At 42.1% G+C, this 72089-nt stretch overlaps 1 protein-coding gene across 2 annotated transcripts; it reads right to left on the reverse strand.

The window, feature by feature from the left end:
* Positions 1-5464: 5464 nt before the first annotated feature.
* On the reverse strand, positions 5465-44562 carry LOC148019717 (uncharacterized). 2 transcript variants are annotated; one of them, XM_087700822.1, is made up of 7 exons: positions 44409-44562; positions 44236-44319; positions 43933-44026; positions 43728-43816; positions 6384-6495; positions 6158-6295; positions 5465-5700 (listed from the first exon to the last, which is right to left on the reverse strand). In XM_087700822.1, exons 1-7 carry the CDS (start codon positions 44448-44450, stop codon positions 5657-5659), a joined length of 603 nt encoding a protein of 200 aa, XP_087556948.1. In that variant the 5' UTR covers positions 44451-44562; the 3' UTR covers positions 5465-5656. The 2 variants fall into 2 exon arrangements, with proteins under 2 accessions (XP_087556948.1, XP_087556947.1); XM_087700821.1 differs by lacking the exon at positions 5465-5700 and adding an exon at positions 5781-5842.
* Positions 44563-72089: the final 27527 nt, after the last annotated feature.

Below are 72089 nucleotides of genomic sequence, written 5' to 3' on the forward strand. Positions count from 1 at the left end.
TCATAGTGGACTACTTCTTCGCTTGATGATAAAGTGGAAGAACTTGCCTTCTCCTCCTCCACTATATGTAGCTGCTCCTCGAACAACACATCACGGCTCGCAATGATCTTCTTTGCCTCTTGGTCATATAATTTGTAAGCCTTCTGCTCATCAATATAACCCAAGAAGATACATTTTCTGCTTTTTGGTTGTAACTTGTTTCTCTTCTCATCTAGAATATTTGCATAACATTCACATCCAAAAATTTTGAAGTGTGAGACAGATGGTTTCTTACCAGTGTAAGCCCAAAAATGGTTAGGCAATCCCTTGCCCGTTAGCATGCATCTTGCCATCTCCACAACGGTGTGATTCCTACGTTCCACAACACCATTCTGCTGAGGTGTGTGAGACGTCGTCAATTGACGCTTGGTCCCTTTGCTCTTGCAAAAGTCTTCAAACTCCTTTGAGTTGAACTCACCACCACCATCTTGCAAATGTCTTCAAACTCCAACTCTGCTTCAGCCGTATTGGCTATCTCTTTCCCTTTACTTTTAAGGGTACCATTCTTTTCATTTGCCTTCTTGACATGACAATCTGCGATTGCATGTCCTTTCTTCTTGCAGTAGAAGCACTCTCCTTGAAAATTCTTCTTACTGCCCTTCTTCTTTTTGTCACCATCATTTTTGGTGGAGGAACCACCTTTGCCTTTTGCATTGGTAGAGAATGCAACATCTCCATTGTTGCTTCCTTCTCGAGCTTTCAGCCTCAACTCCTCCTCCAACAATAATGCACAAAACTCCTCAAAACTCAAAGCTTGAGGTCTCACCTGAGTATTAAGGGCAGTTACTAGTCCATCAAACTTTTATGGACAAATCCGAAGAAACCTCCAAGCTAGCTCCTCGCTAGTCTTTTGTATCCCAGCACCAGCCATCTGGTCATGCAGATTCTTAATATGAGTGATGTATGCTTCAGCTATCTCTCCTTTAGCAAACTACTCCGCTGCAAGTTGATTCTCCAAGTTTTGAATCCTTGTTTAGTTTCACGTTTCATACTAACTCCTCAGTACATTCCAAGCCTCTGATGCTTTGGTTGTATATTGAATCAAATTCAGAACATTGTCAAAACAGCTTGTAACTAAGGCACACAATGGATCTACATTCCTTCGTTTCCAAGCTCATAGAAGAACTACATTCAGAGGAATCATCACACTAGGATTTGATGGGTCGGGGGTAGGCTATGGTTCTACATCAATCCCCAGCACAGTCTCCAAAAGCTCATAAGAATCAAGGATAGTTGTAATTTTGAACTTTCACAAGGTATAGTTTGTACCATCTAACTTTCCTTCACTGAAGGTTGGTGGACGAATCCTCAGTGTTTGAATAGTTGGTACAGCAACACCACCTCCTGCATCGCTTCTTCCTGATGCACCAGAACTGCTTCCGGAAGACGACATTTTTCCTCTTTGCTATTGAAGCCTTTGCCTCTTATGCACTCTTCGATCCCTAGAGCCCCCTGGACTTTGATACCATGTAAAAATTACACAGCGCAGCGAATAGAATCTGAGAAAGAGATAGAGATAGAGAGTACACAATAGATAAGAGAAGAATTAGAAAATTTCTTTAGCTCCAAACAACTGATACAGAGATGGCTCTGTCCACCCGTGCGCTTCCACAGTGAAGCTTAGATTGTGATCTAGACAAAAGATAGACAGAAGATAGGTGAAGAGCTTAAGGCTCGCTGGAACAACTCTGACTGGGTGAAAGATAGATGATCAATGGCTGTGAAGGGGTTTAGCTTTTATAGCCCATGAAGGCGGTAGGTTGGCATGACCGACCTACCATATGAGCCTCCACTAGTCGGTCAGGGAATATTCCCTTTACCGTCAGGCCGGAGGCGTTGCCCCCGAAACCCCCCCCCAAGGGGCCGCTGGCCCCCTTGGGACCCCCAGCCAGGGGCCGCTTTCGCAACCCCCGAACCCCAAAATAGGGGCCCCTTTTAACTCCCTTACCCTGCAACTCAATGCAATGTGCCTCGAGTTGCTACCAGCTTAATTACTCAATCCAACCCAAAGATTAGACCCACAATGGTCACCTTTTTGCCATCCAGTCACATAGACCTCATCTAATATACAAGTCAGGACTCAACCAATGTCCGGGCTCACATTTGGCTTCTCCTCATAATGGGGGCCTTACAACTTTGAGCACCATGGATCATTGGTGGCACCTTATGAGGGTGAGGCATTGAGCATATCTAGCAAACCCTCCTTCACATTCGATTCGTAGAAGCCTTTGGTGGCAAAGCCTACTAAGCTAATAATCCCCAAGTTATGCCTTGGTCATTACCTTCAAAGTATCATTGTGAAGGTAGTTGCTCTTAATGGGTTATTTCCCTACTGAGCTAATGCACGATCTTCATCCCCAATGCAAAGCAACTCTTCTATTGAGACGGAACTACTTCTACGTTATGTTTGCATATGTGATTACCCCTTAATGCAATCACCATATGCAATAAGAATGAGGTTATCCATCTTAGTTGCAATGCAACTTGACTCACATGTCAAGTTAAAGCAAGCACACATGTTTCCTAATGGAGCTCACATGGGGCATGTATGAAATGCTTCCATGATTGTCTTCTTCTACCACATCCCTTGATGGAGCCTCCACATTTTAGGCTAACATACTTGTAATGGAACTAATTGATTCTCTTTATTAAGCAATGAGGGCATCATTAGACCATATACTATGATCAAAGTTAAAGAGTTTATTAAGTTGGTGATCTATAAGAAACTTATTGTTAGATGTTCTTTTTCTTAAATATAAATGAGAAATCCTAACCAACGGCTTCTAGAAAGATCGATAAGTGGATTGGATAGTAAAGGGACTCTCATGGTCAATCGCTTGAAAGTCCCAAAGTTTATGGTGTAATCTATCTATGGCATCTAGCTTAACTAGGTTGTAATAGTAGAATGAATGAAGTAAATGCAAGTGATAAAACTTTTGTTTGTTTAGCATCAACAGACTTAGCATTGGCCAAGGATTTAATGACTTTCTCTTCTACAAGATCAATGAGGCCTATGTCAATCAAAAAATGTGTGCTAGCTTTCATTGGAATAACAAAGAAGGTTAATTCAAGATCGCAAGCATGCCATCACAATGAAAGCTTGGTAAGCAACCAAAGGAGGAGGCTCAACAATCAATCATAGTGATAAAACATATCCAAGCTTCACCAAAAATGGAGCCTATGTGTTCCAAAATCAATATCATGATATTCTTATTGTTGTATGATGTTAAACCACACCACAAGTTGGTAGGATTGAATGACAAAATATACCTCTAAATGAAAATTTCCCTTTGTCGAATCATAAGAAAAAATTTACATCACTGTGATTTCTAAAAACAAGTCCCCATAGGAAGTGAAACCCTTATTTCCTAAAACATACTTTACATGTGTTATTATCTTATTGTGCAACAAAGATCTCATAGGAATAGTTTGTTGAAGATAGATCAGTAGATCATGAGTGGATGTTATGGTGGCACATGTAATCTATTTTGATGCCATTGACATTGGTAGCTACGAATACTATTGTTTTACTAAATGATAGCTTAAGCTAATAATGCAAAATGGTACTTGTTTGTGATTTTCCCCACTCATCTATGTGCCTAGGGTAGCTAGGATATTGCTAGTTACATTGAATTACTGAGCTTTGGCTACCATACAATGCTAGTCTGAATTGTTAGTTAAGGAAAGACACTAAATTTTTTTGTTAAAATTTTTATATGTAGTGGTCAAAAATGTATGTTTGATATATTGCCTATGAATGTGAGATAAAATGGTTGCTATGGTGAAACATTTGATATGTTGGTGCTATTGTCTTGATAATGGCTTGGTGATTTTGGATCTAATAGAGTTATTTGGTTATGAATGTTTGGCAACTTTGAAGCTATGGACATTGTTGCATCTAAATAGTAGGTATGAACGATTGATAAATTTTGTCTTCAAGCTAATCTTATAGAACGGTACTTGTTTGTGATTTTGTTTGACCATTTACATGCGTGCCTCGGATAGTGGGATATGATTTGATATATTTCCATAGTCAAGTCATGATCAAATTTTGAGCTCGGACTAATACAAAATTGGACAAAATCAACCGATAGGAAAAGGCATCAATTTTGGTTTTAAGTTAGTCAGGTAGTAGTATAGGATGGCAATAACTTATAGCCCATGGTTGTTCTTGTTTTGCTCAGTCATTCATAACACTATGTGAGAATAATCTAGATGAATGAAACTAATAGTGAAACTATGTGATTGGTTGGTTGAGGTAATAACCCTAATGTGGAAATTTCCCTTTTAATTTAAGGGGTTTTGTATATATGTTCTCCTTGAATTTAAGCCCCTCTTATCTAGAAGATTATGTATTATTAATGCATCCCCAATGCATATGTAGATCACATCAGTAGACTTTTTTATGGTTAGCTTCAACTTACCTGTTAGGATGCTATGTAAAGAAAGTGAACGTCTTAGTTGCTAATGTTGTTATATCTCAAATAAACCATGGTTTACAATTAGCTCAACTAGCTTCAATAAATATTGTTGTATGTGTCCTAAAGAACTAATAATAATGAGTTTGGGAATGGAGTAATGCTAAGTAATATCAACCTTCTTGTGTAGATGAATTGGGTCAAATCAGGTAATGTTCTTATTCAATATTAAGAAGTTACTAAGGATGATTATGCATTAACTAGCAAACACAATGTTATAATACAAGATGGAGATATGGGGCATTCAATCCGGCAATATTGCAAAATCTAGTTTGGTCCAAAACAGAGCTTGTGATACTAGGTAATATGAGTATCTCATCATCACTACCAATGCAAATTTTACCACAGATTTGTTAGTTGGACAATTGCTATGCTTTGCCCCAAAAAGGGGCACCCTTACTTCACGAAATAGATCAATATGCACCGTCTAGATGTAATCCTCTTATTTTACTTAATAACAATATATAAGCTAGAATGTGTGTGTATAATTTAATGTTACAATGTATAATCAAATAGCTCTAAGAAAGAAATCCACATCCACTTCAATCACTTTTCTTGGAGCAAAATGAGCCATAGTAACATTCAATAATTCATCCACTAAAGCTTGCTATCAACTATAGTAATGCAACCCACACAATTTAACCAAGATGCGTGCAATAACAGACATTGACTAGGTTGGGTGACCTATAGTAGACCCTTAATCCTGAGAAAAAGCATTCAAACTTCAATAGTGAGGGAAGACATGTCATATTAAAAATCTACTCGTGAACATAGATGGGAGTATAGCTAAGTCGAATATTAAACTTTATAATCTTGATGTCTAACAGAGACATTGCATACGCTCATTCTCAACATGAGATAAACATGATGGTCCCATTCATATCCTGTTCCCCTTGGTGCTACTTCAACACGCAACCTCAAAAACAAAGATGAAACTACTCTTCTTGATTGACTCAGAAAGGAATAGTAAGGTAATATTCAAGAACAAAACCATGGTTACAAACCCATCCAGACAGGTTTTGTCCCAGCGGTCCAATCTTGTCCATGCAGAAGTTATGCTTACCAATGAGCAGTACCCAAGATCAAAAACGCTGGGTTCCAACCATTATTCCCAAATTTATCACTCTGTCTTTTACACTTCAGTGCCTCGTAGCCACCATTCCCTTGTTGCTAACACTCTTGGCTGCAGTGACTGCACACACTTAAGTTTTTCCATTCTTCCAAAATGCAGTCCATTCTAAATTTAGTATACAATTATTTGTTCCAAATCAACTGGTGTCAAAACCTATCTGTACACTTCGATGTACTACAGCATGAGTTCCATCCTGCCATACAGAATTTCATGTCTTCTTGCAATTACATGGCTAGTTTTATTGCCTTGTTCTGGACTTTGTTCTCATTTTGGCGGACAAAACCCATGACTCTTACAAAAAATGTATTTTATGTAACAATCAAACCAAAACTCTAAAATGTAGTTATGAGAAAGCACTGAACTCAACACTTACTGAGCATCATTTTAGAACATATCTAGTAAATAGCAACAATTCTGCTATCAGATCTTGCAAGCTTGAGGCATCAATTTTATATATAGGTTAATCGTGAATGTAATTACAAAGCATTAGTTTTCTTTAGAAAATCGCCTATTACAAATGGCTTGGCAGCACCTTTAAGGAACTCTGGCCCCTCTGTATGTATCCTCTTCTGTAATGTGTTGTAATTCTCAAGCACTTCCCTTAACCTTCCTTTCATCTCCCCTAGATCCACCTTGATGGCATGCACTAAAAATACACAAGCATCACGACAGGGTGAGTCTCCATCTCTATTTTTATTTTGCTATTGAAAGGTTTCAATGCAGTTTGTCTTTACCATCCTCCAGATCCATTACACTTGATTTCATCAAGCGAAGACTAAAGTTGAATCGTTGAAGCAGTTTCATAGTCAATGCTTCCACAACATCAATTTTGTTTCCTAGTTCTTCCTGCAATTTGAAGCATAAATACCTTTCAGAAACTGTCTTTAATTGCTCAGCATAAATCTTTCTTTCTCCTACTTAATTGTAAATACATTTCACTGATTATAAAAAGGTTACAAGCACCAAGGATTGAGTCACAGAGCTCAAAGGAATTTGAAAACATTACACAACAAGACAAGCTTCTAAATCCTGGATAGGGTAGAAAAATGTCTGTTACAATTGCTTAATCCTGCGACTTAAGACATTAATAAAGGACATAACACTTTGATGCATAAACCAAAAGGTCTTTTTCTGCTGAGCAACAGCTGCCTCAAGACTTAACTGTGGAAGGGACCAGGGTAATTAGTTCCCAAAAGAATGCAGTATGAGAGCCATAACTCTTGCACTTACTGCATTTTTTTGCTTGCATATTAAAGTGCATCTCTTCAATTGTAACTTAACAATGATAGCATGCCAAATATTTATCGATTTAGACACACTTAATCATCCTCGTAGTTGCAGTCCCTATCCTCCACTACAAAAAGCAAGTAAGAAGGTGGCTTCCTTCAAAGCTCAAAAATGAGATTCATATGCAGGAAATTGTCTAATACATCTTGATGTATGTATATGCATGTAGAGACACTAGTCAAAAGGAAACCTCTAGACAAGAGAGACATAGGAACCATGAAAACATGGGACAAGCAATGGAGACAGGTAAGGAGGAATGGGGATCACAGTGTTCAAATGTAATTGACAGTCGCTGATGACTATTCTCACAATTCAAGACAGTGTACAAGTAACATTTTCAACATTGAAAACACAATGTGTCCCACGTGAAAGCACCAACAGGCCCATAGTCCTCCCTTTTCCCATCCCTATTAGGAGTGCACGTCCCTCTTGGGGAGGAGACACATCATGTCCACCAATTTGGAACACGCCACCCAGAAAATCCTATTTCATGCACCACCCTACAGCCTCCTTCATAGCCTAATTAATGTGTTTGTCCATTGGGTCTCTAGATGATAGCGAGAACAACATGCACAACAACTTGGTCTCTAACTTTTGGAAGGCCATTTGCGAAAAACCTATGAGCTTGAAGTCACAATCACTGACAATCTCCTCAAACAAATCCTACAAATTGTATCCACAAAAAACTAAGCCAACTCATAGCTTTTTACTATGGACTTGGTGGGTATGAATCTCGCCATTTTATCAACCCATATGGCATCATGACCCTATTAATATTGTTAGCAATCATGTGTGTCATGTACGGTCATCTCCTATCTATGACCCTCAATCTAAGAATGGGAGTCAACAAAAGAGGAGCATCTGTCCGCACATCAGCCAGCTGGGCATCATCATCAGAGCTGCTAAAACTATGTTTTCTTGTTTGATTGTGCAGGATGGCCTGTTTCTTATGCCAGACAGCTGCATTTAAAGCTGCCGGCCCTTCATACAGCTGCGCTTACAGCAGACCACTGTTGTCAGCCGGGTGACCACTATCCACTGCTGGGCAACATCAAATCTGGCTCATACAGCTGCGTCTGCAGGGTCTTCAAGTGCTATGTTTCCTGCTGGGACAGCTGGTTGAGGATGCGTTTTCCTCTGCAGCAGCCTCTACTCCATGTTTTGCAGCCAGCCCCTCTCTACCTGCTGCATGTAAAGCAGCCAAGCAGACCTCTATTTCAGGCTGATGTCATCAGCAGCAGTCTTGTTTTGACACTCTGGCCTCAGAAATTCGCCATTCGCCACTGTTGCACACCAAATATTGCTGACATATATAGACGGACAGGCGGAGGTGATCATCTTCCCAGTCATCTTCGTCCGTAGCAACATGTTTTCTTTTTTTTTTGCAAATTTTCTTTGTGTACAAATGGCAAACCAGTACAACTCGGGGAATCGTGTGGTTCAGGACTGCAAGGACTGTCGTAGTGACAACCAAGAGTGTGAGAAGACCGATGTCCACAAAGCCATGACCATGAGGATCATCATTCAAACCACTGAGATCATGCCGATGATCATGATGTAGATCAACAAACAGACTATGACCAAGTTCCTTCCTGACCACCACCATATTATTCTATCCCTAGTTCCTCTTCTGTGGCTAGCAATCCACAATTGGCTATTATGGTACCCCTTATGCAGGTCTCTGTCCTCCCTCTCTTCCCACCTCAAAAAGTGGATGGGATGAACTACCCTCTCTCATTGTGCAACCATTGTTGCATCCATGCGTCGTCCAGTACTTATCATACCATACGATTCAAGAATTCGTAAGGAAACATACGAATTCGTATGGTACTGATCAGTACCATATGATATGGTATGCTTCCACAAAAATCCGTATCGTCAAATTGATTGTTTCTGGCCACCACATCTGGCGTATTCCTGCGTGTTCTTGCGTATTCCCACCTGCACATTTTTGGGTCTGTGTCATCCTATGTGGCACTTTGGGGGTGGAAAGCCTTGGATACTTCAACCCACCCCCTTTTCTAGCTATGCACTCCTCCCCCAGCCCCCTTGGATTCTATCCAGCTGGCAGTCCTATTTGACTATTTGACCCATCTTTGACTGTTTGACCCTTCTCTCATCTACAAAAGGTGCTCCTCTCCTCCATTCTTCCACACCACTTCAGCAAGCATTTGCCATTCTCATCTCCCTCTCTTGGATCTTGAATCTCAATGGTGATTTGTGATTCATGAAGCTATAGTCTCTCACTCTCTCCTCTTTCCCACACCCTGTCAAGGCTCAAGGCTCAAGCCTCTCCCGTCCCCTCTCTCTCACTCTTGCTCTTTCAACTTTATCCCAGCCCTTCCTCTCTTTCAACTTTCAAGAGTCGAGACTCAAGCATCTCACTCTCCCTCTCTCTCTCTCTCTATCTATCTATCTCCCTCGGGCCTCTCCATTTGACATCAACATCATGACTCCTAAGAAGCACGAGGCCTTCAATTTGCATGCCATCCATGTGGAGAGGGACACAAAGAAATCCAAATCCCACCATTGGATGTGCAAGTATGGCATGGAGCGCTATACAAGATGTGCGACCCGGCTTCTCCAACATCTTTTCAAAACGAGGGGGGCAAGTTGCTCCATGCAAGGAAATCCCTCAAAACATCGTGGATGAGATTCTTGCCAAGATAAGAGAGGGATCCACTAGAGGAGGAAGAAGTGGTGTATCGGTACCTACTACCAACTCCTTGTCTACTAATGAGGAAGCATCAAATGTGGGCGTACCTTCAACCGATGAGGGAGAGGCCTCCACCATTGGTAATGGGTTTCCACATCCGCATCCGGCTCCAACAAAAGACAAAGAGTGGAGGCTCGTGCAGCACCAGAGAGGCAATCCTCTCTCTCTCTCAAGCTCCTGATTATGTGCGTGGATTGGTTGCCTTCCTTAGAGAAAGAAAGCACGCCCCCAAAAGCCAAAATATGGAAGAGAACAGATCCCATCATTAGGCGGAGTTTCTAGAAAATGAAGGGGACGATATCACAAGGAGCCACCTCAACAAGAAAAGTGCTAACTTTGCAAGCACTAAGCCCAAGCCCGAAGAGTCAAGTGACTCAGAGGATGAAAATGATGGAATGAAGCAACAGCTCATGTCAATGCTCCAAGCAGAATATAAGGCAAGAAAGGGTTACAACAAGGTGGATGACACAAAGTCTAGCTCCTCTGTGATTGACAGAGACAGAGTCAGATACTGAAAGTGAGTCAAGTGATGGCATTGACTCTGAAGTTAATATAGAAACCTACTTGGCCAACAAAGAAAGGCGCTACATAAAAAGAAGAAAAATCAAGGTTGAAAGGGGAAGACCAACCCCATACCACTCAAGATATTCCAAGAAGTACTCAAGTGAGAAGAGTGAAACAAGTACTCAAAGTGAGTCCAATGATGACAGTGAACCCAAAGTTGACATGGAGCTTTACTAGGTAGAGCATGAATTGAGACCAAGGGAAGACATGATAGATGATGGACAATGGGATGCACAAAGCTACCAACATACAAGTGAGTGGGGCGAAAGCCTAGAACGGGATGATGAAGCGAATGCGCCATGGTCAGATTACTACAACATGGAAAGCCCACCACTCCAACATGAAAATGAATGCTGGCAATCAAACTACTATGAAGAGGACAAGGCAAGTGATGCTAATTCCTACTTCTATGATCAAAAATATGATGGTGAGAATATAATGGACGGGGTGGACAAGGCGACAGAGCTAAGTTCCCCTATGATGGTGAAGTCTATGATGAGAGTGACCCTGTGTCAAGGCCCATTAGATGGTTTTCAAGATGACATGCTAAATGGCATGGAGAAGACGAAAGAGGCCAACTTCCACTTTTATGAACAAGACTACGATGATATTGCCTTGCAATGCCATGTTTCATCAAGTTATTGGGATGGTGATGTATTGATTGAAGATGGCAATGAGGATGAAGCTGTTGTGCTAAGAAATGCACTTAGCCACTTAAACAGCCCCAAAACATGCTTATTTTAGGCTTATTTTAGCCAAAACCCTAAAACGGGGAGCGGATCGAGAAAGTTAAGTGGGAGAGGATCTAGAACCCTAATTTTCTATAAATTGGCAGCCAGCCCTCCACTCTTTCACAATCTCGTTTTTGCAGGTTTCAGGTGTTACCAACTTGCTGCCCACACCCCGGTCAGGGAGGACATCTCAGCCCTTGTTGTCCATCACTGTTCCCTACAGTCTGGCACCTGTTTCCAGCCCTCCACACGCTGATTGCTACTGTTTCTGTCTGGCGACTGACTGCTGTTCATCTGCACTGCTGTCGTACAGCTTGCCACGGCAGCAAACTGCTGCGTTTGCAGGCTCCAGCTGCTGCCCTGACAGTTTTCTCTCTCCTATCTGCAGTCACTGCAGTCTTTCTCTCTCCTGCAAGCTGTCCTGCCTGCGTTTTCAGTCTTTCTCTCTCCTGTAGGCTCCGTTTTTAGTCTTTCTCTCTCCTCTGCTGTCTGCATCAGATCCAGCTTTTCACTGCTGCATTTGCTGGTGTTCGACATCCGGAGACTGCCTTGCTGCGATTCGGGATCCGTTCGAAGTACGACACACTCTCCAGCTCATTACCCCTGCCCTGATCCTAGAGATACAGGAGTTCGAGGTTCAGTATTCATTCACTGCATAGTGTGTTTGCTGCATGAGCATCGTATTATTAGTCATCATATCATTTCATTTATACACTGTGTTCATTGTCTCCGAGTTACTCTAACCCTAACCCTAACTGTGTTCTTTTTATCAGTCTGTGCTTTGTCATACGGTTTCTGTTTATGTTTCTGTGTTAGGATATTTTTTCTTTACATGGTATCAAAGCCTGGTACTCTCTAAGAAACCTAGGCCTTTGATCTGAAAACTCTTCGCAAGAAGCAAGAACAGCAGTAGGTTCAAATGACTTCGAACACATCAACACCGATTCAGTCTCCAGATCAGCCTATGCCGAGAACCAAGCGAGAGTGGACCGATCAGCTTGCTCCACAAAGTTCTGACATAGTGGGAGAAACATCTGAGTACATGGAAGAAAAGATAGGCAAGCTGATCTCTGAGGAATATAAACTGATCATAGCCTATCGACAAAAAAAGATTGAGGAGCTCGATCGAAGGATTGCCCTTTAAGAAAAGCTTCTAAATGAAGGTATGCATGGATTTCACTATTCAGATGTTGCGCGTAAGTCTAATGATGTTGCAGGGCCGTCGAGACCTCCATCAGGGATGGGCCCCCTCTTGGAGAGCAAGATCCGGAGTATGTTCCATTTTTTCAGACTCTTCCGTCCTCTCCAAAGCAAGGTACTTTTGATTCGTCTTTTGTGCCTTCTTCTTTTACCTCTTCTGTTTTGCAATATACTGATAGAGATCATGTGGAAGAAAGAGTCCAGTTTGTTGACTACGGAAAAGATCCTCTAGAGAACCAATTCTTGTATGTTAACACACGTCGCGGGGATTATAAGAAAAAGCCAAGTAACTCTTCTTCTGTCCTTCCTTCTTTTCTGTCTACTTCACATAATCAGATTGAATTTGGTATTCCTTTCACTTCATTACATGGTGTATCATCATCTTCACAGTTTCATTTTCAGTCTTTAAATGATAAAAATGAACAAAAAGAATCTGCACCTCATACAGCTCACTTTCAAAACCCACCCATCCCACCACATTCTTCCCTGCTTCACCACTTCCATTTACACCATTTACATTTCCATTTCAGACACCTCGTGTCGCACCGCACATCACACCGGGGGGTTATGGAAACATAGGCACATCCTTTAGGACCTCATCCTTCCCTCAGCCGGGTGGTGTTTCACCTACCTCATACACACTTTCAGGATCATTGCAGCCTGGGCATCCCACTCAATCTCTCCCGAGTGTGGATCAGTTGCCTCCACAGTTTGCCTCCATGGCATTGCCTAGTGGACCTTCTGGTCATAATGTTGTGTCCTAGCCTTACTTTGGACAAGGCTACTGTGTCCCAGTGCCTCCACCTACACCGGCACCTTATAGACACATTCATGTTCCAGTGCCTCCGCATCAGTCGGCACTCATTGGACACTCACAACCTACTTCTGCCTACCCACCTCTTCCCCCTCCTTACTCTTATCAGACACTCTCACCTCCACCATCTTTCCCACCATTATCTTACTCCACCCACCCGACACCTCATGGTTCTAGCTCATCTTCTGCCAAGAATGCATTTAATGACAAGACTCGTTTTAACGGGTCAAACTTTACTACTTGGTCGGATTTGACGAGACATGTCCTTGATTCACAGAACCTATGGGATCTAGTGCAGGGGTTGGAACCCCAACCCGATCCCGCATTTATTCCATACAAGGTCATCCGCTCATAGAAAGCTAGGAATGCCTCCGCTATTGTCAAGCTGATGCAGGGCTTATTGCCAGAGTTTCATTCTCAGCTTCAGCATTTTGACTTAGCGTTAGAGCGATGGGCACACTTGACTGACCGCTTTGTGGCTTGAGATAGGACCCGTTGTATTAATCTTGACCATGAGCTTCAGCTTTTCAAAATCACTGACCGGGATGACTTGAAAGTTAAGTTGGCTGAGTATCACCGTCTCCTTGCTGAATTCTCCACTACGGGGACTCCCAAGTCCTCTAACGATCAGGTCACATTGTTCCTAAATAAACTCCCCAAGAAATACTTCAATTTTGTGGAAGGAATAGTTTCAAAATCTACCATGCCTACATTCTATGAATTTGAGTGTCAGCTGTTGTGTTACGCACGGTTGTTCGATCGGTTTCATATGAATTCCTCTTCAGAGAGGGCTCTTCTTGCTCATTCTCAGAAAGGGCAACAAGGGAAGGGCAAACCAAACCAAACCTCCACTCAAAATCAAAATCAAACTCAAAAGCTAAATCAATCTGGGGATTCTCAAGGAAACTCCCAGTTACAACTCAAACCTGGGTGGCAGAATGTACCTAAAAAGAATAGGTATTGTCAACATTGTCAAAAGGCTAGCCATTTTGACAACGAGTATCGATCAAAGGCACGAGGCACATCACCAAAACCTAAGTCTCAGACATCCGCCCCTCAATCAGGCAACCCCCAGTAGGGGAGGCAGGGTGATGGCAAGGGGCAGTTTAAAGGTCAGACTCACACTGCCACCGCACAGTCATCTCAATCGACAACGTTCTCAACTCCAGAGGGCTTGTCTGATTGATCTGCAGAGGCCCATATCGTCTCCATAGAGACATCAGATGCGAGTCTCGTCCACATCTGTGAGTTGCCTCCTGACGAGGTTATTGCAGAGGCCCACTCGTCACAGTCGAGCACTTAAGCTCCAGTTTGGATTGTGGACAGTGGAGCTACACATCACATGACTCCTATAGAGGACATTTTCCGTACCCGAGCCCCTGCAGCCGGTCCGTGTAGGAAACAACTCCTGGGTCAAGATTCAGGCTCAAGGTTGCATCAATTTTGCCACTAACGAGGGTTCAGATCTAGCTTCGCTGGACAATGTATATCATGTCCCTCAGCTTGGGGTGAACTTGTTATCTGTTCAGCAGCTTTGCCGATTGGGATGAGCAGTTTTCTTTACAACAACCATAGTCGAGGTCCTTGACTCTCTGACTAGTTTAACGATTGCTCGCAGTGAGACACAGCCTAATGGCCTATACCACGTGACACACTTTCTGACCAAGCCGACCGCCGAAGGCTCCATGTTCCATAGCTTCCAGGCCTTAGCCACATCTCGAGAGCCTACGCACAATGAGCGTCTTTGGCATTTTCACTTAGGGCATCTTGGTTATGACTCACTCTATGAGTTGTCACGCTGCGAGTTGGTTGAGGGCCTTCCACGCCTGAAGCTTTGGATCGAGGCTGTTAACACTTCGGTGTACATCCTCAACCGGTGCCCGACTGCGGCTCTTCCTTAGAAGACTCCGTATGAGGCATTTTTTGGCTCTCGGCCTATTATTTTCCATTTCAGAGTCTTTAGGTGTCGTGCATACACACACACACCTGATGACAAGATAGGAAAGCTTACTCCCCAAGCTGATCTCCTTATTTTTGTGGGATATTTCTCTGAAGCGAAAGCCTATTGTTTGTTTGATCCTCGAATAAACAAGGTGATCATTAGGCGGGATGTCGTCTTTGACGAGAGGGATATTGTGCAATCTTCTGCACCGGATTCCAATCCGCTTCCTTCTTCCACATCATCAGAGATCGTGCCTATTGAGCCTGGTCTACTTCCCGCTCCTGACATTTCCACAGTTTCTTCACCTCCCAGGCCCCCTTTGCGAGACCCGTTACCTCGCTGCTACCAGCAGACCATGCGGGATTCGGGGATCCTACCACCGGATTCCACTCCGGAGGGACCTAGAAGATCTGCCCGGCTTGCTCCTCAGGCATCATTTGCATCGTTGTTTATAGCTGATTACATAGCGCATTCTGAGCCGAATATCTGGCAGGAGACTCTTCAGCACCCTCAATGGCGAGAGGCCATGGAAAGGGAGCTAGAGAGTGTTGACCGAAATGAGACTTGGACATTGGTGGATCGTCCGAGCCACAATAAATTCATCGGGACAAAGTGGATTTTTCGGACAAAGCTAAAAGCCGATGGGACTTTAGACAAGTACAAGACTCGCCTTGTAGTGCAAGGGTTTTGACAAAAGCACGGCATTGATTATGAAGAGACCTTTACCCCCACTGCACAGTTGACTTCCTTTCGGTTGCTACTCGCGCTCGCCGCTCACCACGGCTGGCCGATACATCAGATGGATGTCAAGAGTGCCTTCCTGAACGGATACTTGGAGGAGGAAGTCTATGTGGAGCAGCCACCAGGCTTTCCCTTAGGGAACCCTAGGGATACGGTATTCCGCTTGCAGAAAGCTCTTTATGGGCTGAAGCAAGCGCCGCGGTCTTGGTTCCATAGAATGGATGAGTTCTTACAGACTCATGGATACCATTCTACCCCTTATGACCCGAACTTATATGTTCGATCCACTCCAAAGGGGGTTAGCTATATCCTGCTATATGTTGATGACTTACTCATCACAGGTTCAAATTCTGCTGCCATAGTAGAAATTAAGGCTAAGCTTAAAGCTACATTTAAAATGACAGACCTTGGTTTTTTGTCTTATTTTTTGGGGATGGAGGTAGTTCGTTCTGGAGGATGTATTTTTGTATCACAGTAGAAGTACGCACTTCAGCTTGTGGAACAGTACACTTCGGATCAGACACGGCCAATGGCCACACCTATTGATCCTACTGTCCACTTGTCGAAGGATACCCTAGGATAGCCCTTCGATGCACACACCTATCATTTTGTTGTAGGAAAACTTCTTTGGTTAATTCACACTAGGCCAGATTTAGCTTACTCAATTAGCATACTCAGTCAGTATTTCACAGCACCTAGGATATCACATTGGATTACATGTCTTCGTATGTTGCGTTATTTGCGGTGTACTTTTTCTTATGGCTTGACATATGGTTCTGGTTTATGTTTGCAAGGGTACACTGATTCTGGTTGGGCAGGAGATCCTGACACCCGGCATTCCCATGGCGGCTACCTCTTTACCTTGGGCACGGCTCCCATTTCTTGGTCCAGCCATAAGCAAGAGACGATGGCGGCTTCCACGGCCGAGATCGAGTACTGGGCTCTCTTTGATGGCACCACCGAGGTCATCTATCTGAGGAGTTTACTAACGGCGCTTCATTTTCCATGTGACTCTCCCACAGTTGTCTACTGCGACAACCAGAGTGCCATTGCCCTTGCAGGCAATCCGATCATCACACCACGAACACGGCATGTGGAAATCCACTTCCACTTTTCCAGAGAGCAAGTTGAGCTAGGCACTATTCACCTAGAGTTTATGCCTTCATTAGATAATTTTGCAGATATCTTAACCAAAGCGGTCAACCGGCCGGTTCTTCAGTACCTGCTACCCAAGATCGGCTTGGGTACACCCTCCCCTACTTCTTCAACTTGACGGGGAGAGGGTGCTTCCCTCTTGCTTTCCCTTCCAGTTTGAGAGGGGGCGGCTCCTACTCTTGATCGTGACAGTGATGATGCTTACAATTTTCTAGACATTACATTCACTTATTCTTTTGTATTGTATTATGGGCATTTGTAACTTCATCCACACTATCAAGATGACCTGATTGTAAAAGGGCACTTGGACAAGTGAGCACTTCCCCTGCGAGGGCATTATCCCAGTGGCACCATTGCATAGCATATTGCATGAGCATATCATCTTGCATCTCCCTTTGCATTACCGTATGCATTGGCATTCTGTTCATGTCAACATGCATCTGTGCGCATTTATCCCTTTTCGATCTTTTGAAGTGGTCGACTCTAGGATCCACCATATTCATAGCATAACACATCGCAGTTCTCCTAAAGGCAGTTTCCCTACCCTTGCTTGCTTGCTTGCTTTGCTTGTTTTGCTAAGCCCACCGTTTTTTTTGCCTCTCACATATTCAACACATGATTGGTACATACACTCACTTTTATCATCCTTAGGCACTTATCCTCGTCAGTGCGAGGGATTGGCTTGCTCATTTTGTGAATAACTTGGGTTTAAAACTCTCTTTATCTTTTCCTATCTGTCACTTAATCGGCCGCTGCCCCTATATTACTTATGTATTTTCAAAACACTTTTCAAAAAAAAAAAACCAAAAAAACCAAAAAAAAAAAAAAACAAAACAAAACAAACAAGTCCATTGTTGATTCCATCCGCCTTTGTAGGCCTTGGTAGGCCCTTGGGCAGCCAACGGCACCCTTGGTCCGATACCTTGACCTCTCTGGGGTGTTCAATTGGGCTCCCTTGGTAAGATATCCATCGCCTCTGTAGTCTTGGTAGGCCACTGGGCAACCGCCGTGCACCTTTTGTCCGATGCCCTGGCTGCTTTGGGGTGGACACCTTGGGGTAAATCAAAATTTAGGCTGGCCTACTTTTTTCGCCCTATTTTGGGCCTGAGAGGGGGTGTTGTGCTAAGAAATGCTCTTAGCCACTTAAACAGCCCCAAAACATACTTATTTTAGGCTTATTTTAGCCAAAACCCTAAAACGAGAAAGTTAAGTGGGAGAGGATCTAGAACCCTAATTTTCTATAAATTGGCAGCCAGCCCTCCACTCTTTCACAATCTCGTTTTTGCACGTTTCAGGTGTTACCAACTTGCTGCCCACACCCCGGTCACGGAGGACATCTCAGCCCTTGCTGTCCATCACTGTTCCCTACAGTCTGGAGCCTCTTTCCAGCCCTCCCCACACTAATTGTTGTTGTTTCTGCCTGGCGACTAACTATTGTTCATCTGCACTGCTATCGTACAACCTGCCACGCCAGCAAACTGCTGCGTTTGCAGGCTCCAGTTGCCGCCCTGACAGTTTTCTCTCTCCTGTCTGCAATCGTTGCAGTCTTTCTCTCTCCTACAGGCTGTCCTGCCTGCGTTTTTAGTCTTTCTCTCTCCTGTAGGTTGTCCTGCCTGCGTTTTCAGTCTTTCTCTCTCCTGTAGGCTCCGTTTTTAGTCTCTCTCTCCTCACTGTTGTCTGCATCAGATCCAGCTTCTCACTGCTGCGTTTGCTGGTGTTCGATATCCGGAGGCTGCCTTGCTGCGATTTGGGATCCGTTCGAAGTACGACACACTCTCCAGCTCATTACCCCTGCCCTAATCCTAGAGATACAGGAGTTCGAGGTTCAGTATTCATTCACTACATAGTGTGTTTGCTACATGAGCATCATATTATTAGTCGTCATATCATTTGATTTATTCACTGTGTTCATTGTCTCCGAGTTACTCTAACCCTAACCCTAACTGTGTTCTTTTTATCAGTCTGTGCTTTGTTGTACAGTTTCTTATTATGTTTCTATGTTAGGGTATTTTTCTTTACAGAAGCAAGTGAGGCCGACTCCCCTGCTCTAAGTGAGGAAATGATGGATTCGATGAGGCACTCACCTCCGGAGAATGAAAACTTGTGCACCTAGGGCAAGGATAAAGAAGTCAGGTTAGATGGTTATGAGGGTGCCAAGCAAAGCCCCTCCTCTTGTGATGGAATGAAGATAGACTCGTGTACCTAGAGCGAGCATAAAGAAGTCGAGACAGTTGATGATGGTGAGGCAATAAGGCCACTAATGTATTGGATGATAAGATAGGAGAAAGTGATGAAATCATGGATCCGATGAGGCATCCGCCTCCAAAAAATGAAGACTCATGCACCTCGAGCGAGGATAAAGAAGTTGGGACAAGTGATTTGAGAAACAAGAATCGTGAAAGAGAGCCCCTTCTCTATGGATAATACCTATGCAAAGATAAAATATGCACTTCAGAGATCGCAAGAAAAGCAAAAGAGGGTAGCTGATCATCACCACAAACGTGCTTTGTAGAATAGGTGGTACCTTCTTGCCACCCTAGAGACTTTGGATGGAGCCAAGGCGTGCTCCAAAGCATGTGATGGGGAAAGAAAAAGAGCAAAGGAAAGATCGAAGAAGAGAAGGAAGAAACGAGCCCATGCCAAGGGAAGGCAAGCTCAACTTGAGAACTCAACTTGTGATAAAAAAACAAAGTTGGTGAATGGAAGAAAACAGGTATCCATTTGCGATGAGGTTGAAACCCACTTCTACGACCCTGATGTGGTGTTAACTTCTTGTGCTCAAATGGCTAATACAAGAGGAGAGAACCTCTCATGTGCCGAGACAGAGTGTGCTAGGACACTCCAAGTATGGTCCAACCAAGGAAATTGGATCTTTGTGAATGGAACCCAAAATGCTAAGTTTTTGGATGACAGGTCCACAACATGCTAAGTTGTGGGATGAGACACGTCCCTTTTTCAGAATGAAGGTCTCATTCAAAGAGAGACAAAAACCTAAAGTCAATACCACTTATGTGGCAAAACCCATTGCGGCTTCTGGCCTGAAGGAATGCAACCTACTTGGTGAAATCATTGTGGCTAGATGGTTGCATGATGACAGGAAGTCGATTGCCCAGAGGCTTGACCCTCTGGAGTACTCCCAATGGATTCAACTCGTCATGGAGCAAGTGGTGAGAAAAGAGTGCGGTGTGATAACTTTGCTCTTTCCAATGCTTATGCGTTTGATCTAGACATGACAAGGTCTAAGCATGGAGTGATGTGTCGAACCGCCCCAACGCATTGTATCAACCCACTTAAAGACTTGTGCTCCTACTTGTTCAACGAGGCCGTTGCGGGCCATTTCAAAGTTGTGACAACAAGGGAGATTACCCTTGCAAGCAAGCTAGACAGTTTGACGCAGAAAGTCGAATGAGTTTACCTCCTTTGTGCTATCTCAAGTTTATTCTGGCCAACAAAGGCCCCATTATACAAGCAGGCGCAGCATGGATAGATGACTCTCATAGCTGTCTCATCGTCTTGTGCATCAAGAGCATGAATCTAGGTGACAAAGGCCCAATGGTTCTCACTGCAAGGGAGATGGTCCTCGCAATGCATGCACAACGACATGATGCCCTACAACATCAAGTTGTCACACTTCATCTCAATACCTCAACTCTCAGTTGTCATGCAGATGGACGCCTTCCTCGCACTTCTCACAAGATGAAACAAGGAGGGATACTTGACGTGGGAATGCAAGATCTCACGCAAAGGGCCAAACGACATGCTACCCAAGCTGTTGTGTGGTCAAATCACCAAAGTGCGGTAGTGAAGATCCATGCCTCCAAGGGCACATTCAGGTGGAAGACCATGAGACGTGCAACTGCATGGGATCGCGCCTTCCGTGCCAAAAGATATGCTACCTCGTCATGACGACATATCCTCAAGTCACCAAGATGGACCAAATGGAAGGGCCAGCTCTCCAAGGGGAGGGGCAAGCACCTAGCTTCGCATCTCTCATCGCAAGAAGTATAAGTTTCCCAAAAGACTTCGTGCTTCTCTCTCTTGGCAAGGTCTCTCCACATGGACCCTTGCTTTTCAAGCTTGGCAAAACCGGTCTGAACTCTTGTGTCAAGCTCACACCAAAATTAGCAGCTCGGCGCACTCAAACTATTAGGCCAGATGGGGATTCAAGATGCGCACACTGGATCTTCTAGGTTATCCTTTTCCTAACGCACGAAGGAAAGGATGAAGTGCCAAATAACTTACTTGTAGTCTTGTAAGAAGACTCCATTCCACAATTGTAATCGAGTCATGGGTGGAGATATTTGTAGTTACATTTTTGAAAGACCTTTGTTCCTCATTTGTAATTGAGTCAAAGGGCAAGCCACCTAGATTGGGCAAACACTTGCCGACTGGATAGTGAATCGTTGTTAAGACCCCCACCATTTTCATTTTTAAAGTTGTCATGATGGATACTTCGCTTGAGTTCTTGGAAGTTACCTCATACACCCCGGAGATGAGGTGTTTTACTCTTCATGGACGAAGAGTTCTCCAAGGGGAGGTGTGTATGAGGGATATGGTGATCTCTCTTGATCCAGTCCCTCACCCACAGTGCTAAGTCATGACTCCTCCTTCCCCCATGACCCCGATTCCAAGTCGTCCCTCTATGCAAGTGCCTTCGGCTTGTACCTCTTTTTCACAATGTGATAGTCCCCCAAGAAGGGCCATTCTACTCTCTTTGCATACTATTGCAATCGTGTGCCTACCTACTTGCTTCAGTGCCATGTTACCTTTTGTGCACGGCATTCCATAACGCATCCTGCATTGAGGCCCCTCCAAAGGGGATTCCGATGTGCGACTCTAAGGCCCCCATGGATTGTGTCATGAGGAGTAGCGGGCTTAACCCACAAGGACTAGTCCCCTTGGGGCCACCCCGAAATAGGGGTCAAGGGATGTTTTGTCACACTTGGGATACGGTGATCTCTCTTGACCCAGTCCCTCACCCATAGTGCTGAGTCGTGACGGATGCGCATTGATAGCTCCTCCCTCACCCACGACCCCGATTCCGAGTCATCCATCTATGCAAGTGCCTTCGGCTTGTACCTCTCTTTTATAATTTGATAGCCACCAAGAAGGGCCATTCTACTCTCTTTGCCTACTATTGCAATCGTGTGCCTACTTACTTGCTTCTGTGCCGTGTTACCTTCTATGCAAGGCATTCCATGACGCATCCTGCGTCGAGACCCCTCCAAAGGGGATTCTACTATGCGACTCTGAGGCCCCCATGGTTTGTGTCATGAGGAGTAGCGGGCCTAACCCACAACCGACTAGTGCTCTTAGGACCACCCTGAAACAAGGGTCAAGGGATGGCAACAACTTGAGGATGTTGAAACTACACGCATGGTGATTGAGTGCAATCTAGCATTCAATGTCCTAAAGCAAGAGCAATGGAAGAAGATGGTAAAAGCCATTGCCAATGTGGGTCCATATGAAGGATGGACCGGTATCACATAAAATGATATGAGGACAAAAAGGATTGATGAAGAGGAGAGGATTGATAAATCCCTTGATCCCATTTGGGCTACATGGATAAAATATGGTTGCTCCATTCTCACCCACGGATGGAGTGATTGTAAGAAACGGGGTATCATCAACATACTCGTCTCATGTCCTCTTCGGGTGCACATGAGAGAAATTGGAGTGTTTATTCTCTCATTCACACGAAGTTTTGCAATCGGCTTGGCACACAACAATTAGAGCGGCTAGTCTATTGCCACACTAACTTACGCATGATGAGAGCTATGATGAGCATCGGTAGTCCAAACCAAGTAAAGACTTGACCATAAAATTTAAAATTTGTTGTTTTAAACTTTAAAGTTTATACTTTACAATTTAAACTTTAGCCTTTGCAATCTTATGTGCATTGTGTAGGTGAATGTTGATGTATTCAAGTTGACAGGTGATGCTTTTCAGAGTGTACATCAACAGGTGGATGAGGAGAAGGAGATTATCTTTGTGGAGCTCTATAGAGAGCTTATAGCAGCAAATACGTGACACTCGCAATCAGCATGCTCGTGAGCGAGGAGTTCAAGTAGGTGGCAATAGGGGCATGGTCATTCGGCACCCTTCGACATCGAGGAGGGGTGGTTCGAGTGGCTTGCACACATATGTAAGGAGGGGCTCTAGTAGCTCCCATCCTAAGCCTCATGATCACATCCTCCCTCCCTTGCCTACACAGTTGGCACCTAGGGAGCCATCATTTGATGATAATGGTAACCTCATTACTGAGGATGAGTATGAGAGTGTCTCATCATCTGATGCCAAGGAGTCATCTTCAAACTCTCTTGATGAGTACTCAAATGGTTCTGATGATAATGATACTAATGCCTCATCATAGATTTAGAAGTCTCCCTCTTTTTTGTATCTACTATCGTTGTATTCAGATTCCACTTGACATTATGATCATTGATCCATCATCCATGTATGTACTAGATTCTATTGTATTGCATGTTGTGCGCAGCGTGTGCAATCACGAGGGCCACCCTCGTGTATTCATCTTATTTTATAATGAAATGGCTATTTTCACTTCAAACATGTGTTCTATCATTTAATATTTTATAGTTTTTTTTAAATCAAGTTAATTTTTTTTCGTATTAATATCATATCATACCTTATAAAACCATAAGGTACCATTTAATACCGTATTTAATCGTACCTTACTATATCATACCTTTCGTACCCAACAACTATGCATACAATGTCAAATGCATCCTCGATACCTTTGAGCTATGTCATTTCTCGATAGTCCATATTTCCAAATCTATCATGGATCCCTATGCACTCAGATGCCTTATGGAATAGGCTCAATGCTAGAGCCTACTTTTCTCTTTTTTTAAGTTGTGCAAATTCTATGCTAACATGTCCACACCACCGCAAAGGTCTAGAAGAGATCGGTATCTCTTTACCAAGTCCAAACACTCATGCCATTACATAACCCTTGAGTTGAAGCTTCAACAATGCTCTCTCCCAAATTCCCCTATGATGAAGGACCACATCAAGATGAAGGAGTAGATTTGGGATGAGCTTGCATCCCTCAGTAAGATTGTGTCTTTGAAGGACTTACTATGACACCTCTCACATCTCCTATCACCAAAGAATGATGTATTTTACACTGCTCTTCTCATCTCTTGTATGAGGCATACTATCACTTGCGAGGAGCTAGTCCCAAGGATACTTAAGTAAGATACACATCACAAGGAGACAAATTCTAGTGGCACCAGAGCATAGAGCCGTGCCTTTGTGGCATCATCTTCAAGTAAAGGACAAACAAGTAGAAGAAAGAAAAAAAAGAAGTCTAAGAAATCAAAGTCATTATCACACTCTGATACAGATACAAAGAGGAAATGCAAAGGATATCCCAAGTATCCGCAGTGGAAAGACCTCGCACCCCAAGGAGAAGTGCTCAAAGAAATACCTTCACTATCATCCAAGAACAAAGGATGGAGCTACATCAACGCCTCTCTCTATCACTAGTGTTCCCTCATACCTCCCATCCCTTCCAGAGGGAGATGATATTGGTGATGCGGCTGTGGATTCCCTAGCCCCTAGTGTTTTAGATGGGGATTCCCAAGATTATAAGAAGCTTCTTTATCGATGGAATACATTAACAAACTTCATCAACTTTGGCACTTTTTTTGCAAACCTTGTGTCCATTTTGTCTTCTTTGGCCCTTAGTCACGTTCAGGATCCAAGCCGGGGTATTAGCAGTCATATGTGACATGCAGAGTCATCTTTGCTTGTGAGCCTCCATCTAAGTCAAACAGCGATATTAGGAGCTCTAATATTCACTATGTCATGTGTTTTGACAAAGGAGAAAGCTCTACTTAGAGTATGCATTTCTTTTTCAATCAAGTTTTAGGTGTGTTCAAACTTCACACTAGCTGGTTATTTTCCAACACAATGCATTTCTTTGTCAATGTGTCTAGCATTGAGCTAAAATAAGCATTACATGCTGAATTAGCCTCTTAAATAGCCCCAAAAATGCTTAATTAATGAAAAACCTAAAATGGTGTGCAGTCCAAGAGAGTTTAAAACAATGTGCAATACGAGGTCCCAAAACTTTCTATAAATAGATAGGCTGCCCTCCATCCACCCCAATCTTGTTTTTGCACCTTTCTGACCCTCTAGCTTCACTGCTCACACCCTATTCACAGAGAACTCTCAATCGAGAATGCCCAACCTTGTGTACATCCATCCGGGACTTGTTTCCAGCCTTCATCGCACAATCTACATCGATTTCTGATGCGTTTATTGATCAGCCATATCGTCTACAACTGGCGACCTGCTGAATTGCTGCATTTGTGATCTACAACTATTGTACGAACTACCACGTCATCATACCTCCGTTTTTAATGCCATTAGCGATACCTGTGACATCTAGCTTGGAGAGGTGGTGCTAATCAAGCGGTCAAAGCTTCTTTACTTGTTTGACCAAATGCGTGGTGGAGCAATGTGTGTGCTTGCTACATTAGGCGACCTCGCTAAAGTGTCAGATCCGCTTCTCTTGTAGAAAGAGTTGAAGGGGGAGCGCATCATTTTTGAAGCGCTAGCCTACTACATCATCATACCTACGTTTTCGCTTCCATTAGCTTGCCACATCATCAACCAACTGTGTTTTCAATTTTCCCTCTCCTCTACCTATCCAACGCTGATCTAACATCACCCTTGCTATGTTTGCTGCTGTCAAACATCTTGGAGGTTCCCTTGCTGCATTTCAAGTACAGCATACTCTCCCATTCATTACCTCTGGCTCGATCCGCGAGACATGAGAGTTCAAGGTACAGTTTGTTGAGCTAAAAATGCATCAGCTTGACTTAAACAACCCCAAAACACGCTTACTTAATGAAGAGACCTTATTTTAAAAAGATTCATGATCCTAGATAGTTACTGTGTCCCACATGCAAACCCTAATTTGGGTGCCCCAAACTTTCTATAAATAGGCATGTAGCCCACCACTCCCTCAATCTCGTTTTTGCAGGTTTCAGGAGCCTATCACATCATCATACCTGCGTTTTTGCTTCCATTAGCTTGCCACATCATCAACCAACTGTGTTTTCAATTTTCCCTCTCCTCTACCTATCCAACACCGATCTAACATCACCCTTGCTATGTTTACTGCTGTCAAACATCTTGGAGGTTCCCTTGCTGCATTTCGAGTACAACATACTCTCCCATTCATTACCTCTGGCTCGATCCGCGAGTTCACCGACACTATTTGGGTTGTACATAGATGAAATTTCAGAATATGTGGACAGAACTGGTGGAGCCGGAGCCAGCCTAGCTGGAGTGCTGATACCATTACTGCTTTATGCCGACGATATTGTACTTATATCTTACTCACCTGAGGGACTAAATAGACACTTGGATGCATTATCAGCTTTTTGCAAAGATAGAGATCTTAAGGTGAACCTTGGGAAAACTAAAGTTATGGTATAAAACACTTCAGCTGCTTGGGTGACAAGAGCTGAGCACCAGTTTACTTTTGATGGAGAGCCAGTGGAGATGGTTAGGCAATATGTCTATTTGGGGGTCACATTGAAGGGACCACAGTTCTCTTGGAGAGAGACATCAAAGGCTCGTTTGGCAAAAGCATATGCAGCCTTAGGTGCATTGGAGAGGCAATGTGCTCACATACAATTTCATGAGCCGCGCACCAAATTGTGGCTTTTTGACACCCTGGTTACACCCAAACTCCTATATGCGGCAGCTATTTGGGGTCCAAGTCTCTTTCACACGAGGAGACAACCTTTGGGAGACCAGGATGGACCAGAGAAGGAATACTATGACAGGTGGGAGCATATGGAAAGACCACTAGTCATGATGATCTCACGTATGATACGAGCGAAGAGCTCGATCCCACATGAGATTATCAGAGCTGAGTTGGGAGCAGCACCCATGGTGGCTGAGGCCTTGGTCCAGGCAGTGACTTTCATACATAGACTATGGGAGCTCCCCCAAGATAGATACCCACGGCTAGCCCTGGCCTCTTCTAGACAACTAGCAGCAGATGGTGACAGACATTGTTGGTATGCTTAGATGAGTACATGGATGAGTCTACATGGGCTGCAGATTGACAGACTACCCCCCTTTGACTATAGCCTGGATTGCCCTACACTTGGCCTAAGCCAATCAAAGCTAAACCATGTGATTAGAGCAGACATACTGAAGTTAGATACGGAGAAGACCTAGATCCGACCCCCCTCCCCCCATGGCACGAGGATGGCACACTACCAGACCCACTTCCTTCAGGTATCTGAGGATGGTTTCATCACCCGACCCAATTACATGGACACACAGCTGCCTCATGGACTACGCACAGTTATTGGTCAGATCCGCACCTCATCCCACCACCTGAGGATTGAGACAGGCAGATGGGAGGGTATACAAACAGAGGAACGCATATGCCCACTATGCAACAGAGAGCCAGAGACAGAGGAACACTACATCTGCCGATGCACTGTATATTATGATATACGAGGTAGATACCATTGTCTGTTTCGAGAGGCTTTTGGACCCCTGAGACGGATCATGCAGTTTGAGGATCAGAGATGCTTGGGATTCTTCCTCTTGGAGCTCCAGAGGCGCAAAGCAACAATTCTACTGAGTAGGAGGCCCCCACAGCTCGGCTCACATAGACAAAGAGCAGTCACCGACTTTTTCACTGATATACGACAGAGTATGGCAAATCCACTACTACTGCCACACAGCCTACAGGAGTACATCATCATTGGACCTCATCTTCTGTAGGTGTCCCTTTGGATAGAGCAGTGGCACTTAGCCGGTCTAGGCGCCCACGTCCACCCAGACGAAGGCCTAGACATCCACACCACAGACAAATTAAAGCCATCATTGAGCGCCACAGGAGAGATGCCGAGACGCCTCAGCCATGCAGAGATACACCTCCTTAGAGGACAAACATCTCATTGATGGAGAGTTTTCCTTTTTCTACTTTCACTTTTAGATCATTGACATGTTTCCCTTTTATAGGACACTATTTCATTTTTTCAGTCTTATAGGCATGTTTTTCATCTTTTCTCGTTCCAGATGAGAAACACACCATCATTGTATGTATTGCTTTGGTCTCATAGGCCACATTGGCCTTTTAGAGACGTTAATATACTCTCTCTCTCTCTCTCTCTCTCTCTCTCTCTCTCTCTCTCACACTGCCATCTACATCAAATTCAGCCTTCCTTGGTTACATTTGCTGGTGTTTGATAATCAAAGGTTGCCTTTGCTACAGTTCAAGATCTATTCGACGTGCAACACACTCTATAGCTCACACAACCTCTACCTTGATCCTAGAGATACGAGAGTTCAAGGTTCAGTATTCACTGCATAGTGTGTTTGCTACATTAGCACTGTTGGAAATAAAGACTCACCGTGCCTTTTACCGTGTTCGAGTGTAAACGCACCCTTCACTTGTTGTACTTTATATATATTCAAAACCTAAAAGTAGTACACTAGTCTTTTGTACCAAACATCTAGTGTCATGCCCACTCTCCTCTCCACTACTCTCAACTCTCTCTGCATTCACTCTTAGCTCAAAAAACAAATCCTGACATTGCATTTGTGATGGGAGTGGTTTGCAGATACATGGCATATCCTGGCAAAAAGCATTGGGAAGCACTGAAGGGTATCATGAGATACCTTAAGGGACAAAGGATTTGTGTATCTACTTTGGTAAGCAGAAGTCATCTATTGTCGATTTCACGGATGCAAACTATGCTGGCCATCCTAACTGCAGGAAGTCTACTTTAAGATATGTGTTCATGTTCACAGGAGGAGCAATCTCTTGGATATCTAGCCTGCAAAAGTGTGTTACATTGTCTACTACAAAGGCAGAATATGCAGCTGCCACGGAGGCATGGAAAGGGGCTTTATGGTTTTCACGTCTGGTGAGAGAGCTTGGGATTACAGAGGTTCCTATCCTCCACTCTGACAACAATCAGAGTGCTATCATGCTAGCACGGAATCCTATCTTTCATGCAAAGACAAAGCACATACAGGTGAAGTATCGCTTTATCAGGGATATACTCGACAGCAAGGGCATTGAGCTTGTCAAGGTACATACAGATGATAACCCTGCAGACCTTACGAAGGGTCTTCCAACCGAGCGGTTTGCTCATTGCCGCCAGATGATGGGGATTGGATAGTATATGTGTCTTTCAGCCTTGTACATACATAGACTTAGCTGATTCTTTCCTCTACCTTCAAGCACATTGCCTTTAGGTGGAAGGTTATTGGGAATAAAGGCTCACCGTGCCTTTTACCGTGTTTGGGTGTTAACCCACCCTTCACTTATACTTTGTATATTCAAAACCTAAAAGTGGTACACCAATCTTCTGTACCAAACATCAAGTGTCGTGCTCACTCTTCTCTCCACTACTCTCAACTCTCTGCGCATTCACTCTCAGCTCAGAAAACTATCCTTCAAGCACTACATATTCATTATTCATTCACTTCATTATTCATTGTGTTCATTGTCTCTAAGTTACCCTGACCCTAACTATGTTTTGTGTTTATCAATCTATGCTTTGTTGTACGATTGGTTTTGTGTTTTTTGCGTTTAGAGCATTTCTTCACATGCTATCAAAGCTAGGTACTCTGAGAAACATTGGCCTTTGATCAGAAAGCTCATTCGAGAAAGCAAGGACAGCTAAAGGGTCTGATGACTTCAAACACATTCACAACACCACCCTAATCTCCACAGCCAAACATGGACAGAAACAATCAAGAGTGGGTCTCTCGGCTTGTTATTACCCGATCTGACATGGGCATCGAAGAATCATCACACTACCATGGAGTCCATAGACCATATCAAATTTCTATCGTTTAGTATCATCCTTATGCATAGGGCTTAGCAGGAGGTTGAAGATAAGCCTGAGTTTTCTCCTTTAGATTCGGTGCACAAAACTAATGATCTTGTAGGACCTTCGAAATCTCCACTACGGACCAACCATCTGCAAGTAGAACCTAGCTCGGCAGATTACGCATCATTTCCACAATACTTCTTTTCTCCAATGCCAAATACGAACCATATTATTTCATATTCTATGCCAACTAATTCTGCATTTTCTGTTGAATCACGTCAAGAAGGAACTCTTCAAAACAAACTTTGGTTTGTGAGTAATGAGGAAAACAAGTATTTCTTTATGAACTCAAAACTAGGTAAGAAGCTGAAAAAAGAACTCGTAAGTATTCCATTACTTCCTTTCCCTTCAAATGATTTTATTTCTCATGGTCGATATGGAATAGGTACATCTTCATCTAATGCATTTAAAGGACAAAAGGAACAAACCATGTTTCCCACAACATCCATCATAAATCCATTTGGGCTCCCACCCATCTCTCCCTCATCTTCCACTGCACCTTTTCCACTTCCATTAAGTGCACCACATTATCCACCACACACCACACCGAGGATTCTGCACATTTAGGCTCAGCCTTTAGGATCTCTGCATGTCCATTTCCAGGTGGTGGTGTACCTACGACGAAGGCTCGACCTCCCACACACACACTTTCAAGTTATCCCTCTGAAAGTGCATCCCAAACATACTCGAGTGTGGATCATTGGTATCACAGTTTCCCCTATGGTATTACCTAGTGGACCATCCGATCATTATGTTGTGCCCCTGGTGTTGGCCAACCAAAAAGCAAACTCGGAGAAGAAAGCATTAGAAGAGCGAAGGCTCGTAATCATGGATACACTTGCCTCCTCAGCGTCTGGTCTACTAGATGTAAACAAGAGTTTTAAGAAGGATTAAGCAATGGCTTGAGCATGGATTCTTGAGTCCTTGTCTGTTTTGAAATATTAATGTATAATTACATGGAGTCGATGTAGAGTTATAAAGTTCTATTGTTTCATATGATAGGTGAATGGATAATGACAATGTGCTTGTAATTTGTCATTGGTGTTGTAATTGATGTTATGGCAATGTTCGAGTTATTGTTAAGTGATTCAGATAATGGCGATGAGGACACTATGTATTTGCATTTTTTTATGGAGTGCATGGCTCGAGATTTTGTTGCTCGTCGCTCTCGGATAGCACATTGAAGGCATGATCATCGATCATGTTGGCCCAGACCGCAAACTTTTATGGAGCAAGGGTTGTTAGGCAATTATTCAAGTTGAATGTTTAAGAGCAAGCTACAAGTTAGTCAAAGAACATTTGAGCATCTTGTTGTGAAGTTAGCACCATAGATGCAACGCAAGAATGCGAATTATCGAAGAGGAATCCTCGTTGAGAAGCCGGTTTGTGTGGCCTTACATCAACTTGCGAGTGGCTCGAATTTAGGACTTATAGCTCATTTGTATGGTGTTTCAACATCATTTACACAAATGACTGTTTTGGATTTTTATGATACATTGGTCACATCTAGATTGCACGACACATATATAAAGTGGCCAAATATACAACAAATGATAAAATTTGCAAATGCATTTTAGGCCCTTCGAGGCATACCATTTGTGGTTGGTGCTGTAGATGGCAGTCATATACCGATCATTGCCCAAGACAAAACCATAAAGATTATTTTAACAAAAAGGGTTTCCACTCAATGATTCTTCAAATCACTGTAGTAGTCAATTGTGTTGTTTGGGATTATTGAAACCAGCCTTCCTCCTCAGACAGAATGGTAAATAACTTGATTAAGCACTATTTACAGCAATTAACAAATTCACAAAACTGAAATGCACACTCTACCATATAATCTTGGACATTGGACACCTTGTTGGCCCCAAAACTGGCGCTCCTTTCGGTATTTATTTAACTTAATTGAAGAAGAAGTTGATGTACAATGGGATTCTCCCAATCTCTTTCGATATTCCAACTTCCCTTGCTGTCCAAAATAACCAACAAGTCTTCAATCTGATTTGCCCCTTGATTCGGGCAATCAATTGGCCTTCACACGCTTTGATGGAGATGGAAAATGCCCCAAATTCATTGATTAGCTAGTCCCACCACTTGAATTTGGCTAAAAACAGCTTCAGCCATGTTGAATCCAAGTCTTGGAGCTTCCAATTTCTGGCACGCTTCCCGAGGTTGCTGGTAAACCCTAATTTCTACTGCAAATTATAGAGAAATCTGAAATTTCTCAGCCTCTGGTGATCTCAATGTTGTAATCTTTGGAAAAGGCTATAGAAAGGTTGGGAGATGAGAGAGAATGCTAAGGAGAGAGAAAATTCAGACTTTCTTGGCAAAGAACTGAAGAAAATATGTCATCTACTTCTGCTGCACTGTCTCAATAGCTTGTAGATGCAAAGAATTAAAGAAAATTAGTCATTTACTACTGTTGCCCTGTCTCAACAGCCTGTAGATGCTGTCACCTTCTATTGATTGGTCTTCTCCTACCCTTGGCTGCCTCAAAAGGTCCTCCAATGGCTGCAAATCAAACCAACAGCATCTCCTCTCTCTCTCTTGCAAGCTGAATCCACTCAAATGCCTCTCTCCAGCCTCTAAAGATGTTTTTCAGTCTTACAATGGGCATTTTTTTACAAGTGGCAACCTTTCCAAATGGTTTTCCCAACATTATCCATAATTAAATATTAATTTTCAGTCTTTAAATACTAAAAATTAATCTAATAATTATTTCAATGCCCTAAAAAATAATTTGACTAGCCAATAATTAAATAGGCTAGGCAACTTCCATTCCCGAGTATCTCTGCATCATTTTTGACCATCAGATTTGTGTTAGGTACCATTAAACGCCACTTCTCTAGTGTCACCAACTGACACTTATAGTCAAATGAATGACCTAGGCCAACAACTAGCACCAGATACCACCAAGTACGTGTGTGGTATAACTTATAACAACTTTTACCTTTGACATCCAGTGATTTCCACGAGTCCTAGGCTCATAAATTTACTCTAACCCTAGTTACACCTCACATGTGCAACATTTACTTAACCATGTGGTTAAAATTAATCCACATGTTAAGTGAGGTTTCAATAATACATGTCCTCATGACAATTATGATATTGGTTGGGCAGGTTCAATGCATGATTGGAATGTTTTCCAACGCTCAGATTTGGGAAAGCGATACACGAATGGAGCATTGGGTCAATATTACCTTCTTGGTGATTGTGCTTATCATGTACGGCTTTGGTAATTGCCTTCTTAGTGATTGTGCTTATCCTACACGGCTTATCTCCGGAACGTTACTATTCAAACTACATACAATCAAGCAATCGAATGCCAGTTGAAAGAGCCTTTGGAATCCTTAAAGCTCAATTTCGCATATTGTTGAAGAGATGTGATATGCTTCTCCAAAATGTCCCAAAGATGGTGGTTGCATGTCTTGTTTTACACAATGTGTACACTGTGCACAGAGACAGTTTTGATGATGCATGGATACGTGAAGCAACAACAGAATTGGAGAGAGAAACTAATACATCTCAACAAGATACGGACCAGCAAAACAATTTGAGGAATGGATTAGCAGACATTGTTGCATTAACTAGCACGGATACCACACAAGCAATTCAACGATCTCAATTTTTAGAGCCGATACCAAGATCCAATCAACCTAGAGGAGTAGCTCAAAGGGATGTCACCCGAACCATGTTTCGAGAAAGAGAGAATACAAATGTGAGAACGATATTTGGAGATACTGATTCAGTGGAAGAGGTGGACGACGAATATAGTAACGACTAAATGGAGAGCATTTGCATTGCAGGTGAGGAGGAAAGAGGGGTGGTGTGTCAATAAATTTTCCCTCTTTCCACCTTGCAGAGAGCTAGGTAGATCTATGCTTCAATAGCATGGTGAAGGGGTTCAACTCCCCTACTCTCTATTGTTCGATAGAGTTGATATTAATTATATTAAAACGATATTGTTATTTTTAATATTTGTGACAATGGTTGATCGATGTTAATTAATGTAGCGATAATCAAAGATTGACTAGTGTAAAATCTTGATGTTAAATTAATTAACATTGATTTTTTATGTTAGGTTGGGCAATGACCGACGACCAAGTGGTGAGCAATGTGTAAACACTTGTGGACGGGACAAACGAACATCAGACAACTACTAGGTAGAAAAATATGTCTGTTGGCCAGTGTGTAACTGAATGGTGAACAAATGTTCGTCCAAGTCGAGTTTTTTTGTACCCACAAACTGGGCAAGAACTGGCAATGTATAACGGGCCTGAGTATGAGTTTCACCCAGGCATTGAAACTATACTTTTGCATCAGTTTATGATCGGTTTGGAATAAGCGTTTGCCTCAATTTTGAGACAAAATTTCATATCAATTTTTGGTCAGTTTGAGAATCATTTATGGTCACTTTTGGGATTTGTTTTGCATCAGTTTTTGCATTAGTTATTGATGAATTTTTGCAATCCGTTTGGGATCACATTTGCCAATTCTCAAATCAGCAAGTGATCAGCTTATGATGAAACTATACTCAGTTTTCAATGGTTTACAGCAGCTGGTTCCTCGACAGCAGCATGAGCTTGGAAGAGGAAGAGAGAGAGCTGCTGATCCATTTTCTAATCACAGAATAGCAATTTGTTGCAAAAGACAGCCATCTAGGCACCTCAACAAGCAGAAGACAGCATGGAGTCACCTTCTAAGGGCTGGCAGCAGCATTGCTGATCAGGTGACAGCATTTTGGAGGTGTCTAGCAGTAGTAGGTGACTACATTCAATGCAGACTGGAGCAGGCAACAGGTAGAATTTAGGGTTTTCTTGCAAAGAAAATCACATTTCTCTCTCATCTTGGCTTTCTCTCACCTTCTCCAACCTATTTTCCAAATATCTCAGTATTTCTTAGTCATTTTGAGCAAATCTCAACCAAATTTGGTGGACAGTAGAGAGATCTCTGCTGTAAACCCTAAATTTCTGCAAAAATTAGGATTTGACAGCCACCTCAAGACCCATGCCAATTGGAGAAGGCATCGCACACTGAAATCAACTCCTGAAAATTGTGAATTGAAACAACATTTGGCCAATTGGTGGTTCCATTTGTGTAATTCTTGGGTGAAATCAAGGGGCAATTGGCCCAAATTGCTTGCTAATTGTATGTAAAACAAGGGACTTTTGGATCAGCAAAGGAGATTGTGGAATCTCAACTTGTACTCGATCCATTAGCAATTAAAGTTAAAGAAATACAAAAAGGAGCACTAGTTTTGGGGCCATCCGTGTGTCTATTGTCCAAGATAATTAAGGTAAATTGTGCATTTCAATTTATATTTATTTGTTGATTGCTGTAATTAAGTGCTTAATCAAGAGATTACCACCCTCTCCAAGAAGAAAGGCCAGTTTCATGGTTCCATTGTCGGGATACCACTTAGTCCTTGATTTGGTGGGCCTGAGACACCTAATTGCAAGCCAAAGCTTTGTGCTAGTGCTGATTTTTGCTCTCAGTTGAGAAATTACAGCAATATGTCTTCACATAGTGAGATGGAATCAAGCAGTGATGATGCCTCTCAATATGAACACCTAGATGGGAACGAAGGAAATACAATGCTTGACCTTGGACAAGGCTCAAACCATGGACAGCAAGCTGAAAATGTTGCTGTTGGGCAAGATGCAAAGCTCTCAAGGCATAATGAGGCTAATGACCAGCAAGGTGAAGAGGAGTTTGATGACCAGTTTAGAGTTTGGCTAAGAAGAGTAGCTGAAGTGTTTATGCAATTGGCAAATGATCCTCAATTCATGCACATTTTGTGCCCCTTAAAAGAGGGAAACAAAGGTAAGAAGAAGAGATCATCTTTAAGAGCTTCAAGATAGCAAGATGCACCGAAGAAAGAGCAAATACAGCAGCATGATGTTCTAAATGTGAGTAGTGAGTATAAGAAAATGACACCAATGGGGCAATTGATGCATATACAAGGCCAACTTGGAAGTGCCAATCCAATGCTTTTTGGAAGTAGAGCATGCATGCAATGATGGGGCAGCCAAAGTACTTTGGTAGTGGCACTAGCTTTCGTTCTACAGTCGATTAGGGACCACATACGAGGATGTATGGCACAAATACTTGTGATATGCAACAACCAATGCATGGTGTGCAAGACCCAATGTATCCATGTATGGTTGGTAGTATGCATAACTCCATGTATTAGAAGGTTGGCATGATGCTAGTATACAAAGTGGCAAGTTTGGCAATGCATATATGCAATACAATCAAGGATGATTGCAAGGATTTCAAGGGGGAGGTCTATCACCGGGACGTGAAATTTGGAGATGCTTTAATCTAGCTGATAATATTTTATTAAATTATTAATCAAATGTGCAAGGTTGTTTAAGCACCTGTGATGCACACAGCAGATATTCCATGGTAGCAGGCCAAGGACCTCGAGGATGTAGAGCGTGTCAAAGGCAAAAGTTGTGATAAGTTATGCCAAATGGGCTTTGGGGGCCAATAGATATCAGTTTTAACCCTGGGACAGTTATTTGGCCAATAAGTGTCGGTGGTGACACTAGGGACTAGCATTAATTAATTAGCTAATGCCAGTCTAAGGGTCAACAGAGGTTGGGGACCACTCCAAGTTGCAAAAGGCCAAGCCAATTTAATTATGGATGAGCACCTTTAATTTTGGGCAAGGTCAGAATGGCTGAAATTAATTGTCAATATTATTTAATTTTGAAAATTAATTAAATGGCTAGATAATGTTGAAAAATGGGTTTAGAAGGCTGCCACTTGGTAAAAATGCCCATACAAACTGAGAAAACGTTTTTGGGGGCTCAGTCTCAACCATTCAGCTAGTTTTACAGCTTGAGAGAGGGAGAGAGAGAGCTGCTAGTCCATTTTCTAATTAAAGAACAGCAATTTGCTGTAGAAGACAACCATCTAGGGGCCTCAACAAACAAGGGACAGCAAGGAGTCACCTTCCAAGGGCTGGCAACAGCATTGCTAATTAGGTGACAGCATTTTGGAGGTGCCTAGCAGCAGGTGACTACGTTCAATGCAGGCTAGAGTAAGCAACAGGCAAAATTTAGGGTTTTCTCGTGAAGAAAATCAAATCTCTCTCGTCTTGGCTTTATCTTACCTTCTCCAACCCATTTTCAAGAGATCTCAGCATTTCTTAGCCATTTTGGGTAGATCTCAGGAAAAGTCGGTAGACAACAAAGAGATCTCTACCGTAAACCCTAAATTTCTACAAAAATTAGGGTTTGACAGCCACTTCGAGACCCGTGCCAATTGGTGAAGGCATCATACACTGAAATCAGCACCTGAAATTCATGGAATTGACATGGATTTCAAATGCCACGCCATCCATTGTGAATTGAGACAACATTAGGCCAATTGATGGTTCCATTTGTGCAATTCTTGGATGAAAATCAAGGGGCAATTGGCCCAAATTGCTTTTCGATTGTATGTACAACAAGGGGGTTTTGGATCAACAAAGGAGATTGTGGAATCTCAACTTGTACTCAATCCATTAGCATTTAAAGTTAAAGAAATACCGAAAGGGACGCCAATTTTGGGGCCAACCGGGTATCTATTGTCCAAGATTATTAAGGTAAATTGTGCATTTCAATTTATGTTTATTTGCTAATTGTTGGAATTAAGTGCTTAATCAAGGAATTACCACTCTCTCCAAGAAGGAAGACTGGTTTCATTAGGAGTCATGCCTACACACACAATTATAGATCTATGGGAGGGAAACTCCTTTGGTTTATTCACACTAGGCCAGATTTAGCTTACTCATTAGTTTTTTTAGTTAATATTTCACTGTACCTAGGATATCACATTGGATTGCATGTTTTCGTATTTGATTTGCAATGTACCTATTATTATGGCCTCACTTATGGTTCTATTTTATGTTTACAAGGGTACACTAACTCTAACTAGGTATGAGATCCTCACACCCGGCGTTTTCCATGGCAGCTACCTCTTTACCTTGGGCATGGCACCCATCACTTGGGCTAGCCATAAGATAGAGACAGTGGTGACTTTCACGACCGAGGCTGAGTATAGGACTCTCTTTGATGGTACCACGGAGGCTATCTACTTAAGGAGCTTACTGGCGACACTCCAATTTTCATGCGACTCTTCTACCATTGTCTACTGTGACAATTAGAGTGCCATTGCCCTTGCGGGCAATCCGATCATTACACCATGGATGCAGCATGTGGGGATCCACTTCCACTTCACCAAAGAGCAAGTTGAGCTAGGCACCATTCGCCTAGAGTTTGTACCTTCACCAGAAAATTTTGCTAGCATATTGACCAAGGCGGTCAATCGACCCCAGTGCTTCAGTATTTGTTACCTAGAATCAGCTTGGGTACACCCTCCCCTACTTCTTTAGATTGACGGAGAGAGGGTGATTCCCTTCAGCTTTCCCTTCCAGTTTGAGAGAGAGCAACTTTCTTCTCTTGATGGTGATAGGATGTTGTTTATAGTTTCTTTTCGACACATTATGCATAAAGTACTTTGTAAATCATCCGCATTATCAAGATGACATGATTATAAAAGAACACTTGGACAAGAGAACAATGTCCCTACGAGGGCACTATCCAAGTGGCATTGTTGCACAGTATTTTGCATAAACATAATCACACTTGCATTGTCTCTTGCATAACTCCAATGCATTGGCATTCTATTCTTGTAAACATACATCTATTGTGCATTTATCCATTTTCGGTCTTTTAGAGTAGTTGACTCTAGATCCACCATATTCGAGGCATTGCACAAGCAATCTCCCATGCTTGCTTAGCGCCGCTAGCTTGCTTTCCGCACACTTTTTGCCTCGCCACATGCTCCCCACATTTTCTTCACCCACGTTTATCCTATTCCTTCGTCATCTACACCCAATAGTGGTAGGGATAACTTACTTATTTTGTAAAAGCCTTTGGATTTGACCACTAGTCACCCGTCCATTACCACCACCTATACTTTTTAAACCAAACACCTTTTTTTTTTCAAAGTTTAGTGCGGTTCCATCCGCCTTTGCAGGACTTGTTAGGCCATTGGGCAGCCATCGTGTACCCTTTATCCGATGTCCTAGCCTCTCTAGGGTGACCACTTGGACTCCCTTGGTAAGATAACCATCACCTTGTAGTCTTGATAGTCCATTGGACAGCCATCATGCACCCTTTGTCCGATGCCCTAGCTGCTTTGGGATGGGACGCCCTGGGGTAAAAACAAAAACACACAAAACTTTAGGTTGGTCTTTCTTTCTAGCTCAGTTTTTGGGCATGAGAGGGGTTGTTGAGCTAAAATAAGCATTACATTCTAAATTAGCCTCTTAATAGCCCCAAAAATCCTTAATTAATGAAAACCCTTAAATTGTGCGCCGTTTAAGAGAGTTTAAAACGATGCGCGGTACAAGGTCCCAAAACTTTCTATAAATAGGTAGGCTACCCTCCATTCAGCCCAATCTCGTTTTTGCAAGTTTCAGGCCCTCTAGCTTCACTGCCCACACTTGTTCCCAAAGGACATCTCAATTGAGACTGCCCAACCTTATCTATACCCATCCAGAGCCTCTTTCCAACTTTCATCGCACAATCTACATCGATTTCTGTTGCATTCGTTGATCAGCCACATCATCTACGACTCGTGACATGCTGAACTTCTACATTTGTGATTTGCAGTTGCTGTATGGACTGCCACATCATCATACTTGTGTTTTTACTACCGCCAACCTACCATGTCATCATACCTACGTTTTTGTTGCGGTCAACCTACTGTGCTTGCAATTTTCTCTCTCCTCTACTTGTCAGACATTGATCCAGTATCACCCTTGCTATGTTTGCTGCTATCAAGCATCTTGGAGATTGCCCCTACTGCGTTTCAGGATCCATTAAGAGTATAACACTCTCCCACTCATTACCTCTACCTCGGTCCTCAAGACACAAGAGTTCAGGATTAAATTCATAGTTGCATGGAAACGTGTTTCCTAAGGTAGGAAATGTACAAAACGGGTAAGAAACGTTTCTTACCTTTTTGAGACGTTTCTTATACATCAAAAAAATGTCAATGTCTTAAAAGTAACGTTTTGGCCCAAAAAAGTATATCCTATCATGGAAGCACCTTTTTTCCTTGTGAAAGCACCAAAAAGTAGCATTTTCCCCCTTGTAATCATGCCTTCTACCTAAAACCTTCGGATTCATGAATCGTGATAGTCTACAGCCCTTCCAAATAGTCCGTAAAACAATTTGCACTCCACGAACTTATGAGGAGCTTATAATGCCTCTTCAAGCTATAAGATACAACGGCTCATACTCGTAATGCAGCTCGCACAAGTGTTGTTGTAGCTATTGATGAGGATCTACTTGAGAGCTTCAACTCTAGCAACAAGAGTGACGAGGAGGAGACTGAGGACACTGAGAAGGACATTCAAGATGAGTCATGACTCATGATACATTCTCTAGGACTTAGAATTGACTTTTAGTAGTTTCCAGATTCCATTTCTATATTGAATATTTCACATGGTTCACGAGGCTTTGGACTTGTTTGACACTTTGTTACTTCTATGATTTTATTCATGTTTGCTACTTTTATCCTTCCCATAAAATGGTATTTAATGTTTCCTTTTAAATATTATGTTGACAATCATTGATAAGGATGTCAATAGTTATAAACTCAAATGTGATTTACAAATGGTCCATAACACTTATTTTCTTAAAGGTTTGATATTGTTTTCATGCTTATAGTGTACAATTTGATCATTGGTCATATCGATAATGGACAGGGAAGATTACTTCTTTGAGTATTTCATGTATATGTATTCTATAACCCATATTTTTTACTACGTAGGTAAGAAACGTTTTTTAGACATTTCCTAAAAATTAATACTATAGCAAACTTGTTTGAAACCCATTTCCTACCTTGCCGTTTTCGAAACTCCTAGCTACTATGGTACAATTTTCATTCCCTGCACAATTTGTTTGCTGCATGAGCATTGTATATTCAGTATTCATTCATTCATTTAAATTTACACTATGTTCATTGTGTCTGAGTTACCCTAACCCTAACTGTGTTCTATTGAGTTTATGCTTAATTGTACACTTTCATTTATGTTTCTACATTAGGGTCTTTCTTCACATCTAGACCGGGTTCACACTGTCCACGCTAGGATGACCAATATTTATAATGGTAATCAGCATATTTTCCTATTTTTTATGCAATCAGCTAGTATTTATTGCCCCTACATAAGCAAGTCCATAGTCATAAGTGACGCAAAATGCAGCAATGATAGGGAACGGGGGACGAGAAGGAATGTCTATCACTTGTAACTATATAGTCACATGGAGTGGGACATGGGACAAAAGAAGCTACCGTCCCTCCAATCCTCAAGTCCAAAAATGGCCATTACCTATGACTATGAATAGGTCATGCAATTTTTTACTAGTGCTGCCATTTATATGCAGCCCCCACAGTTGGCAAATTCATTCTATCTTGCAAGTTTCTAGCATACTCTAACATCTGAGTCATTCCTCTATCTTCGGATGCTGCCATCCATCATTAGCCTGATCTAGTAACCTCACTAATGCCTTGGGTTGTGTGCAAGGACTGATCAGTCCTCCTTGTATTCAGTATTTGTTCAAAGTTCAAAACAGATTTTCTTCCTTCATTCTCTTCTTTCATTGTAGTCTCTCTTACTTTCTCTCTATGTTCATGTTCCCTCTTTTGTTGCATGCTCTCACAATATCTTTAGTTCTTATCTTGTCTTGTATTTAGTCTAGTCTTATATCTAGATCTTGCCTTGTCTTGTATCATGAACCTAGTCCTATTGTGAACATCATGGTATTGAATCTTCTATCTAGAAAGATATTCTTGTACTCTGTCTTCTTGCAATAAAGAATTGTGTTCTTCTTCTTCAAGTTACTCTCTTGTAAGTTGTGAGGCAACAATCCTTGTCCTTGCCAAGTTCTTGTCACCTCATAATAGTTTGGTAAGACTCCATACTTTGATCTTGCATAGTTGTGATGGATATAGTGATGGAGAGTATCATCACCACCATGCAAAATATTCAAGAACTCCGTGAGAGTAATATGCAGTTACAACTGGACCCAGCTTTATCCAAGACCTTCAAAATTAACTCCAAGTACTTCCAGAGGCAAGCCTACATCAAGAAGACCCGCTGTCAACATCCTGTAGCCACCCTCCTAGCTACAAGAAGGAGCCAAAGATTAGCCTACTTGAAAAGTTCAATCGAATGAGATTAAAGTTCTGAGGCTCTTTACAGCAAATGTGGTTGTTCATGTGCATGCAACCCGAACGCTATCCTAATGATGCTCCTCAAGTGTGGGACTTATCAATATACTCCTCTCAAGTACATCCCTCTCTTGGTTTGCACTCTTACTCAAGAAAAAATCTTCTATACCTCATGATTTCAAAACTTTTATTCAAAAATTCTCAGCCATCTTTGGAGATACTCATAGAGCTAGAGTTTTTGAGACAAAATGAGAAGTCTACAACAAGGATCTAGACCAGCATTAGTTTATGTATTTGAATTCCAGCAACTCACTCGTAATACGATTTTCAAGAGGATTATTTTATTAGCCAATTTCATTAGGGATTGAATGATTATGTGAAGGATCTTCAATTGACAATGCTAAAAGTTCATACATTGACTTCATTTCTCAAGCAATAGAGTATGCTAATCACCTATTGAGAGACACCAAGAAAAGTACCATGGGGCATCATTAAGCCTAAATACCATGACAACAATGACCTCCTAAGGGAAACAAGAAATCGATGTTGAGCTTGACTCGGCTCGATTCAAGGCATTGTTAGATTAAGAGAAGCAACAACAACGCGCTCTTGGATAATGTTTGTATTGTGGAGAACCTAGGCATATTGCTCAACGTTGTCATAATAAGAAACTATAAATACAAAGGTCTACAGTGCATGGCAAAACCAACAAGACAAACCGGATGCTTTGTCCTAACACTCCTATCTTGCACCTAAGAAAGGAGATATAATTCATGACCCACAGGATTCTATTCTCTTAAAATCTGAGCAACTCCAACTTTGTGCAATGAGAGGCAAAGCTCCAAAAGATCCTGCCTTCCTTCTACAAGTCAAGAAAAAACTTTTCAAGGATCACTTTGCCCAAAATATTAGGCAAAAAAATTCAAGGGAATACAAATGTTGAAGAGTTCCAAGAAATTACAGGTCTTCTCTATTATCAAGAGCTACTATATCTCCTTCTCTGTTTGTACCATGTTCACTTTCCTTTCCATTGCACACTCTCTGTTGAGCCAAAAATGCATTAGCATGACTTAAGCAACCCCAAAACATGCTTAATTAGTGAAGCAAAAAGAAACGTGATCCTAGAGAGTTATTGTGTCCCACATGCAAAACCCTAATTTGGGTGTCCCAAACTTTCTATAATAAGCATGCAGCCCACCACTCTCCCTTAATCTCCTGTTTGCAGATTTCAAGTCTTTCAGCTTACAAGGTTTGCCATCCCAATCATAGTAACATGGAACAGGTTTTGGGGACGCGAACAAGAACGGGAACGGAGACGGGAACAAGAGTTGCTATCCCCTGTTACCATGAGAGGGTGCTCTAACATGAGGACGGGACTGGGACAGTATTGAGACAGGATGGGACTGAGAGGGAAGCCAGAAAATGGCCATCCCATGCTAGCATGGTCCCAATAAACACTGGCATCCACTTACACCACAAAGGGCTTATTCAGATTCACTATCTGGAACATTAGTGCAGATGTCACTAGCCACTTCAATGTCTGAAAACATTGATCAAGCTCCTCTTTCTTCATCATATACAGCAGTCATTATCACTCATGTGCTCAGTATTGCTACAGGCTGTGATGTACATTGCTGCAGGGGACACATGAAAGCACACTATCATAAAAAAAGAAGAGTCTGATTGCATTGTCTGTCAATTGGCAGTCGTCGCTTCTTCATTAGGTTTGATGCAGAAAACTTTTGTAAACTTCCTATCTTGTTGCTAATGGTAAAGAGTAACTATGTACCTGTTGCTTATTTATCTTTTCAGCTGTAACTCTCTGCCACTCCTGATAAAGAGTGAGCAGTGCAGCTGTTGTTGTGAGATCCAGAGAACCTGGATGAAAATGGTAGAAAGACAAAAACACGTTTCAAAGAACACCATAAAAAGTGCTTCTAACAATCCCTGCATGCTTTTCTGAACATCACCAATGGACGGCCTTGCAAATTTACCATGTTCGCCAGAATGAGAGAGTGATGAAGGCCGCCTTAGAAGCAGGTCTTTCAGGGTGCTTTCAACTGGCACTGATTTCAGTATAGGCGTGGCCTACAGTATGAGACATCAGGTTAGGTGCTGCATCAGAAGTATGTGCAAATGCCTGTTTCGGAAATCCTTTTGCCAAACACTCTTACTAATGTTTCGAGGTTCATTGCTGATGCCTATAAGTAATTATTAGGGGGGATTGTGATCTGTTTGTCAGAAACTCAGCTTACTGTACTAATTCCTGCAATTGCTGAGATTTAAAGAATCCTCACGATTTCCAGCGCTTTAAGTTTTTGAAGAAAAGGATCAGCTTCTTCAATCCTGCCAGACACAACGGTGATGCCATCGCTAGGTTCCTGCGCATGTTATCGTCCAGCATTAACTCCGCGCTCGCACAAAGATGCCTATACAGAGAGAGAACTACGGGAGAAGCACGAGCACTCACTGACTCGGAAGAACCAGCGTGCCTGGAGTCTGCGATGCCCATCTCAGCGCTCTGGCATTCAGAGGACTAAATTGATATTAGTGATCTTTCTACATCAAATATGACGTGGATCAAGGCTAACATACCACAACGTGATACGGAATCCGGATCCCTCATATTGAGAGACCACTAACATAAGGAACTACTAGGAAACTAGGTTGACACTTTAAGCTAAGTAAAGGAGTATGACGTTTCATATGTAATTCTTGCATGTTTATTATGTAGTAATTTTATTGATGGTGTTTAGATATGTGACTTGTTTTAAAGTGAAGTATATTTGTAAATAAGATTTAGCGTTGTTAAAATACATGGAAAATTTCGAAAGGAGAATATACGTGTATAATTTGAGTTAATGATTGTAAGTTTGAACATCCGCATTTTTTTTGCTATGTTAAATGAGGTTTCTTCTTTTTAAAAAATAATAATTGTTACATCTTGCTAGGTGTTTGTGTAGGTTGTTATACCCTGTCACACATTTGCATTTTTCTTACGGATGGTAACCTGCTCAAAATTCTTAGCCTTGTCTATGCTAGCAACTATTAATTCCTCGAAGTTATCCTCGAACAGCTTGAATGTTTCTATGTCTTTCTTCATTTTCTTGATGTGATTTCTTCAGTGTTGTTGAATTATTTTCTCAATGTTGGTCATATGTCCTACGTACTCCTTGACGTTTTTCTTACATCTTATGATGTAGATGAAGTACTTGTTTTTGTGTCTCTATGTTGGCGCTTTTGGACTTGCTCGTGGGTTTTGGTTGCAGATAGTGCCCGATGATATGAAAGTACTTGGGCTGGTGGTAGGACTTGCAAATGGTGCCAGATAATACAGAAGTACTTAAGCTAGTGGCAAGACTTGCAGTGGTTGAGGCTGCAAGTTTAGCACTGGCTGAAGTTTGGTTTCTTCTGGGTTTGCTTTTGTGTGGATTTCTACGAGAAAAGTTGATATTATTAGTTTTTTTTAAATGTTTGAGAAGAAGTCGTATTTAAGAACTTGCTTGTTACATAGATTATGTTATTGAATGGATCTGAGTTGGAATCGTGTTTTTGGGTGTAAACCTCTCTACACAATAGGTATGTGACCTTCTCAATCGTTATTGTAGGATTGTCATGACCATGATTGTAGTGTGTTTTTTGCATGTAATCTTCTAGTATGTCCTTGCCTTCATTTTTTATGACTTCTATTAAATTGGTTAAGTGAGATGTTAAATTCATAATGTAGCACCTCAATTGGGTATGTTTTGATACCGTTTGTTCTTCTGTCCATAAGCACTTGGGCCATGATTGTAGATCTGGAAGGCCAATGATACACAAATTTCTTCTTTCGATTACGCGGGAGAGCATTACGTAGACTAGTCTAGTCGTGAACACGCTTCTTATGTGTAGAAGTACTTTTTGGTTGACTATGGCTCCTTGTGATTTGTGATCAATGATCTTATCAAAAGTAACAACCACAGTAAATGTAAGTACGGATTTTTGTATGTTTCACGTGACGATCCAAAACCAACAATACACCCTGAAACTGAACAATATATCTACTACCATCCTAGAGATGAGCACCAAAATGTTGTGACATATCACCCAATGATACTGCTCTTCTAGGGGGCATACATGAATATTCAATGAGTAACAAACTCTTCTGTCTCTTACTACCTACTCAAGTACGCAATGAAGACAGAGCCGATCAGAAAGTTAAGCATCCATATAGAAGATGCCAAGAGACTAAGACTGCAAGGCCTAGACTCAAACAAGCAAAAAGTAATTTGTGTTGCAATATTATGCAAGCCAGTGTCACCCATCGAAGCGGCATTAAATTGCATGTAGATCTTGATACTCATATGAAGCAAGTCTACCAAGTACATCAACAATTTCTTTGCACAAATACAACAATAGAAGCTCATAAGGGCAAGGAATATCATCATGCATCTTGTAGACCTTTACTATGCCAGGCTATCGAGCTTAGAGAATGTAACATTCTATCACTACCACATAAACTACAGCATCACCAAAGCCACCACTGTATCTAATCTCGAACCCACTCTCTGCGACGCTTATGGCAATACCATGGAGCAACATACTAGATTGGTACGATTCACTAATTTTCACCCATGCCACCAAACTGAAGTTTCCTCTTTAACACATTACTAGAACAAACAAGCATTAGATTAGGGAGCAAACTAATATGTGCCAAGAACTCGGCACAATCATACTACATTGAGTGCCAACTCAGTGGTCTTGTGGCCAATGAGAAAGACCTTGAAGTGTTCATCATAAACTACATGCAAAGAAACTTGCTTGCCTCAAACCGAATCCACCAATTGATGAACATGATTATTCAAAAGATCTCTTTCATCAAAGACAACCTAGCGACATTCACAATACCTCCAGTAGCTTCTGACTATGAAAGTATCATTGCATCAATATGGATAAAGATGTTACAACTCACAAAAGAGTTACGAATGATTCTTGATAGCACTCTAACAACAAAACAACAAGCTGTCTACAACCACCTCATCGATGTGACATAGGGCCTACATATTATCAGTGGCACACTAAGTAGTGGGAAGAGCTTCCTCATATGTTACTCCAATTACAACCTCATTTCTAGGAATAAGAGCATACTACTGACAGCGAGCATAAGAGTAGCTACAACTAGACTATGCATCTTATCCACCACAATCCACTACCAATTCAAGGTACCAATACATGCACATCAATATCTAGTATAGTTGCAAGAGACAGACTAATGCTACATTGCAATAAGAGAAGCTAGCACAATCATCATTGATGAGATGTCCATGTTATTAAGGACAACATTCGATATAATAGTGCACTAGATAGTGAGCGACTACCAAAGCTCGTTGCTTAGTCCATTTAACAAGAAACTTGTGATACTATTTGGCGATCTTGCACAGTTACCGCCTATCTACAACCATCAAATCAAGCTTTGCAAACAATGCCACATCACCTCCTCATTGTACTGGGCACATGGAAAGCAACATACTCTCCAAATGCATGCGACCTCCCATTCCTACAATTTCTACAAGTGATCAAGCATTGTTATCCAACAAAGTGAGAGATACATGAATGCTTACATCAATGCAAAAACAACAATTATATGCACACACAAGGAAGATGTTCACAACTATAACAAAGCAGATTCTACATAAATACTACATAGACAGCACTTATGAATTTGCTTTGCCATGACGAGGGCTCTTGGTTTTCTTGTTGAATTGCACTGATCATTATTGGATGGAATATACACGCATATCTTGTTTGTCGTATTTGCAACATCTGCCTCATGTAGCCATAGGATCACAGAGGTGCATGTAAGGAGCCCCTATGTTAGATCTCATACCTAATGACATGGTGTTAGACGCACCTAATGCAAGCAACTCTACCAAGAATGTAATGGTTGAAGAAAAGGTGAAACTTGTTAGGGAAGAAGATGGTGCACTCGATGGGGCTGTCTTTCCATGAGAATTTAGGATTGAACTCCTTTGCAATGCATTCCAACTTGTTGATCTTGGTCCACCTTGGATTGGTGACCTCATTTGCAATGAGCATAAGGAATAAATGAAGCATGCCCCATACGTTAACCATTGTGATAAGGTCCTTCAAGTTATGCCAGTGCCAAGATGGGGATCTTGGTATTGAAGTAGGAAAACTATAGTGGAGGATGTGCTTGACGACCCTTATTGGAACTGTTCTTGTTTGTGCACCTATAGTTGTTGATGTCCCTTTGTAGGCAAGTTGTTCTTGTGTTGTTCACAATCAAGGTAGCTTGTTTTAGTTGGTATAGAAACATGATGTAAGGCTTGTGTAAGCTATACATAGAAAACAAGGTTGATGCCCGCATCTTAATGTATTCACTAAAACAGATGTTGCCATTGTAGGCACCATGGTTAAGTAGGAATAGAAATGGAAACACTACCTTTTCCAAGATGATATCTAGGCAGGGCGAGCTTCTTGCAGGCAAGCCATTCATCCTAAACATTGCTATCCTTTCTAGGAGACGATTATTATTCCATAATATGATGCATACGAACTTGTGTTGATCGGCTCTTTAGAATGCATGTCATCAGCTTGGCTCGACCATATTGTCGAGTAAACTGTAACCTCTTTCATTCTCATGTTCTGCTTGCTTGGAGCATTGGGTCAAATGGAGAGCTTTCATGATGGAGCTCTAGAATCCTTTCGATGGATTGGTTGTTGAGGATGCAAAGCCCTGTCCTTAGATGTGGATGTTCTTCTATAGCCATGTACTTCTGGATTAGTGGATTATGTAGCATGTTGAAAGCAAACACATCTGCAATGATCAAATGTAGTCAAGTCAATTCTAGTAGATGGTTGCAAAATCAATGCATCATTCCAAGAGACTAGAGGGTTGTCGAGAATTGATCGAGGTCCAAGGTTCTGTTTGCAATTACTGTTGTCATTTTGGAGACCGAGATGGATGTATCAATGATGCTCGAGAGTTGAAGCTACAATGGCTTTGCATTGAGATTTGGTTTTGTGTAGTCTGGTGATAGTGAGACCATATATTTGTTTTTGTCTTTGTTAGCAAGACATGGTCGACATTTCGTTATCATCATGTTGACTCCATGTTATTGGCATGCAAGGATGAGAATAGTGCTTGACAAAGCCATTGTTACTTGTATTTCTTCTGTAGATGCATCATTCTTTTGTGAGATGACAACATGTCGCATTGTGACTATACCACAAGATGCACACATTATTAGTGTTCCAATGATGCTTTCACATTTTGTTGCACAATATGATTCGAATTAGTTTATGTCATAGCAAGTAGCAACAAAGGGTTTTAATGATGTTTTCTACAAGCCATAGTTTTCTTTTTTCTAGAGGTCATTAAGGATGTCCTATGACTTTGTTTTTGTGTAGCGTCCATTGATGCTAATGAGAACAATACATTTTAATTATTCAACTACACTACACTTGTTCATGAAAATAACATGCTATACTTCATAATTACATGTTTAAAAAAAAATAAAAACCTAGTTTATCTCTTTTACGTGAGAGAATGATGATTTTTAATTTTTTTCTTAATAGTAATTCAAATAAACAAATAAAATCAATAAACATTAATATAAATAAACATTAACAATTCTTCAAAAAATAAGTGAAATGAAAAAACATGCTATATAGTATGTCAAAGATTTGGCACAAGTCTCTTTGTATTTAAATAATTATGGGGGAAGGTGTCATTCCCCTGTCCATTCAAAATATGCCGTTTTGTTCAAAAGAAATATGGTTTCCTTTTTTTCAATACATTTGAAAGATTGTTACACTTTTTTTTCCATATGTTCAAAAGATTGTTTTCTTTTCCTTTAGTTTCACTACTAATTAACTATTAACTATTACAAATACTACATAAGTCTAACTAACTAATACTACTAATAAACTAATAATAATACTACTAATAAGTCTAACTAATTAACTGATATTGCTTAAACATAAACTAATAAATTAATCAATGCCATAAACATCAATGTTGATAACTCAAAAAATGACCTTATTCATTTGTCGACTGGCAACCAAGCTGGTCGATAGCATGTTCGTCATTCATTGTGGAGCAGTTCGCAAGCACACATGTACTCACTCATCATACATTGTATCACACATGGTGGTTGTGCAAGAGTAACACGTCAAGTGTTGCTTGCTAGAGAGCATCATGTCAAGCACTAGAGTAGACGAAGGGTTGAGCTTTCAAAGAGAGTTTACATACACACACATTGCTTTTGTGTTGCAACATTGCGTTCCGCACAAAAGTGAAAAGTGACAAAATAAACTTGCTTTTTTTTTTCATTCAATTTTAGTTTTTCTCAAATTTAAAAAACTTTACAAAACTAGAAAAAAGATTTTTTTAAAATGATATATAGCTAAATGTGTAAAAACTTAATTCAAGTTAATGTTAATTGTGATAATTTATGCATATTAACACATATGAAGAGCTAGTCTAACCAAGATATTAGATCTCGAACTAGGTTGAAACATTTAAGTATATGGTAGACTTGTGAAATTTCCATAAAGAACAACATCCAAAAGTTAAGTTACAATATTCTATTTATTATGGATGTTGAAAAATTGACAATTTTGTTGAATATTTGATTAATTTTCAAGGAAAGATGAGTATACTTGATTTTAAAAAAATTGAAGGACATGAATCAAGTACAAAGTGGAATAGGTGTATTTATTTTTTAAATGTTGCGAAGCATCGAATACATCATGTAAAATATATTGCTATTCTAAATCAAGTTTCTTCTCTTCAAAAAGTGATATTTTTAACATCTCATTGGGTGTTTGTATAGGTTGTTATAGCATACAGTAGTTGAATTCTTTTTCAAAATTGTTTCTTGCTCCAAGTTCTTGGCCTTATATATACTATCCACTATTGCCTTGATGCTAAACTCAAAATTTTCTTTGAGAAACGGTTGGTAGGATTTGAGGTCCTTTTTCATCTTTTGGCGAGTTTTCTTTTGAAGTGCAAGCTCTTGTCTCCTTACATTGTCCCTTTTGAATTGGCTCATAGGCATTGCTTAGAGTTGGTGCTAGATGATGTAGCTATACTTGAGTTGGTGACACCATTCATAGTGGCTAAGGTTGGTGTTTTGGTGCCATCAGAAGTTTGATTTCCTGCTTGTTTGTCAGGCTTTGCTCTTTTGCAAGGAATGTTACCATTGTTAGATATATTTTTTATATTTTGTGTTAAACATATTGTGGGTTTAAAAGAAGCCATATATTGAGTACTTGCCTGGAAGGCATATAATAGCATTGAATAGATCACTTTGGGTGCCACATAGTAAGGTGTAGATATCTTTATTGAGTAAGTACATGACCTTTTTGATGGTACGATAGGCCTTTTATAGTCATGAGTGTACTTGTTCGCTACCACACACACACACACACACACACACACACACACACACACACACACACACACACACACACACACACACACACACACACACACACACACACACACACACACACACACACACACACACACACACACACACACACACAAAAGTTAAGTTTATTCTAGTGTCTAGTAGAACTTAGGCGAAAACTATTCATAGTGGATTGTCATGTGTATCTTCGTCCTACAGTTTGAATTTGTCAAGTATGTGTTTTAGAAGTCTTGCATAATGATATGTATTCGTGTTAGTACAATTAGATTATTAGGGAAAACTAAGTATTAAAAATGATAGCAGTGTTTGTACTGTTTGCAATTATGTTCTATTCTCTAGGCATGTTTTTATTGAGTATACGCTTACTGGTAGAGAAACCCACCATCAAGACTAAGAAGGGGGGTTGTGATTTGTCATACCATCCACCAACCCTCTCAACACCAGCAAGGAGCCATCGACCACATAGCTAAAACCCTTGAACACCAGTTCAAATGGGTGCCAAAACACCCACGATTGCGACCCCTAGGAGCACCCAACCTTAGACTCACAAGGCTAGGAACCTTCCCTTGAAACCTAGGAGGCCTAGAAGGAACGACATGCATCGATGAACGGTCAAGATGTGGTGGGTTCCCAAGGCCTTATTGCAAGCACAATGCTACTACGAGGGTAATGCTTGGATTTGGGTACCTAAAGCCAAGGGGGCCAATGACACTACTCCAACAACACCCCCAAACTTACCCACACCAAGCCATGTGACAGAATGGGTACCAACACCACAAATGACTCAAACTAAGGAACACATATAATCTCAACCGTATAAGTTGGTGGAGACTCGACAAGTCTATCGACCAAAGCCACATTTTGCCACTCATACATTGCCTCAACCCGGTCCTACTAGTGTCCCTAAGACCTCACTAGTGTCTAGTAGCGTGGCACCCCCAACTCTAACCAAGCCCATCACATAAGAAGCCCAATCACACTCTCAGGAGCAACCAAAGATACAACTGTTAGCTGCCAAATTATCTAGTTCAGTCAAACCTACCTGCCAACACGTCATCTTAAGCCGCTGTCCTACGATCTTCGGATTGGATAAAGACCTAGTGGGTAACACTGGAGACGACCTGATCACCTGCATCAACCGCTTGGATGCTACGTTCACCCTACTTGCTAAGAGCTATGAGTGTTTGGACCCATGCTTGCTTGATCCATCCTTAACGTCGGAGGTTCGCTTCATGACATGCACCTCGGAGGAATACGAATTTGTGATAGTAAAAACCCCCACGATTGTAGAAGACTTGATCGCCAATGCCGAGATATCTTGAGACTAAGCCCTCAAACAATGACTGATCACCTCCTATATCAAGAGCAGAGTTACTGTCACAAGCCCAAAGCAAGCTAGGCGATAATGACTCATCTTTCCTGAGGAAGTGGTATACTCTCAGGCTCCAATACGAACAATAAGGTTGCCAAATCATGACCAATGCTGAGTAGCGACATGCCATTAAGACCTTCGAGTATGATCCCACTTATGTAGCTCCAACCTCCTATAGGGTGTTGGCCACCATTCGTGACTGACCCCTAGAAGAGCACATCGTGACCCACCCATACTTAGATCAAATTTTGATTGAGGAAGAGTTACGCATAGCTATAGCAGGATCGACTCTGATGATCTCCTCACGAATGTTCTCACCTACATCACTCAAGTCGACATCCGTCCTTTCGATATGGACCACTATGCCAATCTAGAATATAATCCAAACTTCTATGATTGGCTCATGTGGAAATAAAACACCGCAAGCCAACGCTAAATGCCCTTGACCTCTCAAACCCTAATGCTAGGAAGGATTCTAGGGCAAGGTGAAATCAAACATCTAAACATATAAGGTGAATGAAATGCACGGATGAAACATTCATCATTGATGACCAAGAGCGGAAGAGAGTGGATAAAAATCAACTTGTGACTGATGAAAAGTCATAAATTTTTTAGAATGAATGGGCTGCTTAAAGGAAAAAGTTCTATTCTTTGTAATGAAGCATGTTATTCTTACCTAGAAAGCATAATTAATTCATGCTCACCTTTTTGCAAGAAATTACCTTGAGGACACTAATGGTGAACTATGTCATTATGACAGGTACCCACTATGGTAGGTCAAGAGAAAAGCAGCAAATTTCCATTCTCAGAAGAGGAGTAGGTGAAGTATGGCCTCTCGTTTGGAGACAAGGGCTTACAATCAATTCAAATTCGGGCATATCTTGAATTTGGAAGACATAGTCATGGAACAACTAGCCATCCAGCCTGGTGAAGCAGTGCAAGCTATAGAAGTACGTGGAGAAGGTGGGCCATCATCTATGAGAAGTGCGCCGAGTTCCTTTTGGACCTTCAACAAAAACTGGGGCATTGTCATGGTGCATCGAGAAAATGAAGCTCGCCAAGTAGAAATTGAGCTAAGCCCTGAGCTGATATAGAAAGCATTGGGCCTACCAAGGAGAGGCAGCCAAAAAGGGATGTATACAACATGTTGGGGATGGACAAAGTGATAGTCTATAGCAACGATGGCATCAGCCTAGGTGACATCCCCAACCCCTATGTCCAAATCCAAGACAAAATGGTGCATGCCCTATTCTCCAATCAATGGTACAACGTGTTGATGAACAGAATAAACGTACCAATACTGGAGAGCATTGCTGCCCGGTCCTTCGACGAGGTAAACCTAAATGGCTTTGTGAGGAAGATGATAGAGATGTCAACAAAAGCATTGGCCACCAGTGGCAAAAAACCCGTGGGGAGAGTCCTTGGCCTCTAAAGCCAAGAAATCATCGTCCTCAAAGGCCTCCACCATTGGCTTCAGAGGAATCTTGACAGCCATCATAAGAGAGGCACTAGGGAAAGCACAAGATAATGAGGTAGTTGATGAGATGTCAGACAGGTCCCCTCTGCACCAAGGATAGAAGCAGTCCATCGAAAGGACTATGAGTGAGGACAAAGGAGAGCAAGAAGCACAATCTAGCCAAGGAAGGGCCAAGAAGTCAAAGAAAGAGACTTCGCAGAAGAAGGCCAAAGCAGAGAGGGGGAAGAGGGAGAAAACAGACCTACACAAAGCACAGAGCGAGCCCAAAAGCACGAAAGAATGATGAAAGAAAGAAGAAAGGGACGATGCAAAGAGAATAAAAGAGGAATCCGGAAGAGTTGAGGAGGACGAGAGAAAGAGAAGAGCTGAAGAGGAAGAGGCAGAGCTCAGGAAGAAGGAGGAAGAAGACATAGCTCTTGCTATCCACCTCTTAGTGGAGCAACCATGAGCCCACCCTGACATGAAGGTCCAAGCACCAGCTCCAAGACACCCAAAAGCTTGCTGCCCCTAGTGACCGAGGGAAAGGACATGGGTGTGATCTCAACCCTATCCCACCCATCCTACGGCCTGCCACCCTAGTCATTGCACCCACCCAAGACTCCTCTACCATGCTAGATGCTAGCAATCTTGTGGCATGGCTGCAATTTTCCTAGTCAACAAAGAGGCAACTCAAGGTGAAAGTGCATGAACCCTTGTGATGGGAGCAAAAAGTTAGGTAGCTACAAATGTAGGATCCAAACACGACCTCAAATGCTCGAAGATAGGGGCATCTACAACCACTGGTCCCTTTGCACTGCTGTTGTCCACAACCTATGATGCCTATGTGCAGGAAATCTTGTCACAACTAGAATAGGAAAGGAAGACAAGAAGATAGCCATAGCTGAGCTCAAGGCCAAAAGGGAGACGATGGTAGCCTCTCAGTTAGAGAGAGCTTGTCAAGTGGCCATCTATCAAAGAGAGATCAAGGAGCTAAAAGAGAAGCTCGAGGCCAAGGGAGGAGAAGACGAGAGATGGAAAGCAAAACTTGCAGTGAAAACGCATAGCCTCATGAGCCGACAGTGCAGTTTTGATGAGCTGGTGGCGTTGTACAAAGATTTGCAAAAATAAAATGAAAAGATTCGAGATGTCGTAGAGCAACTAGAAGTGGTAGAAGAAGAGACAACCCAACAACACCAAAAGCATATAGCAAATCTAGAACAAAGGTTACCCTCGGAGCTTGAAGAACAACAACTCTTGGAAAGAGAAATGGGAATATGAGAGGAGACTAAGGGCGTTAGCCCCTACGGGCACAATGAAAGCTTGGAAGATATAAAGAAAAAAGTAGATGATTGGGTGAACATGAGCAAAGAAAAAGTGAGTGCCTTGGTGCATGACTAGCCCTTGGAGAAGGTGACAAGGTGCTAGTAGAGAGTAGGCAGAGGCCGCACAGGTGAGCTTGGAAGCCCAAGAACATGCCTTCTTCCGCACTCTCTTGGATGCCACACAATCTAAGGAAGAGGAGGCCGTTGAGTCCTTAAGGAAAAAGTTGGAAATCACCCACAAGGCTCTACTAAGACATGGGCTACACTTCCAAACGTAATTTGTAGGGCCCACAAAAGTAGAGCCACCAAACCACAGGGGAGAAGAGAGGGCAAGGTTGACTAAAGACGCATGGCCAAGTTTTGAAAGGGGGCAGCAAGCTGTGGCTCCTTAGAGGGAGGTTTTTACAACAAAGATGCCCCCACCACTCTTTTTGACCTCAAATGTCGGCAAAGATATCTATTCTATGACTTGATCAATGTGTGGCAAAAAAGAAGAAGCATGCAAGTCACAATCACTACACCTAGGGGCCCATTTTCATTCCCCACTTCATGCTCGTGCACCGCACCTATAACGATGCACGAGCTAGGTCCTCAAGTGTGGGACAACACCCATGCTTGCTTGTGGTTCACGACCCACCTCCCAATTCCACTAGCATGAGCACAATGCATCACATGGTAAGGTAGACACGCCCCAAGTTAGTGCACCTTCTTTTCTTTTTAGGTAAATACAAATGATGCAACCCATCAACTTTGAAGGCCCCATCATCCACTCAATTCACTCTCGATCCCCAAGACCAATCCCCATGAAACCCTATCATCATTGACTTCCATGATCGCTATCGCTTGATGTGTCACCATGCAACCGAAATAAAGCAAAGGAAGACCAAGGAAGCCCAAGTCAAAAAGTGAATGAAGAAGCTCATTCTACTCAAGTAGGACAAGTGTAGGAGATGGCAACTTGAGAAAAAATGTGGGGAAGCTCTAACTACTTTGGGGGGTTTTCTCAAGGATGAGGGAGGCCCTATCAAGGATGAAGGATGCTCTCTTAAGGATGACAAAAAGCACCAAAGATTCTAGCAAGGTGCTTGGAAAAGGATAGAGCTAAGCACTAAATATTCTAGCAAGGCTCTCTCAAGGATGAGGGAGCACCTCTGAAGGCTCTCACAAGGAAAGCGCGAGGCACAATGTAATTCATTTTATAAGAAGTGCCAGGTTTCTTCCCGTGCAAGTGGTAAGTCTGTATGGACATAGGTGAAGGGATAAGGCAACTTGAAGGGAATAAGGAGAAGCCATGTGAAGCTCACGTCGTAGCAACCTGGAAGGGTGAGAGGAGACATTCATCCAACACCATTGTCAATTTCAAAAACGGAGCCATCCATTCGCTTTCTCCAAGAAGGATCCGTCCAACACAATCTTCAATTTCAACGGACATATGCACTCAAGGTCAACATCAAGAAGGGACCAACCCCAATACCATATTCAATTTCAAGGGCCGATCCATCCAACACCATTCCTCGTAAGGGCTTGTATACAAACTCAAAAAAGCCATTTGGCTATACCCATCCCACCTTCCAATTACTACCCATTGGTGCCATGGGACTGGCACTAGGCTGGGAGGGGGGTAATGTTAACCGCAGCATAAGAAAAAGTGCAAGTCGGGACCTAAAAGAGGTAGCCTAGGAGGAAATTAGACACAATGGAAGAAGTAGGAAGGGAAATGGCCAAAAGCACAAGGGTGGCCTCAAAAGCTAAGGCAAAGGCGAAAGCGCACTTTTAAATGCAAGACGCCCCCAAAATGTTTTGTAAAAGAGCGCCAAGTTTCCTCCTATACAAACTGTAAAGGTAGATGGATGGTAGGAAGGAGGCTAGGAAGATAAGAGGACAATGGGAAAAAGGGCTTAGGCCACAACCGGCCATGTAAAAAAGGGGATAAGGGGATAATCGCCCAAAAGGGATTTAGGGTTTTGTATATAAAGTTAAAAAGTGAACGAGGAGCCCATTCTTTGGTGTGTGGGAAAGTAGACTCATCTTCTTCTCTTCTTCTCTCCTTCTTACTTGCTTGTGTGTGCTTGAGAGAGGGAGTGTGAGGCAGTGAGTGTGCGAAGGTGAGGGATCAAGGAGAAGAAGCTATCCATCATCTTGCACCTTCCATTGCACCTTGCAGATTGACTGGTTTTGTCAATTCCACAAACTTGCAAACTTCTGGTTTTAGGCCTCTGAGGAAAACTCCCTTATGGATGCCTTCATCCAAATGATGGTTGGTCCATCTCTTCAGTATGGATTCCATTCGCGAGACATAAGCTTCTACTCTTTCTCCAAGGGACTTAAGTTCATGAACTCCTCTCGCACTCGCTCTTCAAAACCTTTACACCTGAATTTAGTAAGGAAAGCCAACTTCAGGTCATCCCATATGCCAAAAGTTCCTACTGCTTGTCTTTCATACCACTGAAATGCCGCACCATTGAAAGTGGTAGGGAATATTGCTAACCAATGCTTGGGGGTTCTGGCATTGTTAGCCACACATACTACGATAGACTCTGCTACATGAAGATCAGGATCTTCATTATGCTCTCCCTTAAAAATGGACAATGGGACTACATTTGTTGGCCTATCATCAATATTTCCAGGACGGATTTGCCTAGAAAGGGGACCTTGAGTCGCCATGGGGACTTTTGTAAAGAGTTCTTTTAGGGTGTGAAAGGAGGCTTTTGCTACTACGAGCTCATTCTCGGCCTTGATTTTTGCCTTCTCTCTTCTCATGTAACTCTGGACTCATTCTAGTGCTTGCCTCTTGATTGCATCATTAATTAGGGGGTTGGCTCCAACCAGTTGGTCTGTACTCCATAGAACAGAATCGAAGGGCGCTTCGGTACAGGAGACGTCAAGTATGAGACTCAACCCATAAAAGTTACACTAAGGAGTCTTGCATCAAATATAGCCTTCATCATCCATTGCCAAAATAGTTTCGTTGTTATTGAGCTACCTTGACTAGAATTACATAACCTCGATATCAATTGTAGATCTAGAAAGATTGAAGCAAGGCCATTGCAAAATAATAAAAGAAAGAATTCTCAACCAATATACATTGGAGCAAAGATGTTCACGCATCAACCAAAGAAGAATCCTTTATTTTTAATATTGTCTCTCAATTCGGCTTTCAAACCGCTATATAGAGAGGAAGGTATTCCATTTTGAAGGTATCAAAACTCATTCTTCTGAGGACCGTTGTTGTGCCATCATCATAGTAATCTTAGCTTCTGATGGTTTCAATAGTGTATGTTGTGAAGACTACTCTATTCACTAACTTCCAATGGGTTGCTAATTGGACAAACAAGAGATTATTAGTGCACCATGCATCCCATGTGTCCTGCTAATGAGCATCCATGAACAAATGCCAACTCTTTTCTTTCTTATGTTCATGAACCTCCACTGACCACGACTCCTAAAGCTTTTTCACGATCTCCCACTTAATGATGTCTAGAAACTTCTCAATGAATGCCAGATCTTCCATGGATGATCATTCTCTCTGTTTTTGTACTTCAGTTTGTTCCCAAACAATTTGCCACCAAGATGCACGTCTATGTTGCTTCAACAGGAAGAGGAAATAGTCCACTACTTAGAGCCTGCATCATGATGGTAATATGTTTCTGACATTATGGGATGAACTTCTTGTGGAAAGTGGCTTTGGCAATGAGAATCTCCAATTCTTTAGCAGTAGAAGGAACTTTGCAAGCATCCATTGAATTCTTGTCTTCTTAGGAATGCCATTTCCCTCATTTTTAGCCTCTTTTGATGCTTGTTGATGGCAGTTTTCCCTCGTTGCACACCAAAAAAATGGAGCCCCAAAAGGAACACCAAGGAAATAGGGTTTCTACTTCAAGATCAGAAAGGAGGGAGCAGCCAAGACGCTACCAAGCCAAGGGAGAGAGAGGCTGAGGAGGGTCGTGACATCACCAGTTCATAAGGTGGAGAGGAAGCCACCAAAGCCGCCACCTGGGCCGTGAAGTCATCGCCAGCTGCCAAAATCCGCCGCCTTCCTCTCTATCCATGTGGTTTCTCCATGATCCCCAGAAGCTTCTTGGGAAGCTTCTAAGGGGGGGCTCTCTAAGCCCCCTTTTCTATTGCCCTTCCCATGGGGTTTTTATAACTCCCTCGGGGTTTAAGCACCCCTTCTCGTGGGATTTCCCATGCAAGTCCCTTTTTGGGCCATTTACCCTAGGGTTCTTCAAAACCCTTTTTTTCCTTGCATCCCCGGGAATTAAACCCTTTCAGCCCTTGGTTTCCCCAAAAGTCACCTAGCCCGGGTTTTTATAGCCCGGGTTTTAAAGCCCTTTTCATAGCATTTCCACAAGGCTATTTAACCCCTGTTTCCTTTTAAATCCTCCCCTTGCATTCCACAAAGCCATTTTTAACCCCTACCGTGGATTTCCCCCCCACACAAGTTCTTTAAAGGCTCCCATGGCATTCCCACTCAAGCCGTATTAGCAAGTTTTAAACCCTCTTTTCATTGGTTCGCCTCAAGTTCACTCTGACCGCCGGATTCAAAAAAACCATATTTCCTATTGCAACTCCCACAAGCCTATTAAAAGGCCCTTCCCTTTTAAACCCTCCAAAAGCCCAAATTTATTTCCCCTCTTAAAGCTTCGAGGAGGAAGCCTATAAGGTCTTCCAAAGCCCAATTCCACAAGATGGAGCATCAGTCAAGGAAGCCGATTCTCAAAGGAAATTACGCGTGCGAGGGAGACGGGCCAAGATCATAAGTTTGCGGCCAAGGCAAGAAGGTCAAATTCACGATGGCTCCTAAAAAGGTACAAGGCGCAACCGTAGGAGGATCATCTCCTAACATCCATGTGGACATTTCACCGAATCCACAAGTCCAGGTTTTCTTCCTATTTTTGATTTATGTCCGAATATCATAATTATGCATGGTTAATTCACGAAAGTAAGATGCACTTTTACGATTGAAAAACATTGGCTATCTTAGGGAAAATAACTCACAATCAAGGAATCGGTCATTTGTATTTTTCAAAGGAACGAATGAAAGGACATAAGATGTCTATGCATTCTTAGCAAATTGTTTATGTGCATTGCAAAGTAACGAATTTAGATAAACTAATAATCATCTTTACAAAGTCGACATTATTGTTGTACACTTCGATTATGCATGGAAAGATAAAATCACATGTTGCATCATTAGACATCTCTTTCTTCGCAAGGATTCATTAAAGAAGATTGCTAACAACCGTAGGAATTTGCAAGGCATGGAAAGGGTTCTAGAGCTACATGAAGTAGATTAAACTCTAGTCAATTGGCATATATCTCAATCAACTATGTAAATAGTTACGAAAGGTTGTGTAACGCTCATTCATCGTACGAATATCTCATTCAGAAATGAAGTTAGGGAAAGGCTACATGGTTCGTTTTAACATAAACCCTAAAAGCCTAGCAGCATGAATCGTGAATGCATGTTTTAGAAGGATCAATGGAGATTATGCCGTAACTTAACCTACGCTTTGATCTTAACCAAAAAAGTTACGGTTTGTAAATCTAATCATACGTAGGGAATGAATCATGTGATTACGAGAATGGTATCGTAAATATCTTCAAGAATAGACAAGTAAATTGGTTTACCCTAAACCCCTAAACCGCGAGGGACTCGCTTAGGAGTGGTTAAATCACTGCAACATATCCCAAGTGCTAACTAGGATTTAACATGTTAAGGACGTGACCGAGTCGCTCTTATTGCCAAGCTGAAACTTTCATACCCTAAAGACCTGCCCACATTCACGCAATGTAGGGACAATGGGACATACTTGCGAGAAACGATCTAGGGTTTTTACCCTAAGGTTCGCTCGCTAAAAGGATGGAACTCGGTTTAAATTGGAACCCTAGGACCAACAATGTCGGCCTAGTGCAATCAGAAACGGATTGGATATGAGGACACCCTAACCTTGGTTCCTATCTAATCATGATTCCGTGATTAGAAGACGTCGTTCGATGGGTAAAATAGTCCCATGGATTAGATGCGACGCTTATGCAACAAGTTGCAGAGTCGCATGATCTTATGGTTTGACCACAAAAGAATGGCCAAATTTGTTGGAATAAGATTGGCAGATTCTTGCGCAAGTTTATCTTGCAAGAGGATGAGTAGTCATCCTGATATAGTACCTTTCTTGGGAAAAGTGACCAAGACAAGGGGATTAGATATTTGCTTGGAAGCAAAGGACCAATCAATAATTTGGAGCAACATACTTACTGTTAATAGAACTTAAGGTATTGGTTTAGTTGGGTTAATAGGGTACGGCCCTAACCCAAGGTCATACGGGTTAACAAACAAACCCTTGGGGATCTTGCTGAGTCGCAATTGATCCTGGATCGAATGCTGGATGCATTTGGAGAGAAGGATTCATTCTTTAGCAGTTGGCCAAAATAACGACCACTGGAAATGATTGTGCTTGTAACAGTTTAAAGAGCACTGTTTGCTTTGTTTGCTCAAGGAATTGAAGGATGAAAAGACATCTAATGCATCAGGTTGAAGGCCTGAAGGGAGAGGCAGCCTTAGTTACCCCCGACTGTCTGCCTGACCCTAACCAAGGGGGTTGTTAACCGTGCCGGGAAGGTGGACCGAACCCGCCGTGAGAGATCTCTCAGTTGAGCACTACTTGGAGCAGGAGGACGCTTGGGTGCTAGGGGGGGACTCTAGTTGTAAATCCCTCGCCTTTCGGGCCCTGCACAAGAGGCCAACGTGACTCGCGATTGGATCCCAGGCCCGCATACTAGTCTACGGGCGGAATCTTGGATTAGTAATCCCTGTGGATTGCTGGATAGCCTTCGGGCGGATTATGGATAAGCCTACAGGCTGGACTTTATAAATGTATTCCAAAGATAAATATGATAACCTGTTGACAGGGAACTTGTTTGACACTACTTTTCTATGTCAAGTGCTAAGATTACGCGAAGGAATCGGTGCCTAACGGACTAATTAAGGAAGCTGCTTGATACATGTCCAACTAAATGTGGTAGGTAATTAGATAGCTAAAACAACTTGAGGAAAGTGCAGTGGATGTGGCCATGGGTTTGTCCTACGGATGGGTGGTCCCGGTTGGTCGGGAACTTTTCTCAATCATAATAGGCAGCAAGAAGATCGTTCAAAGGAAATGAATAGCAAGGGCGTTGACCTATAGTCTAGGTTATAATAATCCCGGTTTACGTTGTTTTAGGGGAACGTAATGGGGCTATGCCTTATGGTTGGCAGAGAGGTCGAGCCTTGCATCCCTCTCGTTTTCCATTCTCCTTGAACCAAGTGCAGCGTGAATCCACTTCGGCCCTGGCGTTTCTGCGTAAAGTAGTTCGTTCGGGGTTCAATGCTAGTTGCCGTTTAGGAAATGACAATTTGGGAAAAACCCTGATTCAAGTCGGTCCTAAGTGGGAACGGCTAGAATACTTCCGCTACATGGCAGACATGGAAAGTCCTAGATCGCAAACCCCGTGACATTTCATGGGAGTGCCGGGCAGAGCTTTCTAGACCTCCTTTCCGATGGACTGCTAAGACGTGTCCTGAAGGGAACAGGTGGACACGTTACACTTGTTAAGGAAATGAGTACCTCTATCACTTACCAACTCAAGGGGACTGCCAAAACGGGTGATAATATTCTCGTACATGAATAGGGCTACGTTGTTACCATCATCCTACTTCAGAGCTTTAGCTTTACACCACTTTATGACATAATCTGTACATACTAAGATGTATCTGTTTTGCTTCCACCTGGTGGGTGGATCAATGGGACCCACGAAATCAATCCCCCACTTCTTGAACAGCTTTAGGGGAAGAATGGGTTGTAGTGGCATGGCACTTGTTTTTGTAGGTTTCCCCATTCGCTGACAAGCATTGCATCTCTTAGAGTAGTCATATACATCCTTGTGGAGGGTCGGCCACCAATATCCTGCTAACGAAGCCTTTCTGGCTATTGCTTCTCCTGCAAAGTGTCCACCACATGGTTCATCATGGCATGCTTTCAGTACTATGCCGATTTTGTCTCTTGCAACACATCTTCGCAACACTTTATCTTTGCCTCTCTTGTACAGTGCACCGCCTAGCAAGGTGTAGGGGGCTGCTTCTAACAGAAGCTTCTTCTTCTCACGACTTGAGATACCAGGAGGATATTGTTGAGTTGCCAGGAGGTTGTCTATGTTTGCATACCAAGGAGTAACTGTTTCAACTAGAAACAAGGAAGCATCAGGAAGATGTGGATCATCATGTTCCTCTTCTGCAATTTGAGGGATCCGTGACAAATGATCGGCTAGGACATGGGAACGGCCAGGCTTAGTGACCATTTCAAAATCAAACTCCTGAAATAGGAGCAACCATCTCATCAGTCATCCTTTAACATCTTTGTTCATCAGGAAGGACAGGGCTTCATGATCCACGTAGAACTTGAAATGCATGGACAGTAGATAGTATCGAAACTTCTCTAATGCAAACACCATTGCTGAGCACTCAAGCTCTGTCAACACTGTGTAGTTTTGTTCCCTATCAGTGACCTTTTGGCTTGCATAATATATTGATTGATCTAATTTAGAATGGCCTTTTTGACATAGGACATCACCTAGCCCTTCAACTGATGCAGCTGTGTGCATATGGAACTTCTTCGTCCAATCAGGAGGCTGCAAGATAGGTGCTTAGATAAGGCACTATTTTAGGGTATTAAAGGCTTCTTTGCAGTCATCAGTCCAAAAGAAATCTGAATCTCTCCTTAGGAGCTTGTGCTGAGGGGCTGCCTTGGTTGCAAAATGTGCAATAAATCTTATGTAGTAGCCCACATGGCCAAGAAACCCTCTCAGTTGCTTGAGGTTTGCTGGTGCGGTCAAGGCGACAATCTTCATAATCTTCACCGGGTCTATTGCAATCCCTTGTGTAGAGACAATATGGGCCAAAATAACTCCTGATGAGACACCAAAGACACATTTGTCGGGGTTGAGAGAAATCCCATACTCTCGGCATCTATCAAAGCATTGCTCTAGGTGTCCCCAATGCTCAGGTATTAAGCTATGGACACAGAAGTCATCAAGATACACCTCAATGAAATCATGCAGATGATTTTGGAAGGCAACCATCATTACTCGTTGGAAGGTGGCAAGAGCATTATATAGAGCCCAAACGGCATCACTTTATAGGCATAGGTTACCCATTTTGTGGTGGTGAAGGTTGTTTTGGATTGGTCCTTAGGTGCGATTTGGACTTGATTATATCCACTGAATCCATCCAAGAGGGAATAGAGCTCATGGCCTGCCACTGTGTCTAACAGTTGGTATGTGAAAGGAATAAGGAAATGATCCTTCTTCGTCTTCGAGTTCAACTTTCAAAAGTCCACACATATTCAAAGTTTCCCGTTCTTCTTGGGTACAACCACAATGGGCAAAACCCATTCACTGTTAGCCACAGGATAAATGAACTCTGCTTCAAGGAGCTTCATAATTCAGCCTTCACCAGAGCAGAATAATTAGGATTCATATGCCTTTTTCTTTACTTTACAGGTTTGGCATTAGGCTCTAGGTCAATGTGATGTTGGCATACTGTGGGATCAATCCCCTAAATTAGATCTTTGTACGACCAAGCAAACACGTCTAAGTTCTCCTTCAATAGGTCTCATAGGACTACTAGTTCTTCTTCTGGAAGATTGAGATCCACTTTCAGGTGACGTTTAGTACCGTCAGTATCTTGAAACATCACTTGTCTTTCACCTTCCACTTCACGAATAAATGTCCCACGGATTGCTTCTGGATAGAGGTCTGACTCCTTCAAGGAAGTAGTGTCATCGTCTGATGTTCCACTGGAACCAGTATCCTCCTTTTGGATAGATGACTCATTTGTCTATTGAGATTGCTGGAAGGGTATCAGAGCTTTGTTTGCTTTTGTGTGAGTGGTGATTTCTTCTGGACTTAGGGATTCATCTTCAGAGGATGCATCCAGGAATATCACATAGCACGGCCCTTCTATAAGCCGTGGCTCTGATGGCTCTGGCTTTCGTTGACAAGAGGCATCATCATCATCTTTTCTCCAGACTGAATGGTCAGGGAAATAAGAGCCACTGGTGAACTTAATTTTTATGCCTTTAATCCATTGCTTATGCAAATTCTACATATTTTGTGGTCCATTGGTCAACCCAAATGGAACCATGGTGATTCCATCCAACACCTCGAGATCTTCGGCCTTTGAGGTCTCTATAGGGACATCAATAAGATCATCCGCTACCAGAGAAACTTCTTTATTTGCACTTTCGTAACCTGCTTTGTTTTCTTCCTCATCATTTTCATCCTCTTCCTCTTGATTTGAGGCTCTGTCTTTGCTTTTGTAGAGGCTCTGTAGGAGAAGAACAGATCCTCCGCCTATGTGTCTACTTCTGCTTCTGGCTCTATCTCTGTGACTGCCATGTAACAGGGAGAACAATACATCCATGCTTCTATTTCACTATCAGAGGTGATTTCAAAAGTCAATTCGAGTTGAGGCAGGAGGTATTCTCCCATGGACAAAGACTTGGCTTCCTTTGGTAGTTGGCTTAGAGTGCCCACTGTTAGGGACTGTGCCTCTATTTCCTTGGGAAATATCTATTTAACAACCTCTTCGTCTCCTAATGTACCATTTGTTACTTCATTTGAGGAGTCGGTCGATGGATGTGGATCCATTGCCTTTTTGTGATCCATACAATTTCAGCACCACTTTGTTAGGTCCTCTGCCTAGGGTTAGGGTGCCTTTGAACTAGTCCGTCCTCGCTCTTGCTTCAAAAAGCCAAGGTTTTTCCAATAGTAGAGGATATGAGGTTCCATACGAATTTGGTTTGACCAGCAAATAGGTCAGTCAATAATCTTTTCCTGCCACTGTTGTCTTCACATACAGGGGAAGGCCCAAAGGCTTGATTCTACTCTGGTTTGCCAGTCTAATAAGCCACTGTGTAGGTTGCATACCTTGTAGGCCAAGATCCTTCATTGTCACTTTCGTCATTATGTTTACTGATGAGCCTCCACCAATTAATGCATCTAAAATAAAGCATCCTTCTATCCATAGACTAGTCTCTGGGATTCCAAGATCTAGGAAGGCGTTAGCCACATCTACTTCCTTAGCAGGTTCTGAGGCTCTATTAGTCTTGGTCGTTGTTGAAGGAACAATCCTTAACCCACGTCTTTGAGTCAAAATTCTTTTGAATTTCTTTCGGAAATTGGGGGATAGCATCAACAAACTGTCGGAATGTTAGGTTTGGTTTAAAGGTGTCTAGGTCTTTGACCAAGTCATACTCGTTGATTGGATCTATAGGCTTCTCCAGCCTGCTGGGGAATGAGGCTACACCCATTTTCATCTTTCCTTTTTCTTCTAGCAATGGCAACATCGGCACTTCCTCTGTTTCTGGAGGTGCCTCTGTATCATCTATCTCTTGGATCTCTGATCCTATTTCTGGGATTGTTTCTGTGACTCTCTGTGGCACTGCAATGCTCTGTACTGCACTGTTCTGTCATGTACTTCTCTGTCCCTCTATTGGCAGGTTGAACTTCACAGACTTTGCAGGGGATTTGTTCTCTTTTTGGACAATTGGTTCCTTCTTCTTGGCGTGCGTGATAGTGGTAACTTCCAAATTGAAGGCAAGCTCTTTTGCCTTCTGTTGGCTATCAGTGGCATTGGCCTTTACAGGGGCTGGACTTGGGACAGTCCTTTGTAGTGTGGCCTTCTCCTTTGCATCTGCTGCATAAGGGCTTATAATCCAGAGATCTTCTAGGGTTGGACAATTTGGGGAAATGTGACCCTTTTCTACACATCTGTAACATTCCATCTCTTATCTCTGACCACCGCCAAACTGTCGTCCTCTGTAAATTTGAGAGGGAAATCTCCTTGGACCAAAATTAGGACCAAACTCCCTAGGATTTGGTCCAATGTCCTGTGTTGTCATTTTGGATTTTAGCAAGTTGAATCTTGCATTTTCATCTTTATGTCTTCGTTTGTGCATCTCTTTTAGAGAGCAAATATCCTCTGTATGGTTCTTCCTCAAACAATATGAATAGAAGGCTCCAAGAATGGTTGGTTTTCGGGTACATTCAGTGGCTAAATGTCTCGTTTGATGGCACTTTCTGCACCATGTATTAGAACACATCACATCTCTCCCATCTCCCGCAGGAGTGGATATATTGGTGATATTCACCTTCAGCATCTCTAGCTGCTCTGTAATCATATCCATAAGCTCTTTCTTGATACTTGCGAATCAGTTGGATAAGTAGTCCTTCAGATTTTCACCTCTTGAAGTACTTGTAGTAGGGTTTTGGGAACCTTCCGTAATTACTGCATACACTGGTTGGGTTGATCTAGAGGGTTCTCTGTTCTGGTTCTGATTCACAGCTCCTGTTGAGACTTGGGATTGTTGATTCCAGTTGGTAGGGTTCCACTGTTGTTAAGTCGCCATTGGAGGAACTTTTTGAGGCCACTATTGTAGTTGAACCATCATTTGAGGCACTGTCATCTGCAAGGACCACTGTGGATTAGGTGCACTATAATGCGGCATTGTTTGCATCTGGGAATAGGGGTAGGGAACTGTCCCTGGGACTGCATTTGGTGGGTATACCATTCCTGGCATGGGAGGAGGTAAGACTCCTCTTCCTGGAGTCATTGACAACCTTACTTCAACTTCATCATACAATCTTGCACCTTCCACTGCAGCTTGTAGATTGACTAGTCTTCTAAATTCCATGAACTTGTGAACTTCTAGTTGTAGCCCTTTTAGGAACACTCCTTTCTGGATACCTTCATCCAAATGATGGTTAGTCCATCTCTTTAGGATGGATTCCATTCACGAGACATAAGCTTCTACTCTTTCTCCAAAGGTCTGACTTAAGTTCATGAACTCCTCTCGCATCCACTCGTCAAAACCTTCACACCTGAATTTAGTGAGGAAGGCCAACTTCAAGTCGTCCCATGTATTAAAAGTTCCTACTGCCTGTCTCTCATACCATTGAAATGCCGTGCCTTTGAAAGTGGTGGGGAATATCGCTAACCAATGCTCAGGGGTTCTGGCATTGTTAGCCACACATGCTACCATAAATTTTGCTACATGAAGATTGAGGTCTTCATAGTACTCTCCCTTAAAAATTGGCAATGGGACTACATTTGCTAGCCTATCATCAATATTTCCAAGACGAATCTAACTAGGAAGGGGACCTTGAGTCGCCATGGGGACTTCTGTAAAGAGTGCTTTTAGGGCGTCAAAAGAGGCTTCTGCTACAAGCTCGTTCTCATCCTTGATTCTTGCCTTCTCTCTTCGCATGTACCTCTGGACTCGTTCTAACGCTTGTCTCTTGATTGCATCATTCATCAGGGGGTTGACTCCAACCAGTTGGTTTGTACTCAACAGAATAGAATTAGAGAGGGGCTTCAGTCTCTAGAGGATTCTCTGGCCAACATCTCTTCTACTTCCTTCTTTTCAACATCTCTGAATTCAGCTTTCAAACCACTACAGAGGGGGAGATATTCTGTTCTGAAAGTATCAAAACTCATTCTTCTTAGGATCGTTGTTGTGCCATCATCATAATAATGCGAGCTTCTGATGGTTTCAATAGTGTATGTTGTGAAAAACACTCTGTCTACCAACTTCCAATGGGCTGCAAATTGGACAAACAAAAGATTGTCAGAACACCAAGCATCCCACGTATCTTGCTGTTGAGCATCCACAAACAAATTCCAACTCTTTTCCTTCTTGTTTTCGTGAAACTCCACAGACCATGACTCCTAAAGCTTCTTCATGATCTCCCACTTAATGATGTCTAGAAACTTCTCAATGAATGCCAAATCTTCCATTGAATGAGAAAAAGCTTCAATATCTGTGTTGAAACCTTCTATTTTATTTACATAAATATTACCTAGGTGCTCAAGAAAATAAAAAGTGGAGGGCTACTAGTTGACAGAAACCATAGCTATCCTAGGTTTAGTATTCTAGTGCCCAATCTAGTGATCTACCTATGTGAAGTGATAATTGAAAAGAGAAACAAGAAAATCAAGTAGATTTTCTTAGTTTGTAGGCATTGAATAATGTTAGTTGGACTACTATGATAAAATAGCATCATAAATACTTTGAAAGTTAGACGGAGCTATTGAAATTAATGATGCTTATCACTTATCTAGTGCAACAGCTCTTAGGAGTCGGTCATTTTTGGGTGCGTTTTTTGCTGGGAGCCAAGTGAACTCGAAAGGGTGGTGAGTCTCCCTAAGATATATGAGTCCTAAGATACATTGGCGGAAAGTTAATGAGTGATTACAAAGTCTCTTTCTAAGATACTATTTTCCAAATTTGCCCTAGGATTGCCAAAGGCAAGTGTTAGATTTGACAATAGACATAGAATTAGTAAAGGGTGGCAAATATATTTGTCCACAGTTAACGGTAGATATTGAACAATTATCCTCCTGGAGTTGGGGGTATAATGAATGTGCACAAACCATTGTTTTCTTAGCGGCACATTTTGGGTTGATAAATAAAATCGAAATAAATACAATTAGTGTGTCATACCACTTTGATTGGTATTATCACACAGCTTATCAGACGTTTAGAAGAATTGAGTGGAATGATGTATTGCCTTGGGTTCATGTATCCAGAGGCTTGAAAATTTCTTTTGACACAAAAGACATGAGAGAGGTAGTTGAAATTCTAGGTCTAATTCCTGAGCAAAAGGAGAAACTACCGTATGGAGAAGAAGATCTAGAAGTGTTGACTATTCTCAAATTATTGAGCGCATATGCAACCACAAAAACCCTGATTTGGTAGCTTTAGGGGAAAACGTATAAGTCACAAGAAATTTGCAGAGAATGATATTAGTGGGTACTAAATTAGTGGTGGATGAGTTTTGAGGAGAGACAGAGACAACAAACTGAAGCTCGAGACCAACGTGCAAGGGAATGAGCCACTCGACAAGAGGCTTGGCAACTAGAGAGGTTAGAAAAGGTGAATGCTTTGCTAAATTTGGGAATAGACGTTGCATCAAGCTCAAACGTGGAGCTGCTTGATCCTAACATACCATTTGATAGAACCCCATCCAACCAAGTGAAGAAGAGTCATATCAATGGAACCAAGCAGTTTTAAGTACTAGTAGTTTCTCTAGAGAGAGGAGTAGACAAAGTATAAAAAGTGAAGCTACTGCTACAATAGGACGTAATGAAAAATCCATTGATTGGGACTTAGAGTCAAATTTTGGATTTTTCCAATTATATAGAGAGCCAATGGAGGCTTCGTGGATAGACCGAGTAATGGATTTTGGATTAAGTTCTTATTTAGGATTCCTCGTCAAGGAGACTCATTTCAAAATTTACCTGATCTAGGATTGAGATCTGTATTCGGGGAGTCTAAGGAAACTATGTGGGTTGACTCTACTCAAGATTTTGGGCTAGGAGTGTTATTTAAAGAGAAAATGGCTTGTAGTCCCATAAGGCTAGCTGACTTTACCCAATTTGGAGGATTGTAGGTCGAAGATCTCAATGCTCACATGCAAAAGTTTGAGGTGACTTGCGTAGCAAATGAGATAGTAGATGATGATCAAAAGTTGCATATTTTTCCAATGCCATTAAAAGATAAAGCATCTAGATGGTACGGTAACCTCAATGTGCAAAATAAAGGGACTTATGCTTCCTTATCAAGAGTGTTCTTAGAAAAGTTTTGACATCAAGGTTTCCAAGATCAGTTAGCTCTTCAATTGGACTATCTATCCCAAGGAGCAGCCAAAAGTGTTGAGCATTACATAGAGCATATGGCAAAAGTGTATTATTTTTCAACAGACTTAATCCCAAATTCCATCAACATGTTAGCCTACAAAGGCCAACTAGATTGGCAGATGCTAAAACACATGCTAGCTGGTGGAAAGAAGTGCAACTCAGCCAACAACGACAGAAGGATCTTTTCAAAGAACCATGAATGTAATACCCTACCAGTACTTCAAGTGAGGTGCCTAAGAACATATCTTATGTGACCGTTCCCTTGAATCCATATGCAATGACAAATTCCAATGTGGCAAGTGTACCTTTAAATCCATATACCTCAATCCCTGCTTACATGATGCAAACAAGCATGCCTTCTATGCCTCAGACTCAATCCACTTTAGATGAGGGTAAATTAACATAAATTATTGCAAAGTCTCTAGGAAAATTAAAAGAGGAGATAATGGGTTCAAGCACCATTGAAGGAAATTTATTCAATAACAACACAAGTTGCTAATGGGAAATAGCCTTCAAGCAGCACAACCTCAAACCCACCTAGATCAAATATCTAGTGCGGTAAGTGTCCAACCCCTACACGATTAATTCCCGATCATCCTCCATTTTGTAATTTTTGTCTTAAAACAGGGCATTTAGAAACAAATTGTTAGCACAAGATCAGCCAACAACAACAAAAAGATCGGGTGATGCAAACAAATTACAATTACATGGATCGCAACAACACTACTTATGAGATTAGTAGGCCACCCAATCAACCTTTCAGGCTTCATGGATTGCCTACCCAAGGCATACCTCCAGTGCCACAAAAAAATTATAATAGTGATGGAAACT

This window comes from Lygodium microphyllum, chromosome 19 (assembly GCF_053477565.2).
Source record: "Lygodium microphyllum isolate KBCC chromosome 19, Lygodium_microphyllum_v1.1.10, whole genome shotgun sequence".
NCBI classification, from domain to species: domain Eukaryota; kingdom Viridiplantae; phylum Streptophyta; class Polypodiopsida; order Schizaeales; family Lygodiaceae; genus Lygodium; species Lygodium microphyllum.

What these genes read in the sequence shown, in the direction of transcription:
- LOC148019717 (XM_087700821.1), bottom strand. Translation starts at nt 44,450, where the DNA reads ATGGGCATCGCAGACTCCAGGCACGCTGGTTCTTCCGAGTCA. An exon ending in AAAAGATAAATAAGCAACAG is followed by an intron (nt 6,496 to 43,727) that starts GTACATAGTTAC and finishes TTCAAATTGCAG; the next exon opens with GAAGAACTAGGAAACAAAAT. An exon ending in TGTAATGGATCTGGAGGATG is followed by an intron (nt 6,296 to 6,383) that starts GTAAAGACAAAC and finishes GTGTATTTTTAG; the next exon opens with TGCATGCCATCAAGGTGGAT.